At 44.2% G+C, this 72,089-nt stretch overlaps 2 protein-coding genes across 4 annotated transcripts in view; one reads left to right on the forward strand and one right to left on the reverse strand.

Moving 5' to 3' along the window:
* Positions 1-1,644: 1,644 nt before the first annotated feature.
* TMEM255A (transmembrane protein 255A) lies at positions 1,645-56,202 on the forward strand. Of its 2 annotated transcripts, XM_083159311.1 has the most exons (9): positions 1,647-1,905; positions 34,326-34,468; positions 38,196-38,258; positions 43,249-43,338; positions 45,680-45,748; positions 45,842-45,930; positions 49,373-49,532; positions 50,747-50,890; positions 55,300-56,202. In XM_083159311.1, exons 1-9 carry the CDS (start codon positions 1,851-1,853, stop codon positions 55,459-55,461), a joined length of 975 nt encoding a protein of 324 aa, XP_083015437.1. In that variant the 5' UTR covers positions 1,647-1,850; the 3' UTR covers positions 55,462-56,202. The 2 variants fall into 2 exon arrangements, with proteins under 2 accessions (XP_083015438.1, XP_083015437.1); XM_083159312.1 differs by lacking the exon at positions 49,373-49,532 and having other exon boundaries at positions 1,645-1,905.
* Positions 56,203-65,526: 9,324 nt separating this feature from the next.
* Positions 65,527-72,089, reverse strand: part of ZBTB33 (zinc finger and BTB domain containing 33) — a 16,360-nt gene continuing 9,797 nt past the window's right edge. For both annotated transcript variants that reach the window (XM_083159314.1, XM_083159313.1), the window contains exon 2: positions 65,527-71,172. In XM_083159314.1, coding sequence (XP_083015440.1) covers positions 69,098-71,170 — 2,073 coding nt within the window. In that variant the 5' untranslated portion in view covers positions 71,171-71,172 and the 3' untranslated portion in view covers positions 65,527-69,097. The remainder of the gene's footprint in view (positions 71,173-72,089) is intronic.

A 72,089-nucleotide genomic window follows, 5' to 3' on the forward strand; every position in this document is an offset into this window, starting at 1 on the left:
TGTATGCAGAATTGTGATTGGTGCAGCGCGTGGCATGCTTCTCAGAGCTTAGTCATGGGTGGGTTTGGATTGTGAAGGAGCAGTATGACTGTGAGGTGTTCTACAGAGTAAAGGGTAGAGGGCCAAAATCAGGCTTTCCATGTAGTATGTATGCATGTATGTATAGGTGTATGTCTCATATATATAGTTAGATATGTGTGTATATATATATATATATATATATATATATATATATATATATACACACACACACACCTGTCACAATGCATGTTTAAAAAGTAGCTTTGACTATGTTAAATGTATGCATGAATATCATTAGTCATTTTTTATTTTTATTTTGAATTTCCTCCACAGATGAGCCTGCCCAAGCAGAGGAGGGTCGCCGTGGGGCCCTCCTGAGACTGAGAGGCCTGATGAGCCAAATGATTGTGGAGATGGACCGCATAATTGATGGGGAATTTATAATTTTGGGTTGGGGCAAGTTACTTTTGAATAAATCGTTATTTAAAGTTCAAAGTTGTCAGTGTTTTTTTCTAACATGCTAAAGTATATATGTAACTTGTTTAAAATCTTTAAAATAAGCAAAATGTACATAGTGTATCTAGATGTATGTTAGGGTCACATGCTGTAAGGGATAATGTGTGTCATGAATGTAGTAGGAATGTGGGTCAGTATAGATGAGCATTTAATTGATTGAAATTGCTAACAATCCCTTTTTCAGGAGGTTGCCTAATAGCCTAAGTGGGTCATGTGATCGCTGTGTGTACTCAGTACAAAAGTGTTGGATTGTGCGTAAATACTCCGCATCGGGGCGTACGGACAGCTTCCCGTACGTTCTGACGCGGTAAGACCGTGCTTGTGCGGGAAGACCGTGCAAGAATCTGTACGTTTCCCCCGCACGCGCACGGTTTGTATGTCGTCCGTACACACGCCCTGTTCTTACAGAGTGAGTCCGTCCGAATGCGGAGGACACGTGGGCGTTTCTACGGACGATGCCCGCACGCCGCCGCACAGCGTGGCGTGCGGACCGCACCGTAAGAATTCAGGAATATCCGCACCGATCAGAATAAGGGCCCTGGAGAGGGTAATGTTGGAAGGTATGAGATTGGGGTGCAATGACCTGTGACCACATTGCAGTGAAAGGTGGTCGCTTGATGTTGGGTATTTGATACTATAGAAATTATATATATATATATATATATATATATATATATATATATATATAAAGAATTTATTTACCTTAAGAAACAATGTATTCATATATGAAGTATTATGGATCCTAAAAGTCACCTTGAATGTGTAGCCTGTGCTTTTAGTATGGTCTCTGAGCCGCTGGTCTGCAGTATCCTTGGAATGTACAGTATGGTAGACAGTATTCGGTGTACTCCGAATCAACAAAGCACTGTGCCCAGCAGCAGCTCTGCACACTCACAGCATGAGAACCCAGGCTGCCCTTGAACATACACCCTGGCTCTGTATAGTAAGCTAGTAAACAGCACAGTTACTATACTGTATATAGTATGAACACATATCTCCCTCATACACACAATGCAGAGTAAGCTAGTAAAAGGCACAGCTACGCTTTATAGTATTAGCAGCACACATCTCCCTGGACAATATTAGCTTTCAGGTGGCACTGCGCATGCGTCATGTGCCTTGGTAGGACACAATGTTACTGTCATAATGGCCAGCAGCGCTGGTACAGGACTATGCATGAGGCATTGAAACAGGAGTCCCCCGCAGATCCTTATGGATGCTATGAGCTCCAGGGATACATATTGCATTTTTGCATTTGTAAGAAGCTCCTTTGATCCTTTGCTGCCAAGTAGCAGGACACTGAGCCCCGCAGCATGCTGACTCAGCAGCAGTCCCAGCGCACAGAGATCCCGGCTGCAGATTCATCGGGTGAGTGCAGATTCATGTGATATACGGTGTATATATGGCGTATGTAGCGGGGGCTAGCACCATGGTAAGGTGACCCAGTGACAGGTATCATTAGCAGGGTGACGTCAGCAGCACTCGGTGACGTCAGCAGCACTCTGTGCTCGCCCTAAGCAGCATCTGTCTGCATAAGGCTGTACTGTAGTGGTTAATGGGGCTGCCATGTTTACATGTTGCCTTATAATGTGACAGGAGACTGGCCTGGCATCTCCCCTTTAGCCGTCTGTCTGCCTAACTACCACTCTACTGTCTGTGTACTGTATGAGGTTGTGTTATTTCCGTGTCTGTTTATGCAGGTTATTATGTCCAGTGCAGTGTGCATAAACTGTATGTTAGTTATTTTCTATCATACATGATAAATGAGCAATGCATATTGAATGGAGTTGAATTCATCAGTTGGTAATATGCTGGCTTTAGTGTAATTGTACATTTAGAATATATTGATAAGGGGATTGGTATGTTGATTTGAACACACTATGGGGTTGATCCTATTAATTGCAAAGTGTTTGTGCATGTTTGTACAAGGTAGCAGATTAGCTTTCGAAGCATTAGCTTCAAGCAGGCTTACTAGTTTATTCATATTAGATATAGGATTTTTAGGATATATTCTGTTAATAAATTAAACAAATTATTTATACCTGTGGTTGTAATTCCTTAGGCTTTACAGAAAAACAGGCTATAGTGACATTGACCTTATCAGCTACGCATTGTGGCCAATTCAGGTCAATTGTGGTATATCCATTTCCTATTTCATTTCAGGGGTGAACAAAATAATTCAGAATTCAGGATTCCGGCAGTGAAATCTTATGCTGGGTACACACCAGGACGACAAGGGTCCAATCCCATCAATCTAGATCAAATTCCGACCGATTGGATGTAGATTGTGTGGTAATTGGGCCCTTTTCTGTCCTGGTGTGCTCTGATACCGATCCGATGCGCAGTCCCGCAGGTCGGCCGGTCGTTATTCAGATCCTTCCTGCAGCAGGTAGGATCTGGAAACAACCATACTCCCTGGTGCGGGTCGCCATCGGATCAGACCCGCTCACGGTGCACATCGTGAGCGGGTAGTGCCCCCCGCGTCATCATGAGCGGGTCGAAAGAAACACTGACGATGTGCATCGTGAGCCTGTTGTCCTGGTGTGTACCCCGCATTAGAGCCCGTTGTATCTATTAATAATAACATGCATTGACTTCAGTAACTCCCAAAACGTAGGTAGCAGAAGTCTAAAGGTGCATACACACAGATCTGGCATTCAATTTGATTTCGATTTGATATGCTGTTCGATTCGATCTGGCATTCGATTTGATATGCCGTTCGATTTCTACTACAGCTTGAGTCGGAATTACTATTTTTCCTTTGTCAGCACAGACCTGCTTCTGTAATGCTCTTAGAGAAGTACCATTGGCCTGTTTGCGTTTCCCTGGATTGTGATGCAGTGCTGCTAGCTCTGGTGTGATTCAATGTTTTCCAGGAAGGAACAACACTCATTACACTTGCAGCATGCGTACTCTGCTTGCTTACGCCCATATATCATTGTGTAGGTGCCTTCTTCATGTCCTACATACACTTCCTAGCCTCCACAGCAATGTCAGCAATGCTTGTAAATAAAAATCTATTATATATCTTCTTCACTGTATCCCTGTATATTATTATTGTTTTATTATAACATATTTTTTTATGTAAACACATTATTAGTCTGCTAATTTATAGGTATCAGGGATTACAATGTAATTATTTGTATTCAATAGTACATTAAAATAATTACTGTATCAGATAACCTACAGTATGTAGTACAGAAAATCTCACTACAAATGATCTCTAAATTGCTTAAACTTGCTACAGTATGTTCCAGTTCTACTGTAGTTGTCATTTTACTAAAATATATGTAATAATCTGCAATGAAGCTGCATACTATACCAGATTGCCTTCCCATGTATTCATCTTGGTTGGACCTGTCACAATGTGTATTTGTTATGGTATTATTTCACTCATTCAGATGCCTCATTGTATTCTTTCTTTTTACCATACAGTAACAGCAATTGGGATCTTGCAATGAAAATGTTGAGATTCCATAACCTATGAATTGTTGCTTTAAGTCATAGTTGCCAGCCAGTTTTCATTTCTAGTGCCAGTCCAATGTTTTAAGGGTTAATTCCTAAAAATGTCCGTAATGGTTCCGATTTGTGCCATCTGCTGTATCTCAGGGCTGGAATATTTTTTTATTCTAGGGTGTGATGAGTTCATCATCATTATTATTATAAATGAGTTGAAATGATACATAGAATAAAATACATTCAGTGAATATTTTGTAGTGATAAAGGTAGAAGATTAACCGTTTGAGCGCTAAGAGATGTGCAAAATATCAGCTAAAAATGCCAGCGTCGCTCACATTTGTTATATAAATTCAAATAAAAAATGCTGTGTAAAAAAATATTATATTTCTTATATAAGGTAAACATTACAGGTCATTATGATAAATAAAAATGATTGCTTGGCAATTTTCACACCAATTCTGAATAATTTAATTGGCATTCATAAGGTTAAGCACTGAATAAAGTGTCCTTCATGTGATTTACTAAAATGCATCTACCCATCCGGAAATGATGTTACATTGTTGACAAATTGAATCTTATTTTTGGAAGCTGCTTCTGAAAGACCATTACATTTTATATTTAGCCTGCTTGATGTGAAAGGGATACTGACAGTATTCACAATGTAGTTCTACATTTCAGTAAGTGGTCAGGCCAAAATCTAGTTTGTTTTCTGTGTTTCCTGCATCTCTTCCAAAACAATACAGTCTTCCGGCCCTACCAATCATTAAAGGAGATTAATTACTCAAGTTAACGAAATAATATGCATGTACCACCCTTATGCACAGTACCAGACAGCACTGCCCATATGAAGCACACACAGAACCTACTTATGGGACCCCTCGTTAGACTCAGAGCAAGTAAATACTGTGATTTCCTGGGCTAAATACCCCTTTTACACCCAAATCCGGGATTCGACCCGGTATTTGGAACACAGATCCAAGCCAGGTCGGATCTGGGATTTGCACTGTTTACACTGGGGTGCCTACCTGCAGTGTAAATGGGGGCGGAGCTTGGAGCTGACATCATCTCTAAGCGCCGGGACCACCAATCACCCCGCAGAGATCCCCAATGGTCTCGCTGATGGCAAGCCCAGCACCAAGTTATGCTGCTGGGTTGCCCCCAGCCCTCGTGTACCTTCTCCAGACCCCATCCGCGAGGTGAATGGATGCCGCACACACACAATTATGTGTAACTTGTCACAAGTAGAATTGTTATTTCTTGCATGAGATACAGTACTATCAGAATTTAACTTTTTGTGGGATTGGTTCCAGCTGTTTTTATTAGAAGAATGGAGTTAATATTTGTCTCTTAGCAAAGCTGCAGTGGCAAGTCAAAAAACATGGAAAAGTACAGTGCATATATTATAGTTGAAAACTAATGTTGGATTTAGTTGCTAGCCCTTGAAATTAGCTGGAAGGAGACAGGCAGTTTCTAGTTAGATTTATCTGATAAACCCTTTGAATGCCAACATCTCTGTTAAGGTCCATACACACTGGGACACATTGTGTACAATAAGATTATATTTCCTGTATAAGTAAACATTATAGGTCATTATGGTGACTAAAAATGTTCGCTTGGCAATTTTCACACCAATTTTGACAAATTCACTTGGCACTCAAATAGTACTAGTAATATGTTCCTATGTTCTTAAAAGACATAAGGCCAGATGCACTGAGCTTCAAAAGTTATAAAATGGAGACTGATAAGCAACCAACCAATCAGCTCCTGCCTGACATTTTTTAAACACAGTCTGTAACATGGCAGGCAAGAGCTGATAGGATGGTTGTTTATTACCCTCCATTTTATCACTTTTGTAGCTTAGTGCATCTGGCCCTAGTCCCCTAGGTGTGGATGTCTAGCTTTTGTCATTGGTATAAAGCTGGCCATACATCAGAGCGATTTCAGGCTCAAATGCATGATTTCGATGGGTTATGTGATTCATTGCGTGTTTTTTTGGTGCACATCGTGAGGTGCTTAGGTACGATGGGTGGTCCCGCGGGTCTAGAGGTTGATCCTCAGATCATATGTGCTGCACATATGAACAGTCGTGATTGGGTGCAGATCATGAGTGGGTTTTTGCACATGCACATGATTGGTCATTTGATGATAAATACTGCTATTATGTCTCTACTTATGGGAGTGGTCTCTGGTGTATCATGCAGATCCTCTGGCTGCCCACTGCACTCTTCAGTCTCTGCCATAAGCACAAGTGAAGGCCTGACAGATTTTTTGGACTGTGAAGAGAAACTCAATGTAGTACCAGATATTTGGTTGATATATGTCGGCAGCTACATATAGCAACAGTTCTTCCAGCACCAATCAGTGGAGGCCATGACATAGTTTGGTTTGCTGAACCTGATGAGTTCCTTCAATGCTGTCATCCCCTTTTGCTTGCTGGCATAGTCCCTGGACTTAACCCTCCACAAACATTCATTATCTCTGCGTATGTCAACAAATCCTTGAGCAAATTCTCTCTCAGTATCGAGTGACATTTCTAGAATAGTAAAAAAAGATAGACAATTTTAAAATAGTTGACTATTATGGAGTACAATGAAGTACAAACCCTAATTGCACATATTCTGGAGGATATGTGGGTGAAGCAGTGTATTGATGGACAATATATATTTACGCACTTTAACAATTTGGCCACTGAATGTTGAATTAAATGTTGTTCTTTTTTTATATACGGTATGTAAATTCTAGTGGGAACAGTAGAAGTCAAGCTTAGCATGTTCGCTGACGACATGCTTCTATTTTTCTCAAACCCACACCTTTCTATCCCAGCAGCCATGTCCGTTATAGATACCTTTGGTACTTTCTCAGGATTTAACATTAACTACACTAAATCTCATCTGTTCCCCATTGCCTTACCCCCCTACCTGATAGCAATTCACCCAGCACTGCAACAATTCAGTGTCTGCGCGTCACCCCTTAAATATTTGGGAGTGTTGATTCCACTATGCATTGATGCATTGTACATAACTAATATTAAACCAGCTTTACAAACAATGTAAAAATTGATAGATGGATGTCACTTCCCCTTTCTTTATATGGCCGTGTCACGGTTGTAAAAAGCGTGCTATTCCCGAAATTGTTGTACTTATTGCAAATGCTGCCCTTTTCCCTTAACAAGAAAGACATGTCACAATACAATGCCATGGTGTCCAAATTTATCTGGGCATCTAAAAAACCCAGAATGCCATTGGCAAGGTTATTCCTCCCCAAACCTGAAGGTGGTTTCGGACTTCCTCAAGTCCAGGCGTTCTCCCAAGCAGCACTTTTTTAGATATGCTACTGACTGGTTCTTTCAAAAATCAAGCTACACAAACGAAAAATTAGAATTAGCCCTTTTCCACCCCTACTCCCCTGCTGCACTCCTACATGCACCATGAAGCAAAATCCCTGACCATATCAAAGATAATATCCTTTTCCGTGACACCTACAGAATGTGGATAATCATTAATAAGTGATTTGGCAGGAATTACACCAGCTTGCCCTTCCCCACTTTTTGGGTCAACCCATGTTTCCCCCCGGGCCTAGATAACAAAACATACATAGAATAGAGGCAGAGGGGTATCTCTGCTATATGAAATATATTTGACCCTGGAGGCACCACCATCCTACCCTTCTCAAAACTCACCATTGAACATCACATACATAACTCCCAATTCTTTATGTACCTACAAGCCTGACATTATGCCCAATCCCAACCAAAACCGTTCCCCACTGTGATCACCCCAGAACCGATCCTATCTTGACTGGCCCCACACAAGATACTGGGATATAGAATTAGAAATCTTTATCGACAACTCATAATTTTGCCACAAGAAAAACTAATGCATCACCTTGAACGCAGATGGAGGTTGGACATTCCTTCCCTTCCTACATACAAGATTCTGTTTAAGAAACTCCCATATTCTGTAAAATATCTCCAATCCGCCTCCCTTCAGGAGACTCATCTTAAATTCCTCAATAGGGCCTGTGTTTCCCTACAGCAGAGAAGCCACTTCATTCCTGATGACTTAGGCCTGTGCCCAAAGTGCAAAATGAGAGGAGCCACCTTCTTCCATAATTTCTGGGAATGTGGCTTAATAGGAATCTTCTGAAGGAGATTGTTGGATTTCCTGAGCACTCTGTTTTCCTTAAAGCTGACATATAACCCACTCCCCTTCCTATTTCTCTACTATTCCGAATGGAATCTGGGTACCAACAAGAAACGTATCATGCCACTACTTACACTGATATTAGTTTTAGCGAAAAAGCTAATCCTAGCACACTGGATTAATAAATCCCCCCCTTCCCTTACGGAACTGAAAAATTCCCTCCTCAATATTGTTTTTTTTGAGCATCAAGCTGCTCTATGTGACATTGAGAAGGGGGTGGCAAATGGGTTATCTACATTTTGACACTCGACACTTCAGTACAAACCGCCATACAGAACATGTTTGAGAACACAACCTGGTTTCTGACACATCAACTCGCCCTCCCCTCTAACCCTACCTAACCCAGCCATATCCATTGGAAGCTACAAAATAGATCACATGCTAAAACATATAAATTGCTTGATATGTTTAACAAATTATGCTAGATTTAATTTTATGGAGCTATCTCTCACTAGATTTGCCTTGTCTTCCCTTCCCTACCCCCCTCCCACCTCTTTTCTCCTCTTCTTCGTTATTTATAATGTTAAATTACATTTTTATGTTGACCTGCTTTTTCTATGTTAAGTACTGTAGTACTACCTTCCCTCATATTCTATATTGCCAATATTGTGAGGTGTTAATTATAATTCACATATCGGTACTGTGAAGTTAAACACAAAACGTACATATTTTATGCTGCAAATCTCTTATTTTTCTGTAATGTCCTTTTGTTATTCACGGCATAGTATCTTACACGCAAAAGTCTCTGTGTTGAAGCTAGGGCACAATGTTAATGACTGACAGACAATTCTGTTAATGTAGAACTTCTTTATTTGTATTGTACAACTTTTTTTTTGCAAAAATTCTTTAATAAAAAAGTCTTTAAAAAAAAGTGGCATGCCCTTGAGGAAGGTGGTAATCCGCTGAACCAGCTGTCAGGCTCGGGGTGGTATTCAGACCTGGCCGCTATTTCCACCGGCAGAAACAGCTGCTGTCGCCTATTCAATTCTGCTGTTATCAACTGCATTGAAGGCAGGTTCCGACAAAACACATCCAACATTAAAACAAGTCTGATCTGTTTTGTCAGAAACGCCCGGGGATTGTCGAATTCTCACCCGTTTTTCGCCAATCCATGGCCGTTTTCACCGATTTGCGGACTTTCCAACACTCGACAGTCAGTACATTGAATACCAACTGTTGAGTTTCTATCGGAATGAATAAAAAATGGCCCGGATTACGACTTTCGTGATGTTCAGACAGTCCGAGTCTGAATATCCCCCTATGGGTGTAAGCTGCTACCATACAGCAACCTAAAGCCCAATTTTTTTAATGTTTATTTTTAATTCTCCTGCTCCTCCTAAATCTCATGTGATGTATTTTATAAAGAAAAGTGAATGTTCAGCTATGGGTAGAATTAGTCTTCAACTCTGATTGGCTTGTACCTTTGATTATATCCTTCAGCCAGCTGGAAGAAGTGATAGCAATGATTACTTATTCATGACAACTGTTACACAAGGTGCAGATAACAAAATGACTTTATACAAAATGTATATTATGCTTCTTTAAATCAATAGAGGAAGAGTAAATAAACTTGGCCAATCGTTGCAATGCTACAGCTTATATTGGGAGTGATTCCAATATTGGGTACTTGTTTCCTAGCACGGCGTCCACGATTTTAATCTTATTACATCGTTTTGATCGCATGGATCACATCGCATGCAACCAGATTGCACGCGATACGAACGATGCGATGCGATCAATGTGATCCAAACGATGATTTAATTGTACATGCACCCTGATGGGTGATTAGTATGTTATATGCACCCCCATTGTTAACGCCACTGCCACTATTAACGCCAATTTGAAGCGTGGCGAATGCAGGGAACCCGCGAGGGGCGGCGGTGCGCATCCTCCGACCTTTTCCGAGCCACCGAGCCCGAAGCATGGTGAGAGCAACGAGCCCCGCAAGGGGCCGCGTATAACTTTACATGTATTCCGCGTACCCTCGCTGCGCTTGCCACGCTTTGGGCTCGGTGGCTCGCTGCGCTCGCCACACTATATAAAATTGACTCCACGCCGACGTGGATGGTGGAGGTATGAAACGGTCGGACGATGCGTACCGCCGCCCCTCACGGGCTCGCTGCGCTCGCCACGCTTTGGGTTGGCGTTAATAGTGGCGGTGGCGTTAACAATGGGGGTGCATATAACATACTAATCACCCATCAGGCATGCATGCAATGCGATTTTAAAATTGTACAGTGCGGCTCTTAGGACCCGAAAATGGGTCCCATCGCATACCATTGCATACCACTAATTAAGGCATGCGATGTATGCGCTGGGCACCGTGCTAGGAAACAAGTACCCAATATAAATAAACGTACTACTACTACAATATTGTAGCATAATGTGGCATCAGAATGAATGTTGTAAGATGTGGTCAGAAAATGATCACTATACTGTAGGTTTGTGTGTGGGATCATTTTCCATACTGCAGGGAAATGTTCTATTTCAGAACTGAACTACCATGTATACCTGTCACTCATTTACCTATAACTTATAGGGGTAGATGTACCAAGTCTTTGTGGAGAGAGAAAAAGGATCAGCCAATTCACTCCTAACTTCCATGTTACAGATGATTGAAAAATGGCAGTTATTACCTGAATGGTTGGTAGATGCTCTCTCCACGTTATCACTCTGTAAGGCTTAGTACATCTGCCACTCTACATGCAACATGGTAGTTATAAGCTGATTGGCTTGTACTTTATCTCTCGCCACTTTATCTCCTTGTAAAGCTTAGTACATCTTACCATTTACACACACAGGGAATGTGTGTGTGTCCGTTATCTCAGAAAATGTTCCCAATTTTCTAAATGGTGTATATTTTATTTTTAATGTTGGCACAGGGGGTTAATACTGTATATCCAAGTATTTTTTGGTATTATTTTCTGGGTGTATTATGTTTTCAGCATTTCACCAATTCTGATGGGTCCTTTTGAAAAATTTACACTTGTCACCTCATCTTATAAACCTCTTGCACTTATCTCCGCTCTGTGTCATGTAGAGGCTTTCTAAGCACCCAAGGCATCAGTGTCAGTCACATTACCACAAATCATAGTGCATGCAACAGGCATGAGATTGCAGAACGTATCATAGTCCATGCAACAGGTGTGAGATTGCAGAACGTGTCTTAGTGCATGCAACAGGCGTGAGATTGTAGAACATGTCTTAACCCCTTCCTGACACAGCCAGTTTTTGCCTTCCTGACAGAGCCCTTTTTTTCAAATCTGACATGTATCACTTAAGTGGGGATAACTTTTTTTTGCTTTTACTTATCCCAGTGATTTTGAGATTGTTTTCTCGTGACACATTGTACTTCAAATTAGTGGTAAATTTGGGTCGATACAATCTGTGTTTTTTTGTGAAAAATACCAAAATGTCGTAAAAAAATGGAAAATTTAGCAATTTGCAAAATGTTAAATTTTCTGCTTGTGAGACAAATAATCATACCACTCAAAATAGTTAATAACTAACATAGACCATATGTCTACTTTATGTTTCCATCATTATTTCAACTTCCTTTTAATTTTTTTGGACACTAGGAGGCTTACAATATGAATAGCAAATTCTCAAATTTTCAAGAAAATTTCAAACACTGATTTTTTTAGGGACCAGTTCAGTTCTGATGTGACTTTGAGGGACTTGTATGTGAGACACCCCCATAAATGATGCCATTTCAAAAACTGCACCCCTCACAGTATTCAAAACAGCATTTTGGAAGTTTGTTAACCCTTTAGGTGTTTCACAGGAATTAATACAATGTGTAGGTGAAATTTCCAAATTTCATTTTTTTTGCAGATTTGCAATTTTAATACATTTTTCTAAGGAACACAGTAGATTTTACTAGAGAAATGTGACTAAAAATTGATTCCCCCAATTCTTTTGTTTTCATAAATATCCTATATGTGGCCCTAGTGTGCACGTTGACCAAACCACAGGCTTCATAATAAAAGGAGCACCTACTTGATTTTGGAGCCTCCTTTTTATGAGATTATTTTTTAGGCACCATGTAGGTTTCTAGGCACCATAAGATGCTAAAATTTAGGAACCCCCCCACAAGTGACCCCATTTTGCAAACTGCAGGACTCAGAAGGGAAGGAGTGATTTTTGGATTTTGCAGCTCAGATTCTGGTGGAATGTTGGTGGGTGCTATGTCGCATTAGCAAGACCCCCCAAGCACCAATACAGTGGAACCCCCCCACAAGTGACCCCATTTTGCAAACTACACCCCTCAGGGAATTCATCTAGGGGTATAGTGTACATTTCAAACCCCCAGGGGTTTCACCAATTTTGATACAACTGGGCTGTGCAAATGAAAAATTACATTTTTTACACAAAAATGCAGTTCTGGCTCAAAATTTTTCATTTTCACAAGGAATGAAGGAGACAAAGCACCCCAAAATCTGTGCCCTAATTTCTCCCCAGTACGGCAATGCCTCACATGTGACCAAAAATACCATTTGGGTGCATGGCAGGACTCAGAAGGGAAGGAGTGATTTTTGGATTTTGCAGCTCAGATTCTGGTGGAATGTTGTTGGGTGCTATGTCGCATTAGCAAGACCCCCCAAGCACCAATACAGTGGAACCCCCCACAAGTGACCCCATTTTGCAAACTACACCCCTCAGGGAATTCATCTAGGGGTATAGTGTACATTTCAAACCCCCAGGGGTTTCACCAATTTTGATACAACTGGGCAGTGAAAATGAAAAATTACATTTTTTTACACAAAAATGCAGTTCTGGCTCAAAATTTTTCATTTTCAGAAGGTATAAAGGAGACAAAGCACCCCAAAATCTGTGCCCCAATTTCTCCCCAGTACGGCAATGCCTCACATGTGACCAAAAAATACCATTTGGGTGCATGGCAGGACTCAGAAGGGAAGGAGTGATTTTTGGATTTTGCAGCTCAGATTCTGGTGGAATGTTGGTGGGTGCTATGTCGCATTAGCAAGACCCCCCAAGCACCAATACAGTGGAACCCCCCACAAGTGACCCCATTTTGCAAACTACACCCCTCAGGGAATTCATCTAGGGGTATAGTGTACATTTCAAACCCCCAGGGGTTTCACCAATTTTGATACAACTGGGCAGTGAAAATGAAAAATTACATTTTTTTACACAAAAATGCAGTTCTGGCTCAAAATTTTTCATTTTCAGAAGGTATGAAGGAGAAAAAGCACCCCAAAATCTGTGCCCCAATTTCTCCCGAGTATGGCAATGCCTCATGTGTGACCAAAAAGTGGCAGGACTCAGAAGGGAAGGAGTGATATTTGGATTTTGCAGCACAAATTCTGGTGGAATGTTGGTGGGTGCTATGTCGCATTAGCAAGACCCCCAAAGCACCAATACAGTGGAACCCCCCCCACAAGTGACCCCATTTTGCAAACTACACCCCTCAGGGAATTCATCTAGGGGTATAGTGTACATTTCAAACCCCCAGGGGTTTCTCCAATTTTGATACAACTGGGCAGTGAAAATGAAAAATTAAATTTTTTTACACAAAAATGCAGTTCTGGCTCAAAATTTTTCATTTTCAGAAGGTATGAAGGAGAAAAAGCACCCCAAAATCTGTGCCCCAATTTCTCCCGAGTACGGCAATGCCTCACATGTGACCAAAAAATACCAGTTGGGTGCATGGCAGGACTCAGAAGGGAAGGAGTGATTTTTGGATTTTGCGGCTCAGATTCTGGTGGAATGAATGGTGGGTGCTATGTGGCATTAGCAAGACCCCCGAAGCACGGTGAAATTATGAACCTAATAATCCATAGATGTGTGGTATATTTTAAAACACTCCTTTATACATAGGCCGGGTTTGTCGGGGCAAGTGTCACACTGGAAAATAGTTTGCTTTCTTATTCCCTTTTTATAGCAAACTTTGCACCTTTTTTGTGTCCTGCCCTTTTTTCCAGTGGAGGGGATTTCATCAGGAAAATGCTGCCCTGGTACAATACGGGGGCCAGTACTAGAAGTACTGGGGCCCTCTGCCTGCTGGTTCCCAAATATTAGGCCCTTTATGACTTCCTCTTGAAAGTGCATAAATGTCCCCCTCTGGCCGGTAGAACGGAATAGCACGTAAGCGTTATACAGTGCCATCTGGATGATATACACGGCCAGCTTCTTGTACCAGATTTTTGTTTTCCGCAGGGCACTGTACGGCTTCAGTACCTGATCTGAAAGATCCACTCCGCCCATGTACCTATTGTAATCCAGGATACAATTAGGTTTTGAGGTGTGGGTACTGGTACCTCGTACAGGGACGGAGGTGGTACTGTCTCCGTGAATTGTTGTCAGTATAAGGACATCCCTCTTGTCCTTATATTTGACCAACAACATATTTTCGGTGCATATTCCCCTGCTTTCACCCCTTCTCATTACTTGGGCAATGTGCGTTTTTGGGAGGCCTCTTTGGTTCTTGCGCACAGTACCGCAAGCTGCTGTACCTCTTGAACCAAGGGCCTTAAACAGGGGGATGCTAGTGTAAAAGTTATCCACATAGAGGTGATAACCTTTATCCAGGAAGGGGTGCACTAAATCCCAGACAATTTTTCCACTAACACCTACGAGGGAGGGGGGGGCATTCTGGCGGTTCAATTCTTGAATCCTTCCCTTCATATACCCTAAACATGTGGGTGTACCCATAGGTGCTTTCACACAGCTTATACATTTTTATGCCATACCTTGCCCTCTTACTGGGAAGGTACTGGCGGAATTTAACCCTTCCTTTAAAATGTATAAGGGACTCGTCTATGCAAATAAATTTTTCAGGGATGTACATCTCTGCAAATTTGGCACTTAAATGATCAATGACCGGCCTGACTTTGAATAGCCGGTCAAAGGTGGGATCATCTCTGGGTGGGCACTGTGCATTATCGTTGTAATGCAAAAATTTAAGGATCATCTCAAAACGAGCCCGAGTCATGGCCATACGGTAAAATGGGGTGCTGTACAGAACATCTGTACTCCAATATTGCCTAATTTCTGGCTTTTTTACTATGCCCATATGAAACACCAGACCCCAAAACGTCATCATCTCTACTGCATCTACAGGGGTCCACCTAGCAAATGATGATGTGGGGTTTTGAGCAATAAACTGCTGGGCATATAAATTAGTTTGGTCCACCATTAAATTTATAAAATCATCAGAGAAAAATAATTTGAAAAAGTCAATTTCTCTGAGACCTGTGGAATCAAATTGGATTCCTGGCATGGCCAAAAACTCAGGAACCTGGGGCTCAAAATTGTCTGGTGGTGGGGTCCATACGAGATCAATTATTGGGGGGGGGTCTCAGCTGCTCTACGGGGGCGTCTTTGAGGGGGTCCCTCATCACTAGAGGAGGAAGAGGAGCTTAAGATGAATCCTTCAAATTCCCCGCTTGCCTCACTGGCTGTGTCAGAGTCAGAGGTAAGCATGGCATATGCCTCCTCCGCTGAATACATTCTTCTGGATGACTGGGATGACATTTGGGATGACATTTGGGATGCCATTTTTATTTTTGTGTTTCTGGTAGTGAAATGTTTCAACACGTGTATAGTGTAGGGGGGGGTACAAACTTTATTTCAACCAGGGGGGTATGTAGTGTGTAGTGTGTATGTAGTGCAGAAAAAAAAATACTTTATACAGGAATTTGATCCCAATAAAAAAAAAAAAAAAATGAAGGGGTAAAAAAAAAAAAAAAAAAGGTCCTGCGCCAAAAATTGAGCACAGATGTTGGTCAGTAACGTCCGTCACTGAACAGCGCTCAAAGGCAACAGGAATTTGATAAAAAAAAAAAAAAAATAGATCAACCCTGTGCCGAAAAAGCTGATCAGTGATGTACGTCACTGATCAGCGCACAGTGGCCACAGGACACCCACAAAATCACAGTGTGTGTAAAAAAAAAATTAAAAAAAGACCCCACAGCACCCTCAAAAAAAAAAAAAGGTGATCACTGATGCGACACTGATTACCAGTGAGGGGCAGCAGGTGCACAACCTTTGGTGCAACTGACAGTGCAACTGGCAACAACTGACAGGTATATATAAAAAAAAAAAACCTCTGCACCCCCAAAAAGTTGCTGATCACCTCAGATATAGTGATCAGCACAAAAGGCGGGGGCAGCAGACACAAAATATAGCACTCTCTATCACTCTCTGTCACTATCTCTCTCTATCTCTCTATCTCTCACTATCTATCACTCTATGACACTGCAGCAGCAGCACTGACAGTTATATATATAAAAAATAACCCCTGCACCCCCAAAAAGTTGCTGGGGGTGCACAAAAGGGGGGCAGCAGACACAAAATATAGCACTCTCTATCACTCTCTGTCACTATCTCTCTCTATCTCTCTATCTCTCACTATCTATCACTCTATGACACTGCAGAAGCAGCACTGACAGGTATATATATTAAAAAAAACCTGCGCCCCCAAAAAGTTGCTGATCAGTTAATTTATACTGATCAGCACAAAAGGGGGGGCAGCAGTCAGTTATATAAAAAATATATAGCACAATCTGTCACTATCTATCTATCTCTCTCTATCTCTCTATCTATAACTCTATCACACTGCAGCAGCACAAAATATAGCACTCTCTGTCACTATCTCTCTCTATCTCTCTCTATCTCTCTCTATCTATAACGCTATCACACTGCAGCAGCACAACACAGGAAGTCACAAGTAGTAACAGGATCCAGGAAGCATCCAGCACGCTACAAGCAGTGATCAGGTAAGTATTTGCAAGGATCAGGTCAGTATACTACGGCAGATAGGCACGGTGACCGCACTGCACGCAATTCCAGACCGGAATGGCGTCTGCAGTGCAGTCACCGTTAGTTTAAATCCCCCTCCATGGCTGTGATTGGTTCGTCGGTCCGACGAACCAATCACGGCCTTTGGGGGCGGGCGGGGTGAGGTGGGGTGACACCAGTGTCACCCTTACACCCCGTGGTGATTGGTGCTGTACTTTACAGCACCAATCACCTCCGATCCCTGTGTCACCGGCGAACGTTATTCGCCGGTGACACAGAAAACGCTGTAATTGGCTGTTCACACTGAACAGCCAATCACAGCGATCGCCGACGGGGGGGGCGGCATCGCAGCCCCCCCTGGGCATGCAGGGACATGTCTGCTGTCAGGGACAGCAGACATGTTTAAACTGTCACCGCGTCTATAGACGCGGTGACAGTTTAAAGCCATGACGTACATTTACGCCATGTGTCGGGAAGTACTTCCCGACCATGACGTAAATGTACGTCAAATGTCGGGAAGGGGTTAAACTGTGTAGACACGGAGCAATATATCGCTGAGCAATATATTGCTCGGTGTCCTATTTTCAAGCAATATTTTGCTCAGTGTCTCCTTTTCATCAGCAACCAGAGATGATCGCTGATGAGAAGGAGAAACTACCTGGGGAAAACAGCTGACTGTTGGGGAAAGCACTGGTCACAGAACCATTGCAGGGTTGGCCACGGGAGCGCGCTCCCAGCGATTTATCGCCCATAGCACATGAAATCACGGGCAATATGGTCGCTCAGCGACCATATTGCCAGCGATATGTGCTAAATATCGCCCCATGTGTACACAGCTATAGTCCATGCAACAGGCGTGAGATTGTAGAACATGTCATAGTGCATGCAACAGGTGTGAGATTGCAGAACATATCACAGTGCATGCAACAAGCGTGAGATTGTAGAACATGTCATAGTGCATGCAACAGGCGTGAGATTGCAGAACGTATCATAGTACATGCAACAGGCGTGAGATTGCAGAACATGTCATAGTGCATGCAACAGACATGAGATTGCAGAACATATAGTGCATGCAACAGGCGTGAGATTGCAGAACATATCACAGTGCATGCAACAGGCATGAGATTGCAGAACGTATCATAGTGCATGCAACAGGTATGAGATTGCAGAACGTATCATAAGGCATGCAACAGGCGTGAGATTGCAGAATATGTCATAGTGCATGCAACAGGCATGAGATTGCAGAACGTATCATAGTGCATGCAACAGGCGTGAGATTGCAGAACATATCATAGTGCATGCAACAGGCGTGAGAGTGCAGAACATATAACAGTGCATGCAACACGCGTGATATTTCAGAACGTATCATAGTGCATGCAACTGGCGTGATATTGCAGAACATATCACAGTGCATGCAACAGGCGTGAGATTGCAGAACATATCACAGTGCATGCAACAGGCGTGAGATTGCAGAATATGTCATAGTGCATGCAACAGGCATGAGATTGCAGAACGTATCATAGTGCATGCAACAGGTGTGAGATTGCAGAACATATCATAGTGCATGCAACAGGCGTGAGAGTGCAGAACATATAACAGTGCATGCAACACGCGTGATATTTCAGAATGTATCATAGTGCATGCAACTGGCGTAATATTGCAGAACATATCACAGTGCATGCAACAGGCGTGAGATTGCAGAACATATCACAGTGCATGCAACAGGCGTGAGATTGCAAAAGCAGCGACATGGGGCACTCGTGTGTATTCAATAAGATTAAGCCGATCCTTATTTCTCTGTAAATATACCAATAGTGTAAATATAAATCTGTGCTTTGACCTTTCATTAAGATAAGGGACTTTAGAGCATAACAGGTACCACAGCTCATTTATTCATTCATTTTCCATTACGGACATTTTGCTGGGAGCTGTCAAGGTGTATATGGAATCTACTGTACTTGGTTTATTTACACAGATTACAGTTTTTATAAGGTGTCAAAGACGTGGATTCTAAGCCCAATAGAGACAATTACAGTGTTATTCAGACAAATGTGTACATGATCATCAACCTTTTTGTCAATGTTGCCCTAGACCGGTGATGGCTAACCTTGACTCTCCAGCTGTTGCTGAACTACACATCCCAGCATGCTCTGCTACAGTTTGGCTATTTGGCCATGCTAAAATGATGTAGGGCATGCTGGAATGTGTAGTTCAACATCAGCTTTATATCCGTTTACAGAATGTACTTGATAAATTACATCTAGTACCTGATGATTTGCTAGGAGCAACCTCTCCACTTGGCCTCCATGGATGGTTACATACTGTACAAGAGTAACATAGGATTTCAATGTAGATTAAGAACCAATTGGCCCCTCTAGTTTTGGGGAGATTATAGTTGGTAGTAGAATTTTGCACAGCACCCCATTGCGGGGCATGTCACGCTCCACCCAAAGGGCGTGTCTAGTTCCATGTATGGAGAGATTGTGAAAAGAGATTGTGAACGTGGCACCTAGAAGCGTGGCTGTGTACTGCTACATCTGAGAGGAATCTTGTAAAATGACTTATATACAAATGTAGATGAGCCCAAAGCAGTTAGTAGGAATTAGGTAAAGTGCTGGGAAATGGTGCAGATTATTCAATGTAAATGTATCTGTCTTATATGCCTTTTCCCCAAAAAAAATGTAACCGTGTAATGTGGGCTAGGTAAAATGAGGGAGATTGATAGACTAATGGGGGAGAGAGAGAGATTGCTGTTATTTCAGGGAGCTCATGGGACTACTGTATTCAGCTGAGTAGACTAATTTGACGACTGTATGGCTACTGAATGCAGCTGAATGAGTGGTAGTGTGCTCCTGGGACTACTGTATGCAGCTGAATGGGTGGTTGTTCTCATGGGACTACTGTATGGGCTGACTGCTGTATGCAGCTGAATGGGTGGTAGTGTGCTCATGGGACTACTGTAGAGGCTGACTGCTGTAAGCAGCTGAATGGGTGGTAATGTGCTCATGGGACTACTGTATGCAGCTGAATGGGTGGTAGTGTGCTCATGGGACTACTGTATGCAGCTGAATGGGTGGTAGTGTGCTCATGGGACTACTGTAGAGGCTGACTGCTGTATGCAGCTGAATGGGTGGTAGTGTTCTCATGGGACTACTATATTACTGTATAAACGAACTACTGTATGTGACTGAATAGGAGATAGTGGACACATGTGGATTTCTGTATGAGTGTGTGCCAGATTTCCTACTTTATGCTAAATGGAGTACCCTATGTACTAATGCTTTGGATAGTGTCTGTATAAGCATATACCATTACCCCCCATTCAGTTTGCACCAGCTGCTACAACTGTCATCATTATTATTGACACTCTCAGTGGTTAGGGTAGTTACATGTGATCTATTTTGTCGGGACCATACTTGCCTTCCTTCACAGAAACTGCAGGAGGCTGACAATTTTTGGGGTAGTCCTTTGCAGCCCCGGAGGAGTAGGCGGCTTTCCCGCATCCTACCTGCTACCTAGTAAAGTGGGCAGCATTGTACAGTATGTCACATCATTCAGCTCTGACCCTCAACAGCGGCTATGTTGGGGGCAGGGCCTAATGCTCAGTCCATTCAGCACCACCTCTTGAAGTGCCCTGCGGTGCCTCGTCTCTGGTCTTCTCCCAGGGCCAAATGTACTAAGCTTGAAAAGTGATAAAATGGACAGTGATAAACCACCAGCCCATCAGCTCCCACCTGCCTTGTCACTGGCTGTGTTTGAAAAATGACAAGTAGAAGCTGATTGGCTGCTGGTTTGTCACTCTCCATTTTATAATTTTTCAAGCTTAGTACATCTCTCCCCCAGAGAGGAGACATAAAATAGGTACTATAGGTTGGTCATATGCAGAAATGTGTAAGGTTCCTCCTGCAAATGCTCTGTATGCCAAAATAATGCCATTTGTGTCCATAAGGAGAGACCTTTTACTGAGTGTCTCTGCCCAGGGACTCATATCATGTGTTCTAATCAGCTCTGCTCCATTTAGTCAGCATGAGTAATTAAACAGGGTCATGCCAGTTCTCAAAAAAGCTAGCCCAAGTGCAGATATTATAGTGTCCATCATTGTCTCTTGGAAGGCACAGCAAACAGCAATGGACAGATCTATGCTGGAGGGAGAGCTGTGATCTTATTACTGACTGAATGATTTGTGCTATACAGTATATTAATCAACCTTCTATAACTGTACCAAAATCAATGCAATTACAGTGTGTGTACCAGTGACCGTGATAGAAGTCTCATAATATAATACATTCATATTTATAAGGAGAAGTGGACAAGATCATAGGCATACATATGCGGGTTGTTTTCCTCTGTGTTATTGTAGCATGGTGGGATCTATCCCTGCGACTGAAGCATCAAACACCTGCTGCAACTTAATACGTGTTCCCGGCAGGAGCACAGAAGCCTTCAGGCAGCTGAAAATATCAAAATAACATGTTTGCGAGCTTGTTCCACGCATCACCGCTCAATGATACTCCCACCATACAAGAGGATTCTATATTTTTCTTTCCCACATCATTTTGATCACTCCAGGGCAAGACATACATTTAGTGCCCCCCCCCCCAAAAAAAAAGAAAAATTATACATATATATATATATATATATATATATATATTTTTTTTTTTGTTTGTTCAGAAGCAGGCACACATTTGGCATTTGGTTTTGCACAGAAAGAAAAACATTAATCAGAAGCCATTTATGTGCTTACAGACAGCAGAAGGGTGACATTAAACAGGGACAGTGCGCACCGAAGGCGCGCGCTAAAAATTTAGGGCATTTTTGGGGGGGGGGGGGGGGGGGGGGGGGGTGGTTACATAGTAGTATCAATTCACATTATAGAACACACCGTAGTGCCCAGTACTCATTCCAGCACACACCGTAATGCCCAGAGCACATTACACCACAAACCGTAATGCTCAGAGCACATTACACCACAAACCATAATGCCCAGTCCACATTATAGCACACACCATAATGCCCAGTACACATTATAGCACACACCGTTATGCCCAGTACACATTATAACACACTGTAATGCCGAGTACACATTATAACACACACCGCAATGCCCAGTACACATTATATCACACACCATAATGCCCAGTACACATTATAGCACACACCATAATGCCCAGTACACATTATACCAAACACTGTGATGCCAATTATACATAATGACACACACCGTAATGCTCATTACATATGCCACACACGCTAATGCCCATTACGCATAATATTACACACTGCAATGCCCATTACACATAATGCCACTGACCGTAATGCCCACTACACATAATATCACATGCTGTAATGCCCATTACAATTTATACCACACACCGTAATGCCCATTACACATTTTTATTTGGGTAAAAGGTGTCACATACACACATAAGGGGAAGAGGGGATCAGACACCAGGGAAATTTGGGCAGATAGGGTCACAGACACAAAGGAAGGGGGTAACAGGGGACAAGGTGTCACACATGGGGGAAGGGGGTACAAGGGGGTCAATCCCTGGGCACTCACCAATTTGTGGGGGGAGCTGCAGGGTGTCCAGGTAGCCAGTGGATCCAGGGACAGGGCGAAGGGGGTGCGTGCTGCAGGAGGAATCCAGACTGTGCAACCGAGAGGCTCTGGCTGAGCAGCGCACAAGAGGATGTGGAGGAAGAGGTCTGCAGTTCCTCCACGGCGCTGCTGCAGGGGGAGGGAGATGTAGTTTCCCCCATGGTGTCATTGAGGAGTCAGGCAGGGCAGGTCCAGCCCCAGCGCGTATCGCTGGGCGCACTGTGTTCATCACAGACACTAGAGGTCAAGCGCACCTCTAGTGTCTATCTTCTTCATGGCGGTGGCCATCTTTGAAGTGGCCGCGGTGCCGCAGACATAGATCTATGTCTGCGGCGGTAGCTCCCCACTGCTGCCGCTGCTCACACTAGCGCCCCCCGCCTCCAGCGCCCGGAGCCTCCCTAGCCCCCCCCCTAGTTACGGCCCTGTCTACAGCACCATTCACTGAAAAATAAATGTGAAAAATGGTAAAATACATGAAAGAGGACATTTTGAAAGTGTTTCTCATGGCTGTGTAATGTCGTCCTAGTTACAAGTCAGAGGCAAGTTTGAGTTTGGTGCTCCCCCTTCTTAAAAACAGAAGAAATATAGGGGGAAATTTACCAATATGGATTCGTAAAAAACAGGTGTATTCGTAGGCAGAAATACACCTATTTTTTACACATTTGTATTTTCGGGATTTACTATCCCGAAAATACAACAATTCGTATTCCTAAAGATGGGACATTCGTATTTGTATTTACAAATACGAATGTCTACACCATCGATAGGATACGACAAGAATCACCATTCAAAAGAATGGTGGTTCCTGATTTACTGAGCAGCCGTATTGATAATACGGCTGCGAATTGGTGTAAAACAGGCACGCAAATACGACAGGAAAATACACCTTGATTGTCCTGTCGTATTTGGCTTTAGCCTGCACGGATCAGTCAGATCTGTGCAGGCTTTAGTGTAAAAAAAAAAATAGATTAATAAATAAATAATAAAAAAAAAACAGCGTGGGGTCCCCCCCACAGCTGTAACCAGCACCAGGCTGAAAGAGCCGGGGCCGGTAATTAAAAATCAGGGAACCCGACAAATAGGGGTTCCCTGATTTTTAACAACCAGCCCCAGGCTCCAGGTCCGGGGCTGGTTCCCAAAATACGGGGGAAAAAATGACTAGGGGTCCCCCGTATTTTAAGAACCAGCCCCAGGCCAAACCAGCCAGCAGGGTAAGGTCACAGGGTAATGAAGTTATACGCTACGCTCGCCACGCTTCGGGCTCAGTGGCGCGCTGCGCTCGCCACACTTTAGATTCTTAACTCCACTCCGACGTGGATAGTAGGGGGTATGAAAAGGTTGGAGGACGCATACCGCCGCCCCTCGCGGGCTCGCTACGCTTGCCACGCTTCGGGTTGGCGTCAATCGTGGGGTGCCGTTGAGAGGGTTAAAATTGGGGTCTGGGGAGACTTTTACATTGAATCCAATGTAAAATAGGGACCATCGCGTCGGTGTGGCCGTTCTAGGAAACAAGTACCCAGAGGGCTACCTACGGGCTCAAGATAGGTAAGTATTAGTATGTGTGTAATGGATGTATTAAACTTTTATTTTCATTGTGTCAGTGTGTGTTTATTGTACTATTTTTATTACTGTGGAACTACAAGTGCCAGCGGGCCCTTTAATGCCCCGCAGGCTGGGACTTGTGGTTCTCCAAGTCCCAGCTTGCGGGGGAGGCTTGCTGGGACTCATAGTTCCACAGTTTTAAACAATAGGTTTTCATCTATTCTTTTACACAGAATCAGACCGGTGGCCACCGCACAGGGCCTCCGGGGACAGCACCAGGCTTCAGCCTGGTCAGGTAAGTCCTGGAGGGGGGGGACCCCTTTATTGGGGGGGTCCCCACTCCCCCAGGGCCCCTGGCCAGGCTGACTGGTCGGTAGGGTTAATGTTTTGGCCGCGGGACCTTATATAATAAGTGTCCCCTGGCCGTGACATTACCCTGCTGGCTGGTTTGGCCTGGGGCTGGTTCTTAAAATACGGGGGACCCCTACTCATTTTGTCCCCCGTATTTTGGGAACCAGCCCCGGACCTGGAGCCTGGGGCTGGTTTGTCGGGTTCCCTGATTTTTAATTACCGGCCCCGGCACTTTCAGCCTGGTGCTGGTTACAGCTGTGGGGGGAACCCCACGCTGTTTTTTTTAAATTATTTATTTTTCAATTTTTTTACACTAAAGCCTGCACGGATCTGACTGATCCGTGCAGGCTTCTGCCAAATACGACAGGAAAATAAAGTGTATTTTCCTGCCGTATATTCGTGGCAGTTTTACACTAATTAAAAGCCGTATTTTCAATACGGCTGCTTAGTAAATCAGGAACCATCATTCTTTTGAATGGTGATTCTTGTCGTATTCTATCGATGGTGTAGACATTCGTATTTGTAAATACAAATACGAATGTCCCATCAATATGAATACGAATATTTGTATTTTTGGCATAGTAAATGCCAAAAATACGAATACACCCAAAAAATTCGTATTTTCGTAGGAAAATATGATTTTTCTCTACTAAATCATCTTAGTAAATTTCCCCCATTGTGTTGACCTTTCGACTACTTGCACGGGTGGGATTTCCCTCAGACTGAGCAGCGGCTATTTAATCCCAGGGAGCTGCTACATCTCTCTGCAGCCATAAGGTTTAAATAACCACATAATACAAGCCTGATTTTTTTTTTTCCATCATTGCAGGGGCTGGTGGTGGATTCGCCACGCGCCAGCCCCCTGCCAGACTTCACAAGGGGACGCGCATGCATGAGACACAACTGCGTCCCCTTACAACGGAGCTCCTCCCTGCCGCCTTGCCGCTGGTCTCCACAACGTTCCCCCACCTCCCCGCTCCCCCCCTAACCCTGCCCGTCTCCCTGAAGTGGAGACTGGCAAGGTTCCTGTCCCACGCCAGTCAGATGTAGCGACCTGCTGTCAGTCCCGGCGTTTCTGCACCTCTTGTTAGAATGTCACATACAAAATGGCCGGTTCCTTAGAGCTGACCATTATTTAGGATGCAAGTGGAGGTCTCCACCTCCTCTAGCATCCTTAGGGCAGGATGTATTAAGCAGAAAATGCGGTAAAACTCCCATTTTACTGCATTTTCCTATGTACTAAAAACCGGCCACACTGATACTGCTGGGTGGCAATACCCTGTAGAAGCCTATGGGCTTCTTTTTGCCGCCCGCCGCCTTCCCGACCCCCCTCCCCCTGGCTTACCTTCCTGCAGGTCCTCCTGCCCCTAGCGAAGCAGCCGGACATCCTTCCAGCTGCAGGGGGGAGGGGGAGGAGGAGGCGCCGGGGACAGTCACGCTGAGCTGTCCCGGCGTGAGGGGAGCAGTAGGCAGCTGGGAGGTGACGGAGACCTTCCGCACACCACAGTACAGGTATTGCGGGGGGGCCTCCATCACGCACCGCGATGCCAGCCGCATATGTTAGTACATATGCGCTGACATCACGGTGAAGTGCGGCGATGTATATTAATACATCCAGCCCCTAATAACTGCTGTGAAGGGGGCGGCCATTTTACAAATTACATTCTAACAGGAGGAGCAGCAGGAGCATCGGGACTCGGCAGAGATTCGGCGGCGGTGGCCCCATTAACAATAGCTTCTGCAGACTCTGCGGCGCCTTCAAGCGACCGCAGGGTCTGCAGAGCTATTGTTATGCCACTGGCTTCTACTTCCAATCTCTCCATCTCTCCATCTACTTCCCTCTCTCCATCTACCAAGTTTGAAACAGAACAGTGTCTGCAAAAAAAAGGCTTTCACTTCACTCTGTTTTGACATCTTTTAGCACACAAAAGAGTAATTTGGTACATCGAGGGTCCTCTAGTGGCCAGTGGCAGTACTTTACCTCATAGAGGTGAGGCGTATTTAGCCTTTTATACATATAGATATCCAATAAAATTGAGGGGGCGCTTACACTACAATACCATCTCTTTTTGTATAAACAGAGAATACCTTTATTAGGAAAGTAAACCATTCTGGCATATTAAAACATAGCGCAGCGCTATGCAAAGCCATCCACAAAGCTGTTCATCTGCTGGTCATACAAGCAGATGTACGGCTTTCCCCATGATGATGCGGGAGCGCACATCACCGCGCCAAACACACTGGGCGGCTTTGAGCTAAAAGACGCTTAAAACACTAAGGGCCTTATTCTGGTTGGTGCGTACTTTCCCGTATACTTTCGGATGGCGTTTTTTAGCCGTCTGCGCATGCGTGGGGAACGCTATGCGCATGTGCCACGCATGGCCTCCGTACTCGTTCTCACTAATACCGTACAGAAATGTGCACCGCAATCACTCGGGATATATGGGCGTGTTATGGGCGTCATTCGGAATGACACAGGGGCGTACTTTCAAAGTGGGCTAAACTGGGCGGAAACATGGGCGGACACGGGGGAGTACACTTATTTTGGTGGGCGTGCATTCGGACAGCACGCCGAATGCACGCAAACAAAAAGCCTAGAAATGTGCGGTGTCCATAAGCAAGTAATGCTTTGCGGACACCACTCGGTCATGCGCTAGGCAATCGGAACGCCTAATCAGGACGGACGCACCTCAACCAATGTCAGCTGAACACAATACAATCACCTACTTTACTCATTACTTGTTAATTACACGCTTCTCACTGCTTCAATTGGACCCATTGCAGCTTAAATGGAACATTACTAAGCACACACATATATGCTGCACTTGTCACACACTTTTACACTGCAAATAATGAACCCAACTTAATATAAATAATACAAATACACATGTCACTTCTACATGTATCAATTAAACCACACATTTGGGGGAAACAAAAAAACATTTATTAAAGGAACTTATAAAATAAATTAGAAATCGCAACAAAATAAAAGGTACCATAGCAGGAAGACAATGAAATAATATATACAAAATCCATGTATTATAGACATACATAGGCACAGCAGAATCATTAGGAACACATCAGGTGGCTTCACAACAAAAGTAGAGCACCAACACTTCAAGTACAGCACACAGTAATGGTAGCCGAAACAGGGGAACCAAACATGACATTCGAAGCGAGGGCAAATGTGGGTTCCCTCGGCACGGAATTGGACACAGGAAGCTGACACACACAGCTTAATGAAAGATTTGGGAAGACATAAGGGGGGAGATTAATGTGGACACAAGTTCATTTGCGGGCACGTTTGCCCCTGGCAGGCTCCTTGCCACGTGCAGCAGCTCTTCGGCCACGGCCACGGTCAGATGGTGGCCCAGGTGGAGCACATGCTGGGGAGGGGTTGGATCTTCTTCCCCCTCTGGCAGCAGGGAGTGCTGATGTTGGTAATGCACCAGAAACGGATGCTATTAGGACCCTATTACTGGCAACTAGCTCCACCATAAGATCATTATGGCGGAGGAGGAGTTCATTTTGCCGCAGGGCTTGATCAGCCAGCACCTGCAGGCTAGCAGCAATAGATTGCTGGGTGGCACTCATAGCCTGCAGGCTCTCAGCGATACTCTGCTGGCTGCTGATCAAACCCTGCAACACCTCCTCGGTCCTACGCACACGCTCTGATGCCGACTCTCCCTGCTGCTGAATATTCCCAAGCACATGCCCCCACATGGCCAATTCAGCCGCGGGCATTGGCTGCTGCTGCTGCACGGACCTGCTACTGGGGCCAGGTGGCACAGACTCCTCAACCTCCTCAAGAGATTCTTGACCAAGCGGTGGGGATGCTGGTGAAAGAGAACATTCCAATTACCACACATTCCATGCAAAATTAGAAGCAGCTACTTATGGCATGGCAAATAATTACCTTCAAGCAAAGAAGCCATGACTTCCGCTGGGGCCTCGCTGTCCATGGTGCTCACCCCCCGGACCTCCTCCACTGCAATGCAGCACTCTGCCATCTCTTCCAGGGGGGTGAGCTGCAGCTTTGATGGCATGGGGCCAGCCCCAGAGGTGTGGCTGTGTTCCCACCGCTGGGTCAATTTCTTTTTGAGGTTAGTTTTGAAGTCGTGCCACCTGCAATCAAAGTGTACATATTAATACATGTCACTCCTCATGTTTGCTGCAGCACCCATTGCAATCTGAAACATAATACAACATGTGCCTTCTGACACCAAACTTACATTATATTAATTTTCAAAAACAACCCTTAGTAGATACACTTACACTCACCCTCCAAAAACTATCAATTAAATGACATGGCAAACATGTCTGTGCCTCCAAGCAACGTGACCGCCCATTGACCAACTCCATCTTATATCTAATGTAAACATTACTGGTCTTGTACTGCTCAAATGTAACACACATGAACTTGCCTCTTCTTAATGTGCTCCGTCTCATGAACTTGTGGAGCCACGGCATTAATCTCCGCCGTTATGTCCTCCCAAATCTTCCATCTCCTTGTGTGTGTCAACCGGTCCTGTGGACACTCGATCCAATCCCGTGCGCGGGGCACCAGGATGGCCAGCTCCTGCGCTTCGAATGCCATGTTTCTGGTGGTTGGTTCCTCTGTTGCCCTATTTCGGCCACGGCCACTGGCACCGCCACTGCCACTGGCACGGCCACTGCCACGGCCACCTGTCGCTGTACTTGAAGTGCTGGGCAGGCTACTCTGTTGGGAAGCCACCTGCTGTGTTCCCAATGATTCTGCTGAGGCTAAAGATGGGCCAGCTGCAGCTTGGCCAGATGTGGATGGCCCAGCAGGCTGCTCTTCTGCCCCTGGCTGGTCTGTGCTGAGGGGGACATAGCTGGTGCTGGACTCCATGCGGGCAAATAGTTCCTGCCACTCCTGCTCTTCCTCAGATTGAGCTGCAGACATGTGTGCAACAACATTGCATTTCTCTAACACACCTTTTTATACTATTTCTGTAATTGGTGTACATCAGCGACACCCTGCGTTCCGTACGGCCGCGTTCCGTACGGCAGCGTCAACCGTGCGGCGCATATGCCACACCCCTAGCTGCGGAAAATATTTTTCAAAAAACCAGGCAAACTTAGTAAGTCTGATTTAGTAGGTAAAGGCAGATTTCAACACCAATGCCCAAATAAAACTGAGGACAGACATGAAATGTATATGTGAATGTACATCTGTACTGAGCACTTGTTTGGTATGTAGTACAAATGACACTAACCATTCCATATGTAAATCCAGTCCACCACTTAGGCAATAGTAATCAGTGCTAGCATCCAAATCACATGTGAAAGGTCTCCAAATTCAGCCTTGATGCTAGCTACTTTTCATTCAACATCTCTAGTGTGGCCCAGTAGAAGGTAAGTGTACACATGGCAGCATGGCCTAATATTTGGAAAAGGTCTGGCACTATTTGCTATGTTTCTGCTGCACAGCTTTCACTATAAAAAAGCTGTTTAGTACCTTGTTGAGTTAGGTGTAAGTGGCAAGTGATGCTGACTATTTCACCTGTTGCTTATACCCATGTTTGGTGAATGTAATAGATTATATATAATGGGTTCCAATCTTATTTTACACTGTCTGTTTATGAGATAGTAAGTAATGGCATGGTCTGCTAAACTATGCAAAGGTACAGCAAGTGTGGGTTTGCGATGCAATGGGTTAGCCGTCTGTTCTGGCGCATACACGCTGTTAGTGTAAAAATGAACAATAAAGTTAATACCAAATAACAATCTTACCAACCAATTACAGTCCATGATTGCTTGTGGTGCCCCATTGGGAAAATGGCGACCTCCCATCGTGCAGCACCATTCTGTACTGCTGAGCTAAGGGTCCTGGTGTCTGTAATGGAGACCAGGCTAGGGCGTGCGGGGCCCTTTATTACAAATGCCCAAAAGCGCCAGGCCTATCGTACAGCCCGCAGACGGATCTTCGCACGCACACAGGTGCGGAGGTCCGTGGCACAATTGGAGCGAAGGTGGTCAGATCTGCGGCGCCGGCAACCTGAGCTACTGCAACGCCTCAGGCTACAGATCGCAAGATGTGAGTTTTAATGCAAATATTACATATTAACCAGTGAATGTTTTTAATAGATTATTTCAGTTAATGTGGGTAAATGGCTGGTAATGATTAGAAAAATCATTCACTATATATGTGTGACTTCCTGTTTGACATGCTGTAATGTAGGTATATGTATTTTTTTTAGGGAATGATGCATGTAAAAATCATGTGCCTTCATTAACACTCTTCATTTTTTGTTTTTTTACAGCACGTGAACGCGCAAGACAGGCCCGGGAGGAGGCCGAGGAGGAGCAGGGCCGGGAGGAGGTGCCAGAGGAATATATTGTGGAGGAGGAGGCTGCAGAGGTGGTTGTGGAGGAGGAGGCTGCAGAGGTGGTTGTGGAGGAGGAGGCTGCAGAGGTGGTTGTGGAGGAGGAGGCTGCAGAGGTGGTTGTAGAGGAGGAGGCTGCAGAGGTGGAGTTTGCAGAGGAGGAAGTGGGAGAGGAGGTGCTGACGGAGGAGGAGGCCTGTGAGGTGCAGGTGGCTGAAAGTGGTAGGTATACATAATGCATCACTAATAATTAGTAGACCAATTATTTTTAATGTAGCACTGCAGAATCAATAGTGTATTACTATAGTATTCAGTAAAAAAAACAAAGTGGGTAACAACATACACACTTAGGGGTTAGATAGGGTGACCAAGTCATCCATTTCATCCGGGACACATCTTAATGACACAGGTTCGGGGGATGGCTTTCAGCACCATTGAAACTGCCACAGATCCTGTGTAGTTCATCTGTATCCTGGATTAAAGGGATGAGTTGGTGACTTTAGGGTTAGAGGGCCCTGCTGCAAGCGTGCAATCTGTAGCCTCATATAGGTGATTAGAGTTTATAGTGGAATGTTATTTCTAAACAAGATTAAGTATGGCATAAATGGACAGGCGTGGCTTATAATGGAGTCACACAGGGCCGGTCTAAGGCTTCTCATCACCCTAGCCAGAAGTTCAAACTACTGCCCTTCCCCCCCCCCCCCCCCCCCCCCATAATGCCACCAATAACCATATTCCAACATCAATGCATACTTGCCTAACATACTGTAATGGCAGGGAGCCTCCCACAATTGAGTGGTCTGCCCAGCCCCTCTGGTAGTTGAGAAAGACCCCTGTTTTCTCTGGAGGCCCCCAGCACCCTCCCCTTTGCCACCCACAACAGAGTACAGGAAGAGAAGGTAGCAAAATAAGAAAGTATGCCTCAAGAGGAAGTATGGAGGTGAGGTCGTAGATGTTCCACAGCAACCTCCTGCATTAAGTACAACAAGGATCCTCACAGACATCCTTGATTTTTCCCTAGCCAGACTTGGTGGTGCACCCCTAGATGCTGGCACCTTAGGCAGCTGCCTAAAGCTGGCTAGTGGTAGAGCCGGCCCTGCAGTCACAAGTGGTCAGTGCCTCTGGGCCCTCCCCTAGATAGCCACCCCCTGTGGTTGGAATGTATTTTTGCTAACATAATTGTTGGTTGATTTTGTCTTAATAATGATTTTGTGCATGGGAGTGAGTTAGTGATGCAGCTTCACCGAACTGGCAATATGACAATGATTTATGGAGCAGACCATCAGCAGGCAAGCCATGCTTGATTGCACAAATGTACTGTGCATTCCTGAGATTATTGTATTGATGTATGACTATGTTAAATGTATGCATGATTATCATTACTAATTGTACCCTTTTTAACATGCCCACAGATGAGCCACCCCAAGCAGATGAGGGTATCCGTGGGGCCCTTATACGAGTGAGGACACACATGCAGCTGGCCCTTGCAGCTATACAGGACCTCACGGACCTGCTAACTTAAATTTTGTTTAATATTTGAATATAAAAAAAAAAATAATAATAATAAATAGTTGCCAATAGTTCGAAGTTGTCTGTGTGTTTTTTTTTACATTAAACAGTATATGTGTAAATTGTTTAGATTATTTTAAATTTGTAAAATGTACATACTGTATATAGATGTATGTTAGGTTCACATGATGTAAGGGTTACTGTGTGTAATGAATGTAGTAGGAATGTGTTTCAGTATATATTAGGATTTAATTGATTCAAATAGATAACAATCCCTTTTTAATCAGGTTGCCTAATTGCATAAGTGGATCATGTGATCGCTGTGTGTGCTCAGAGAAATAGTGTTGTATTTAGCGTAAATATTCCGCATCAGTGCGTACGGCCAGATTCCCGTCCGTTCTGACGCGGTAAGACCGTGCTTACGCTGTAAGACCGTGCAGAATCTGTACGTGTCCACCGCACACGCAAGGTTTGTATGTCGTCCGTACACACGCCCTGTTCTTAAAGAGTGAGTCCGTCCGAATGCGGAGGACACGTGGGCGTTTCTACGGACGATGCCCGCACGCCACCGCACAGCGTGGCGTGCGGCCCGCACCGTAAGAATTCGGGAAAGTACGCACCGATCAGATTAAGGGCCTAAGTTTGAGCGGCTTTCAGCTCAAAATCGCCCAGTGTGTATGGGCCTTTAATGTCAGTAGGGGCCAATGCATTCAATTAACATTTTACATTTAATTATTAGAAAAATTATCTATATTTAAATTAATGGTAAGTCTTCTAAAATAACATGAAACCAAAAAATGTATCATACTAATTTTATACTTATTATTGAATTAATCAATCTTTTATTTGTGCAAAACTTTAGGCATTAACTTTCATAGTATGGACACAGCCACTTGCATGGTTTAAATGGCCTTTTATTTGTTTACTTTGCTTATAAGATAGTTGTCTGAGCACAAATTAGGTGATGCAATCAGGGCCGGTGCAAGGTTTGGTGGCACCCTAGGCAAATCTTCAGCCTATGGCCCCCTCCCTCCTATGACATCACCCACCCGGGGTTGAGGGGCCAATGGGGATGGGTTTGCAAGCTGGGTCGCAGGTACAAATTCCAGAATGTGACATGGCTTGCAAGTTGAAAAAGCTACTCCCAAATACTGCCATCCATGGCCGGCACCCCAGGCAAATGCCTAAAGCTGCCTAGTGGTGGTCCCGGCCCTGGATGCAATACATTCGTCCTGCAAGTCTGCACAGAACAGAACAAACCTAAAGGTACGTACACACGGGGCGATGAGCGACATATCGCTCAGTGTCCCGTTTTCATCAGCGACCAGAGATGGTCGCTGATGAAAGGGAACCTCTGCCGGGGGAGCCGCAGAGGGAATCAGCTGGTCCTCCAGCGATCATAAGGGGCTAAAAATGGGAGCGCGCACCTGGCGATTTATTGCCGGTGCACACTCCAAACATTTCCACAACGATTTTTGCCAGTGTGTACACAGCTTACGTCAATAATCTAGGGCCTTATTTTGGTTCATTCTTTCTGACAAAATCCTTCTTAGATGGACAAAACCATGTGCACTGCAGGGGGGGGCAGATGTAACATGTGCAGAGAGAATTAGATTTGGGTGAGTAATTTTGTTTCTGTGCAGGGAAAATACTGACTGCTTTATTTTTACACTGCAATATAGATCTCACTTTGAAGTAAAACCCCACCCAAATCTAACTCTCTCTGCACATGTTACATCTGCCCCACCTGCAGTGCACATGGTTTTGCCCATCTAAGAAGGATTTTGTCAGAAAGAATGAACCAAAATAAGGCCCCTAGTGAGAAGAAAAAAACACCATATAAAAGTGATATTTTCATTTGAACTCTATTCCACAGCTATGATGTCTTCCTTGTTATACATTACCTTGCCATTGATCAATTTAGTTTGGATTTTTAGTAAGCATTGTGCAACAGTTTGCGTGTGTCAACTTAAACATTTATTTTGTTAAATAAAACAGCTATTTCATTTGCAGGTTCCTTTAATAGAAGAAGACGGAATTCCATATTTGTCACCGTGACCCTGCTCATTATATCAACATTAATTTTAACGGTAGGCCTGGCTGCAACCACTAGAACAGAAAATGTCACTGTGGGAGGCTACTATCCCGGTGTAATTGTAAGTTCAAATTTATGTTCATCATTATTGATACTATACCGTAGTAGGTTAGATCCAGGCATACATGATGAGACTGGACCCGAGACTCCAAACAGGGGCAGTGGAAACATGTACACGCGGATGCGGGCTATTCAGCCAATCACAAAACATTGGTGTTTATTGATACCTATATTTTTATAGACTTTTTTCCTTAAATACAAACTAGCTCTTGTTACCTATTTTAAGAGTTCTTAAATAAAAGTTAAGTTTTAAAATAAATTTCACATACATCAAATCAAGAGTGCGCCCAAAAAGCAATTTTTTGTCTTTAGTTTGCTTCTTTGCAAACAAACCCCCAGATATTCACTTGTCCAACTACAACTACTGGCTAAGCCACAGCTGTTAGAGCATACTAGCATTGGTAACAATCCCCTGAGCACAGCATGTCTGTACAGTACATAAGTTGCACTTGCATGCACCTGTTCTGCATCCCCAGACTAAATGCCCCCATCCACTAATACGAGGTATAGCATGCGGTAGCTGACATGCGATACCACCCAACTCCCCCAGCAGCAAGATCGCATTTGATACATTGTATGCGGTTCTTTTGTATACAATATATTGTATGCGATCCCACTCATGGCTGCGAGATGCGAGAAATATTCATGGCAGCCCATGAGATAAGGCCTGTTTTTTTCTATAGATTATATAAGAAAAGGACTTTATAAAGGGGGAGGTCACAAAAAGGGCCACCATTAAAGAAAACATTTCCTGATTAATGAAGAGACCACAAATAGTTTTTGAAAAAGTTTTACTTTTATTTTAGTCCCAAATATTCAATATGAAACCTTTTCAAAAGTTTCTTCACACAAGACGTGTAAAACTTTTGTGAAAACTGTTGTTTGCAGTATACCTGAGCCATTGGTGTACAGTACCTAGACATGTAAAAAATACCCCAGAAGCTCCAATCAGCTATGTTATTCAAATATACTGAGTTGGGAGCGTTTCCACTACCGCTGAAACCAGGTGCAAACCGTGTCCAACCCTGATCATTACCTGTGTTGGATTGCCAGGGAATCCAAACCAGGTTATTTGACATGGGAGCATTTCCACTAGTAAAAAACCCAGGCAGATGTGCTATTTCTGCTAGTGGAAAACGGGTATGCATGTTCCATCCAGGGCCTTAAATCTTGGATTCCAACAGTCGGAATCCTGGCCCGATTTCGCCAGGCTCGACAGGCGGAATTCAATGTTCCCCCTGTCCAGTGGCGAAAAGGGGGCATGCTGGCAAAAACAGACATGGATTGTTGAGAAATGGCTGTGAATCGACAATCCATGGCCACTTCTGACTGAACAGATACAGTTTTAAAGTCGGCTCTGTTTTGTCGAGATCCGCTTTTAATGCTGTCGGAAACTACAGCATTGAATAGGCGGCGGGTGCTATTTCCGCTAGAATACCCCCTAAAGGTTCCGGTGCTCTTGGCTAATACACATGTAGCTCCCATTCTAATTCTGCTAAACACGCGTGTATGGGCGCTCAGGGACTCACCATTCCTACTGCCTATGTACATGTAACGAAGGTTATACAACTGGCATGTATGATCTAATAGTTGTGGAGTGTGAAGGAGGCTTTGGCTTTAGGCTGCACAATGTACTTGATGAGTAATGGTTCCATCAGTAAGTTACAATAGCATAGCCAACTGGCAGTCACCATAAGAACTTTCCTCTACAGTACATCAGGACAGGTGATAGCTAACAAGCATGGAATAAATTAGACCCTCATTTTTTCCCTAAACTGTTATCTGTTAGCTGCGCTCGCCACACTATCTAAAATAAACTCCACGCCGACGTGGATAGTGCGCTCGCCACGCTTCGGGTTGGCGTTCATAGTGGGGGTCCCGTTGAAAATGGGGGGGTATTTAACATTCTGGGGGCATTTTACATTGTATGCACCCATCAGGGTGCTTGTACAATTAAAAATCGCATGAGAACGCATCGCATGCCATTTGCTGGCATGCGATGCAGTATTTAATTGTACATTTTTCCGTTTTGATGGGAAAATCGCATGGTATCGCACACCATCGCATACCTTATTTAGTGGTATGCGATGCGATGGGCGCCGTGATAATACACAAGTACCATAAATTATTAAAAAAGACATCAGAATTTATTTTCCCATAGCACACCACATTGAGGTACTGTAGATGCCTCTGTTTGCCGTATCAAAATTCGCAATTGAAAATGTAACACTATTTCACCTTGCAAAGCTGGGATGTTCCAGTGCTTTCACATTAAAGCTGGGTCACTCATTATACACAGGGCTACCCAGGTCTTATAACCTGGGTCGAATTGCCTGGTTGGTCGACTCATGTTATAAGCTGTGGTGCTTTCACACCACACCTCGACCCGGGTCCATACGTCGCCAACCCTGCAATAACCCTGGTCCAAGGTGCGATGTGAAAGGGGTATCTGTAAGCTGTACAAATCTGGTCAGTTGCAATTTGGAAAAGCCCTTCACCTATATGGGGGTCGATTATCAGTTAGACAGTGTCTAAATAGACAGTCAATAGGTCTACCCCAAAAGGTCGACCTTTTAACCTTGTTAACCTATCGCATGTCAACCTTTTGGGTTAGACCTATTGACTGTCTATCTAGACACTGTGGGGATATTCAATCCTGGGTCACGACAGCCGTGACCCTTTCCGTTCTTGGCCCACTCAACAGCATATTGGCAGACGGGATCCAATGTCCCACCTGCCGAGTACCAAAAAAGGGTGCATGGCCACGAGAAACAGCTATGGATCTCTGAGATCCGGTTGTGAGCTCGACAATCCACGGCCGTTCTTGGCAAAACAAGCCTGACTGCTTGTAAAGTCGAGCTTGTTTTCTGATGCCTGAAAAGACAGCATTGAATAGGCATCTGCCGCTATTTCCCTCATAGGAAATAGCGGCAGGGGATTGAATATCCCCCTGTAGATCTTTCAACTGGAACCCACCTTTATATTATATTTGTTCTTTAAACCTCTCTGATTCACTTAATCACCCAAAATTTTTTTTTTATTTATTTTACAATATAATCTGAACATATAAATGTTCATGTAGATAGCAAACACAGACTCATGTCATCAAAATAGAGGAATATCTTGCCCGCTGCCCCTGACACAGGCATATTATCTATATAGTATGTGCAGATGATGGCTCCACTGATTTATGAGATCTTTCAATTACCTTAAATGGTGCATTTGTACTTAAAAGCAGGGCTTTCTTAACAGCAATGTAGGCCATGGGCAAAGCAAAGCACTGGAGCCTCTGCCCACCCGTTCACAGGAACCAATTAAAAAGAAGTCATAACGTGTCCCTCCTGCACCATCTTCCCACATGCTTCTATATAAAGCAGGCATGTCCAACATTGGCCCTCCAGATGTTTTGAAACTACACATCCCATCATGCTTTGCAATAGTTTTAGCATTCTCTAATAGCAAAACTGTGGCAAAGCATGCTGGGATGTGTAGTTTCACAACATCTGGAGGGCCAACGTTGGACATGCCTGATATAAATAATGGCTTTCAGCACTCTGATTGGTGGATAGCTCCAGCCATCTAACAATCAACAAAGTGACAGCCATTCACTGGGGGGCAGGTAGAGAATGATGTTTCCCCACTCTGATTGTGGGGCCCTTGGCAGCTGCTCGGTGTGTATCTATATGTTACATTTGCCCTGTGTAACAGCATTTCTTTGTTTTCTTCAGCTCGGGTTTGGGTCCATACTTGGAATAATCGGATCCAATTTAATAGAAAACAAAAGACAGATGGTAAGTGGAATATACTCTGACAGAACAGGATTTGCAGTGTAAATATCTAACTTCAGTGCCAAAGTGAATATATTTTTAAGATTATCGCAATTGTTTTTTGTTTTTTTGGAATACATTTGGTTACCCAATATTACATGACTATATTTATAAATAAAAACCAAGAATGTGAGTTGTGAGGGCCTCATTCTATATTAGTGGGATTAGCAATGTAGATTAGGAGCTATGATCGGATTCTCCTGATAAGATGATCAGTAGCTGCTGACTTTATGATATGGAGTAGTATCTGAGGCCCTCATAAAGCCAAGGCGATCCACAGCAGTAAGGTTATCTATAATAACTACTTAGCTCCGATATACCATCCTCTGGTGTCCACTGTCCTACCAGAGTAGTGTTTTTCAACCACTAGTGTGCCTTGAGCTGTTCTCAAGTGTGCCCCCAGATCTAGAGATGCCCAAACTAGTTTACAGCCACCACCAGTTCAAATGTTATTTACTAGTCTCTTCTTTTCATGTACAGGGCCATTTTATTTTTTTTTTTACCTGGGGGACCAGTGTGATTGTTTTTTATATGGGGGCCAATAGGTTTGTTTTTTTTCCTGTGGGGGGCCAATGTGCTTTGCCCTGTGCGGATCTCATGGTGTGCCTTGGCAATTTTAAAATCTCATTTAGTGTGCCGCAAGGTAAAAAGGTTAAAAATCACTGTACTAGAGGTATGAATGCAGTGCTTTCGTAGTGTAGTGACATACAGATTGTTTGCTCCCTACAGTAAAAGCTAGTGTGACCAAAGCCGTAGGGAAGCTTTCTCTAATGAGCTGTCCCCTGCTTGCTCTGAAGAGTCAGCAATTCATCATGTCCTTCCTGTGTCAGTGGAAAGATAAGTGCATTTGGTCATCTTCATTTGGCTGGGGTTCAGAACTGAGATATTGACATGAACATTCCTGTCAGTCAGTCATCAGTCATGAACATCAGTCAGTCGCGGGCTGGCCATTTTTGGGACTCTGCAGCCGTGTGACATCACGTGTGCAGATGCTGCTGCCTCCCCTCCCCCAATTGTTTAGAGACAACTGTTTTGTCCGGACCACCCACCTGCAATGACAAGTCACCTCCCCGGCAAAAGTCAGTTGCCATCCCCAACACTCCAACACAGCCCCCCTGTCGCACCTTAGACTGCGGTTGCAATGCGCAGATCTGTGTCTTTTACTGAATTACTGACAAATGCTGATACCTATGACCCTACTCAAACCCCATGAATGAAACCCAGGTGTGCAAGCCTCCATAGAATCCAGTGCTACACAATATAGAATAGATTGACTATTACCTGGTAAAAGGATTGCTTATTTTTATATTAAAACTAACGCGTTTTGCTGTGAAGCTTTATTAAAGGTAACATGGATCGATCCATGTTACCTTTGATAAAGCTTCACAGCGAAACGCATTAGGAGGTGGACTACAATTCTCAGTGGAGGTGGACTACAAACCCCAGCGGTATAATGACCCCTCAGCAAGGAACCAGCCTGGACAGACCGGAACTTTGCCACACCCAGCAACATCAGTGGTTTACTCCACACCTATATTGGATGTATAAAAAGGACTCTGGACCATCAAAGTAAAAATCCGCATTACATCTAGGATCCATGACCCAATAATCCAACAGGTGGACAGTAACTACAGTATAACTACTCTAAAACAATATAGAGTTGGTCCATAATTTATCCAGGTGACAATAGGAATGGACATATGCTAATATGTCTTACTCAGTGGTATATTAAATTATCATATATTTTATGAATATAAAAACTATGTAAAGTCAATCCAATGCATTTGTGATTTTTAACAGCGCTGCACACCCATTTCCCCTTTTTTGGTTTTCTTGTTCCAGGCTTGACATACCTGCAGCTGCTACTGAGTTAAAGCAGCTCCTGCACATTGAGCCCCTTCGGGTACACTTTCACATACCTGGTTCAGGTAGATAGGATACCCTTTCAATTTTTCCATGTTCCCTAGGCAATGTATATTCGCTGCCTAGCTAGAATTTAAACGGCATCCGGCGAATGCGGCCCCTCCCGCCCAGCGAATCCCTGCATTTGCATGCGAGTAGATTTGTACGCTTACACATCCGCTCGCATTTGGCCGCACTGAGGAATAACCATTCGATGGTCGCTCCCCGTAATGAATAGTAAGCCAGGATTTCCTTTTATTTAAACAATGTCCTCCAAGCAGCCATTGACACACCTGCATCTGCAGGGGTATGCCCAGCAATGTTCTCCTGCTTCTGCCACCATTCCACCCACTATGAAGCAAACTCACCGGCGAGGGGCAATGGGGACGAATTCGGACCTGACCAATCCAGTATGAATCGGCCCCTAAGATATTTATTCAGTTACGTGGCAATCATCTAGGTGAGAGAAGCCAACAAAATAAGCCCCATTCACCATTTACTACACTTTGCAAAACTTAGGGACATTGCTCTTTGTGGCAGCTTTGTGCCAGTGTACATGAATAGCAGGTACTGCACCGGCCCCCACTGTGATGTCATCATCACAGAATTGTACCATTAGTACAACTGTGTGATGTGCTCAGCTTAACTAAATTCCAAATGAGCCCAAAGACTATCCTTCTAATCTTCACATTCTCTTTTCTCCTCGATTAAGATGCCGGCAACATTAGATCACACCTAACAAATATAGAAAGTGGTCTTATATTACATTAGCTCTACTTCAGTTATTGGTGTTTGCCAGTACTGTGGTATAGGTACACCTGCTTCTGGACATGCAACTAAGTACTTCTAGTCAGCGTTTGTCAAAAATAAGTTTTGTTTAGGAGACCAACACTAAGTATAGCGGGCATGGAAACTTGTTGTTAAATGTTCACGGTAAATACAGTATGCTTATAAAATACTAATACTATATGTAGTAATTGGAGACAGCTATTTTGAATGACTATGGAAAGGATGTAATAACCTTGTGCGGTACAACCCACCACTTGCATACAGTATGTACTTGCATATGGCTGTCGCCAGTTCCTGGACTTCTGGGTTATAGTCCCGTAAGTCACTATGTGATGCAGAGTGATGCAGCAACCACAGGGGATTGCTGGGAGGGATCCAATCAGATCTCTCTCACAGCACCGATGCAGAAAGATGCCTATAGGCTACAACAGGCCTTTGCTGACATTACTCTCTGCATTGAAAACCAGACGAACAGGGCTTGATACATACAGGAAATGCAATCCTAAAAACTGGGGTTTTACCACATTTTTCCTTAAATACATCCCACCCTATGGGGGTTATTTTGGTTCACTCTTTCTGACAAATTCTTTCTTATCTTCTGTGCACTGCAGGGGGGAAGATGTAAAATGTGCAGAGAGATCTCACTTTGAAGTAAAACCCCACCCAAATCTAACTCTCTCTGCACAAGTAACAGTTGTCCCACCTGCAGTGCACATGGTTTTGTCCCACCTGCAGTGCACATGGTTTTGTCCCACCTGCAGTGCACATGGTTTTGTCCCTCTAAGAAGTAATTTGTCAGAAAGAGTGAACCAAAATACCCCCCTATGAGATGTACTAAGCCTTAGAGAGTGATAAAGTGGAGACAGCTAAAGGATGGGATGAGCTAAAGGGAAAATGCAGCGAAAGGCCACATTTACCATATGTACTAAGCCCGGGACGCCGGGGCTTCAGTGCTGACTGTAATGCCAGCTTTTGTTGGCATTACCTTGTAGAAGCCTATGAGCTGCTTACCATGTCCATGCTGCAGGGGGATCTAAATCAGGGGTGGGGAACCTTTTTTGTGCCAAGGGCCGTTTGTATGGGGAAAAAATGCTTTGGGGGCCATATGTAAAAATTTCTCTTACAAATTCCCCTGCTGCAGCCGTTCCCACGCTCCGGCGGCTGCAGTTGAATGGGAATGACAGTCTCTGGCTGATTAAGAGGAATCTCGCAATAACTACCGACCTCTTGCGAGAATTCCCTGTGCTTGACTCCAGGCAAAGTCGCTGGGCGGGTGGGCGGGCCCCCAGGCCTGAGGTTCCCCACCCCTGATCTAAATAATCCTTCTCAGAACATGCACAGAGGAACACCTGGGGCTGAAAGCTGGAAGTGCAGGATTCACCCAGCCTGGAACATGGCAGTCAGGAGCTGATTGGTTGGTACTTTGTATCTCTCCAATGTATCACTCTCCAAGGCTTTGTACATCTGCCCCGTATGTTTTAAGTACTGTTTAATTTATTATATACTGTATATCTCAGTGTTCTGAATGGGAAAACTGGCAAATGCATACTGGCTTACCAAGCACTCTGGTCTACTTGTTATATAGCTATTGTCATTTAGGCCCTTATTCTGATCGGTGCGGCCGGATCCGATCATGCGGCCAGGACCGTGCGTGTGAAACCCCGCCTTCCATACGGATCGCAAACTCCGTCCGTACGCGGTAAGAAGCTGGCCGAACGGACCGCACGTGTATTTTTCACGGAATACGCCTCCTCCATCTAAGGGAACCTCCCCCATCATTCGATGGTCGCAGACCATCGAATGCAGGACCGAGTGTTCCACCAGCTCCCGCAACCTCAGACCACACGGACATTTTTCCGTGCAAAAGCAGGGATCTGGGCGGGCAGCTGACATCCGGCGATGTCATATGTCCGCCCCCTACACGTGCGTCACGGCCGCATTACCATACGTACGCCCAGCGTTTTCATGGGAACGCCCATGAAACGCGGGGCGTATGCATATGGTAATGAGCCCAAATAGCCCTTCACGCCCCTCTCCACCCCCTGTTCGGAGTGTTCACATATCATGCGGGATTTGGCCGTACGCCCCGCTCGCACATGCGCAGAGACGCCTCTGCACATGCGCAGACACAAAACATCGGCGGGCGGAACGCACGCGGATATACCGCACCGACCAGAATAAGGGCCTTAGTCTGCTGTCAATGCATAATTTTATATTCCGGTTATAATTAGAAATTAATATCTACTTTTTATTCTATTCACAGCTTGTAGCATCTATAGTTTTTATCAGCTTTGGAGTGATTGCAGCTTTTTGTTGTGCAATAGTGGATGGTGTTTTTGCTGCCAGACATCTAGTAAGTAATTCAGCAGCTTTACTCAAACATATCAGTGTGTCAAGATTGATGCTTTGGGCCTATTTAGACCCATTCGGAAGGTGACGAATTCGATCCTGTTCCGAGGTTGGGGGGTCTGCACATGCACTATTTGTGCATGTGCAGACCCCAGAAGCGAACGGCTTCGGTGAGTTTCACACTTGCCGGGCCGTTGGCTCCAAAGGGGGCAGACACTGGGCCGGAGCAGGGGAATTCCCAGTGTTTAATGGGCGTACCCATGAAAAATAATGGTGATCATTATTTCTCCTGGAATACAAAAAGGGCTCTCATCCGTACAAACAAACTACCTCCTCCTAGTCTCCTACTATAGCTGCACCACCTTAAACGGCACCTCAAACAGGACAATGAGAGGTATCCTATTTGTCTATTTGAGAGACTTTTTTTTATAATTTTTTCTACTTTAACACATTGACAGTTACTAACAATGCCTGTCTACCAATAACAAATAATTGGACAGTGATAAACGGATATAATATATTAAACCTCACTCGGGCATTTAAACCCAACAAGGCTTCTTATAATACTAACAACTAAGGGCTATATATGTTTTTTATTTATGTGTTTTTTAATTCAATTTTACTCCCCAGGGATTTATATATAATAATAAATTCATTTTATTTTATATGTGGTTCCCAGCGCAGTTTTTATATGTTTTTGTATTTTATATCGAAAGAGGTGTCCCTTGCAAAATTACAATACTCCCCTACATCAAATAGATATTATAAATATTTATACTTGCAGGACAACTGTACAAGTCCTTCAACCAACTCTTTATGTTACCCTGTATAGGCAGATGCCTACTATTAGGGGGAGATCAGTAGGGCCCCAACTTCAATAATTGACAATAACCAGCCCCTGAACTGGGTGGTAGAAGGTTGGATTCTTTCATCTAGGGAGTTAAAAGGGTAAATTACACCCATCCCAGCAGAAGAAAACCTTACCCTGAGTACTGGATAATAATCAAGAGGGATCCAAGAGACACAGGGCTGGATGCTCTAATGCTGGGTACACACCAAAACTATTTGGATTGGATGCAAATCGTATGCAAATTGGATTGTACGATTTGCATACGATCTGATCCCCTCTGTATTCAGATGAATGGATCTTTTACAGATCCTACCTGCAGCAGGTAGGATCGGATTCGGATCCAATTCAGATCCAACCAAACGATTTTGACCAAATCTGCATCCAATCTGCATCCAATCAGTCTAAATTGGATCCAGATTGATGGGATTGTGCCAAAATCGTTTTGGTGTTTACCCAGCATTAGTCAGCGGTTCTCAAGCTGTGGGTCCTGACCCCAAAGTGGGTCCTGACCACCTCAGCATGGGGTCGCAACTCTATGGTGTTGATCATCAGGCTAATGTGTCTGTGGATGGGGACAGGGTATAACTCATTAAGTAAACACCCACTGTTTCCCTCTTCCATCTCACTGACACCCTTTTCCATTCACCCCATTACCCACTGCCTCCCAGTCACAAAAGCGGTCACTTCACTTCACTGACCACACATGTGGCAGACATTCAGTAGTAACTTGGGGTCATAATGTGGGGTCATGTAATCATTTTTATTGTCTGACGGGGTCCCAGAGCAAAATAGTTTGAGCACCCCTATTCTAAGTGAAAAATGCGGTAAAAACCCCGTTATTGTTTTTTTCCCGCATTTTGACGTGCATGATAACCTGCACGCTAGGTTTTCGCTGCGGGGGGTATCACCAGCAAACGCTGGCGATACCCCATAGAAGCCTATGGGCTTCCTTTCGCAACCCCCGCCGCCCCACACCGATGCACGCTGCCCTCCCCCCTCCTGCCTGGACCAGTGAGCTCCTCCTCCCTAGCCCCTACATCCCGTTCCGGGTGCAAGGAGGAGGAGGCGGAGCCTGCAGCAGCAGCAGGATCATCAGCCGGCCGGGTAAGGGAGGGAGGGGGAGCCACTGGGGAGGTGCCGGGACCCGCTGCACATCACTGGGCCCATCAAAAAGGGCAGTTTTTTACTCAAGAACTGTCCTTTGCAATAATTATTGCATATGTTAGTGTATATGCGATAATTATCAATGCAGTAGCCGGCGAAGTGGGGCCTCAGATGTTAGTGCATCCCGCCCTCATTCATTAGTAAGTGTAATTAAAGCCAGTGGGAGATTAGTAGCCACATCGATGATGATGACGATGACCAATTGATAATGATACTTTAGCTTTTGTCCCTAGTATCACAGCTGCATATGTTTTTATCTTATCTTTATGGAATATTCTATTGAAATGACATGATGCACACACCATATAATATCATTTATTTTATTTGAAAGGATCTCAGGCCTATCTATGCAGGCAAATGTCGATACTATATCTCCGAAGACAGGGACCACACTACTGAGGTGAGATTTCATTTCATTTGCTATGTTTTTGTATGTTGACAATTAAGAGTTGTTGAATTAAAAACTTTTCCTGTTTATTTGACTCCCGTTCAGGTGACATGTCAGATTCCAACTCGGGGCTCTTGCTTTTTGAAGATTAAAAGCCACACATGTTACTGTTGCGAGCTGTATAACTGTGGGAGGTGAGAAATAGCTACAGGGCTTTTGGCGTTTTTAAATTATACACATTCCCACAGTAACAAAAAAATATCATGGACGAGATGCACTAAACAGAAAATGGGGTAAAAACCCAACTTTCGAGGTTTTTACAGCATTTACAGCTGGTGTAACCTCCCCGCTTTGCTGCGGGGAGGTTACACTAGCTCTAGATGGCGTAACCCCATAGAAGCCCATGGGCTTCCCTTCACATCCCCCACCGCCCCAGCAACCCCCGCTGATCTGTGTCAACCCCCCCCCCCCTCTCCTCTGTCTTACTTCTTCCGGGTGCAGGGAGGAGGAGCCACCAGGGAGAGCCACCGGGGACCACTCACACGTCCCCGGGCACATCTCAAAGGGCAGCTCATAATGCAAGAGCTGTCCTTTGCAATAATTATCGCATATGTTAGTGCATATATTTGCGGTACTTGGCGATGTGTGGCGTAGAGGGGCCATGGATGTTTCTGCATCCCGCCACATATCTATTATATAGAGCTGTTAGTCATGTGTCTAAGAACTGTGCAGTAGAGAGGGAGGCACAACCCTCTGCTTCCCCCACAACTCTCACTGGCAGCTGCCCGGACACCACTACCTCGTCTATATTACAACTAACAGGCATTTCCCACTTTAAAGCTGTCAATCAAGCTCCAGGCGGATTAATATATTGGCCAGGAGCAATATATTGGTTAAGGCGGATATACATTACCAAGTTGCATCAGAAAATGGTGGGAGGAGAGAGATAAGGAGAGAAAATGGTGGGAGGAGAGAGATAAGAGTAGGGTGGGAAATCCCGGGATCGGCGGGATCCCGGGATTTGGCACCAAAATCGCCGGGATTTCAATCCCGGGATTGGAGTTTCCAATCCAGGGATTTCTGGATTAGACGGCGCATGCAATGTCGAGCAGCATCTGAGCTCCTACTCAGATGTTGCCCGGCTTCTACCGGCGCGGCTCTGCATAGCGTGACACAATGTCATAGTCACGCTGCGCAGGCCAGACAGCTGCACCGCCGCTCCCGGACATTGCCTGATGGGTCCTTACAATGTTAAATGGCCCCCCATAGTCAATGCCACCCCCAGGATCAACGCCAAACCGAAGCGTGGCGAGGGGCGGCGGTACGCGTTCTCCAACCTTTTCATACCCCCACTATCCACGTCGGCATGGATTTTAGATAGTGTGGCGAGCGAAACGAGCCACCGAGCCCGAAGTGTGGCAAGCGCAGCGAGCCCCGTGAGGGGATGCGGAATACGAGCCCGAAGCGTGGCGACCCCCACGAGGGGACGCACAATACATGTAAAGTAATCCGTGTCCGCTCGCCACACTTCGGGCTCGGTGGCTCGCCACACTGTCTAAAATCAACTCTAAGCCGACGTGGATAGTGGGGGTATGAAAAGGTCGGAGGATGCGTACCGCCGCCCCTCGCCGCCCCCCTATCTAAAATCAACTCCACGCCGACGTGGATAGTGGGGGAATGAAAAGGTCGGAGGACACGCACCGCCGCCGCTCGCCCCGCTTCGGATTGCCATTGATAGTGGGGGTGGCGTTGCCAATGGGGGTGCATTTAACATTAAAAACACCCATCAGGGTGCTTGTACAATTAAATATCGGATCGCATCGCATGCATGGCATGCCGCTATATTGCATGCGATGCGATTGTATAAGATGTAATACAATCAAAATCGGGGGTGCCATGCTAGGAAACAAGTACCAAATTATATATATGTGTGGCCAAATGTAATAGCCTCCGAGTTCGGGGGCTGTGTGGGATCCCAGACGATCTCAGAGATTTTTCAAAGGGGAAATCATTTACAAGGCATGTTTTTGCCTTGTAAATGATTGCCCCTTTAAAAAACCTATGAGTTTATCTGGCCTGTTAAACAAGGGGAATGTGTGTGTGTGTGTGTGTGTGTGTGTAGCATAATAATAAGCTGTGTGCAGAGAGGAATAGAACTTGATGTGTCTAAATTAGACTTTGTTAGCCTCAGGGCAATTAACTTGTGGGGGGTCCTCTAGTTCACATTATGGTGGGGGATTTGAGAGAGAGAATGGAGTTAGGAATTAGGGAAGAGAGAGATCAGGAAGGAGGAGTAAGAAAAAGAGAGAGCGGTACACAGAGGGGGGTATTAAATCCGAAACAGTCGGAATCCCAGGCCACGTTTGTCTGATCCAGCATTAACTCGACAGTCGTAATTCAATGTTTCGAGTGTTGGGAACATTGAATTACGACTTGTTGAAAAATGGCTGCAAATTTGTTAGTCTGCGGCTGTTTCCGACAAAAAAAGGGCCGACTGCCTTCAATGCTGTCTGTAATGGCTGTGTTAAATAGGCAAGTTCTGCCCTTGTTTTGCAGAATAATCCAGGGTGCTGTCCCAACTCCATCCCCACAAAAGGTTGCAGATTGTCAATCAGCTGTGAGCAATCACTCAGGACTGTTCTGCAAATGCACAGTACCTCAAACATCAGATTTATGCCTAAACCATCAGGTTTGTGTACAGATCTGAAGCAGGCCCTCGGTACGCACTGACTGCTTACAGTAAGGAAAATGCATTCATAAGAATTTTTAGGACTTTTTGCCACTGTGAAATACAGATATGTCCTCATACATCTTTGCTGCTGTCACGCCAAACAAGCCCCTCTTGGCACACCAGGTCACGTGAGAATCCTCTAGCATTGGGGGGGATTATTTGCTAGATCTTGTCGGTGTCCCCTTCTGCTTCGTCTCGCTAATGAGGCGAAGCAGGGAGTGTTATAGTGGCGCTCTTAGCGCCGCTATAATAAATCTACCCCTAAGTTCCTGCTGAAAAATAGCACTGCTTGGGCGGGATGTATCAACATACATCGCCGCCCTTCGCACGGCAGCCGCCGCGATGCTACCGCATATGTACTAACATATGCGGCCAGCATCGGGCTGCGGTAACGGAGACCCCCGCGATACCTGTGATGTGGGCGGCGGGGGTCTCCGTCACCTCCCGGCGGCTGCCAGCGTCCCCCTGCGTCTCCTCCTCCCCCCTGAAGCCGGATGTCCTCCCGGCTGTGACACCAGGGGGAGGAGGAGGTTAAAGGAGGACAGGAGGGGGGGGCGGCACGCGGACGGCGTACGGTGAAAGAAGCCCATAGGCTTCTATAGGGTATCGCCACCCTATAGAACCGGTGATGATACATAGAAAAATGCGGTAAAACGTGGGTTTTACCGCATTTTCCCTTTAGTACATCCCGCTCCTTGTCTGTATGTCCACAATTGGTATGCTATTGATAGCCATAGATCCTTGTGGATCTGTGCTGCATGTGTTCTGTGTGTATTTCTTTTTGTGTTTATTGAGTGTTATATATGAGATGGGTTCTAAAATAATAAGGCCTTAATGCCCTGGAAGGTGAGTAGACTGGATCTGAGCCATTCTATATCCATAACCAAAATACATCATATTTGCAGGGCGGGAATTTCAGGTCTATACTATGAATACATTGATGTAAAAAGCTGCCAAGATGTTATACATCTATACCACCTGCTTTGGTCGGTAACTATCCTGAACATAGCTGGTCTTTTCTTGGGTATTATAACAGCCGCAATACTCGGAGGATTCAAAGATATGGTGAGAAGAAACCTTTATATTTGTTTTTATGCAATTTATTACAATAATGCATGCAAATAGCTACTGCTGATCACCGCACTTTGGGGATTATTCTAGTTCACTCTTTCTGACAAAATCCTTCTTAGATGGACAAAACCATGTGCACTGCAGGTGGGGCAGATGTTACTTGTGCAGAGAGAATTAGATTTGGGTGGGGTTTTACTTCAAAGTGAGATCTATATTGCAGTGTAAAAATAAAGCAGCCAGTATTGACCCTGCACAGAAACAAAATAACTCACCCAAATCTAATTCTCTCTGCACATTTTACAACTGCCCCACCTGCAGTGCACATGGTTTTGTCCATCTAAGAAGGATTTTGGCCTTTATTCAGATCTGATTGCAGTACAAATTTGTTCTCAAAATGGGCAAAACCATGTGCACTGCAGGTGGGGCAGATGTTACATGTGCAGAGAGAGTTACATTTGGGTGGGGTGTTTTGAAACTGAAATCTAAATTGCAGTGTAAAATTAATGCAGCCAGTATTTACCCTGCACAGAAACAAAGTAACTCACACAAATCTAACTCTCTCTGCACATGTTACATCTGTCTCACCTGCAGTGCACATGGTTTTGCCCATTTTGAGAACAAATTTGTACTGCAATTAGATCTGAATAAGGGCCTTTGTCAGAAAGAATGAACTAGAATAAGGCCCTTTGTGCTACATATATCAAGCTTCAAAAAGTGGTAAAGTGGAGAGTGATAAACAACCAGCCAATCAGCTCCTACCTGTCATTTTTCAAACTCGGCCTGTAATGTGACAGGAAGGAGCTGATTGGCTGGCTGTTTATCGCTCTTCATTTTATCACTTTTCGCAGCTTGATACATCTGGCACTCTATTTGAAAAGTTATTTTGCTGATATTGATATTTTCATATGCGTCTTCTCCAGAGAAGAGATGAGTTATTTTCATATGGATCTTTGAAAGAAATCCATACAGACCATTACTCCTCTATAAATGGGAATGCAGTGAGCTATGGTATTACATGAATATTAGAAATGTTATTAATAACTTGGATAGTTGTCTGCACTTAGTTTTCAGATGCAATATGTGACTTGGTGAGGGAAGCCTGACACAGCCATTTTGTTTGACCTTCAGAAATTCAGACAACTTAGATGAGACACCAGTTTTTATGTTTTCTTGATGTGTATAAAGTTATTATATGCATATATTTGCAGAATCCCACCGTTCCTGCCATTAGTTGTATTGTGGAGACCCCGCGCCCCAGAGTACAGTACAACACAAGACCACCAGTGCCGTCTTACAATACCTACTACCACAGCACCCCACATTTGCCACCTTACACTGCCTATGACTTACAGGTATGTGACAATGTAGATCTGATATAAAAATAGTATATTGTGACTCTACACTACAGCCAGCACAGGAACATTCCAATGTTGAAGCTGTTAAATCATACTTGGCAACAGGCAGGGAACAGTTCACTTATACACACTTGTGGATTCTAAGGTGGGCATTTACTATTCTGACAGTATCTTTATATTCCTATAAAGGGACTGATTCTGAGGTGCACACAATGCGATATTTGCACAAATGGTCAATGTTTTTCAACTGCACATGCACAGAAGTTCCACTTTGTGAAGAACTATTTTTACACCATGCAACAACAGGAACATGACACAAGGAAATCACTATGCCACTACTTGATAAGGGGGCTAATATCAAGCAATGCAGATATTTACACAGTTGAACAATTATTGTCTGACATCACACGTCTGAGTCCCACTGCGTACATGCTGCAGGGCTCGCAGAGTGGGTTTATTCCCAATTGACAATTGGGTTACTCAGAGCTTTAATCACTGAATGGGGAGCCGGCATTGGCCAATGTATGCACACTTATCAATGCCAGCAATGATTAGATTGGGGGCAGGTGGCCCTTGCTTTGGCAATTTCCTCAGTTGTTCTGCATGTACAGATGACAGAGGATGTTGCTAACAATACGTGGGAGCGAATTGGAGCATACACATTACACGATATGAAGAGTTTGATGTTCTGACATGTCGTTATCACAATCAAAATCATTCAAAATATCATCTAGTGTGGACCCAGATTTAGAGCCCTAAACTGCAGATTGGATGCAAATACCATCTAAAAAACAGCTGATCGGATCTGAGGAGGCGTAATAGGCAGAGATGGTGCATATGTAAAAGCACATAGAACTGGATGTGGATTATTAGATAGACAGGGGTAAACTTACTAAAATGGGAGTTCTATTGAAGTTGGTATGTTGCCCATAGCAACCAATCAGATTCTACTTCTTATCTATTTGGCAACTTCTAGAAGAGATATAGGCCCTCATTCAGATCTGATCGCAGTACAAATTTGTTCTCAAAATGGGCAAAACCATGTGCACTGCAGGTGGGGCAGATGTGAATAAGGGCCATAATCTGATTGGTTGCTATGGGCAAAATCCCATCTTCAATAGAACTCCCATTTTAGTATATTTACCTCACAGTGTCTAGATCAGTGAGGGCTAACTTGACACTCCAGCTGTTGTTGAACTACACACATTCCAGCATACCCTGCATCAGTTTTAGCATGGCCAAATAGTAAAACTGTAGCAGGGCATTCTGGGATTTGTAGTTCAACAATAGCTGGAGTGTTAAGGTTAGCCATCACTGGTCTAGATAGACAGTCAATAGGTCGACACCAAAGGTCAATATGCAATGGGCCGACATGATCAAGCACTCAACATGAAAAAAGAAGACATGAGTTTTTAAGATGGATGCCCAATTAGTGTAAAGAGTACCCTAGCATGGGGAGCCATGCTTCTGGCCTGGTGCCTCACTTCAGTCGACACACTTCAGCATTCTCAATTGTAGTATGAAAGAGTCCAAAAAAGCTTTAAAAAATTGCGAAAACTCATTCCAACCTTTTTATAGGTCTACCTTTTTCATATTAACCTTTCCAATATGTCAACCTTTTGCATGTCGACCTTTTTGTGTTGACCTATTGACAATCTATCTAGACACTGTAGATCTATCAACTGGAACCAGAACTTTACTACCCTTGATTGTGAAGCTAAAGGCCCCCATACATATGAAAGACATTGCACCCAATCACACAATCTCAATGGATTGCAAAATGGATTGTATGCAGATTGTGTCCACATCATTTGCACACAATCATACAATGCCGGCCCTGGAGGATTGGTCAGTTGGGATTGGGAGCAGATTGCATGTGTTTTAAGCACATGCAATCTGTCATTAGATGGCTCATACAACCGGGGTCATTTGCCACTCCCTCCCTGACTAGCAGAGAAGAGAGGGGCAGCTTCCGGGCGACCAGCGGCAGTGAAGACGCTGGGAGCCTCAGAAGTTTCAAGTGGCAGATAGGCGAGAGGCTGCAGAGAGAGGTGGACGTCCTTTTGCACAATTCTGTCACTAGTCTGAAAACAGTTTTCAGAGGATTGCTGCATTAGGGCTATTTAATAATGGAGAATGCTGCTTATGTTATCTTTTCTTGAAAAGTAAAATTTTTCCGAATTCTAAGAATTGTATTACGTGGCTCATACATGAGCAGTATGGGGGCAAACGCACATCACACATTTATATATTGGTACTTCATATACTGTATGAGAGATGAATACAGAACTACAGGACAAGTAAATCTACGTGAAAGGCTAACATGACAAAACATCATCCTTAACAGGTTGTGCCCAAGTTTACTGTCTTGTACTTCTACCCTTGTGCTATACACAAAAAAGATATGTAATTACCAGTACATTTATGGGGCCTACACTCAGGGAGATTTTGCTGAGCGATGCTAGATCTCTCAGCAAGATCACTCAGCGCTGCTCATTGATGTGTCGAGTGATCTGTCAGTGCCAGTGTTCTCTTTTGGGAACACTGGCCCTGACCGGTTATTTAACTAGATATTTCCAGTTTTTTTTTCCTGTGCGATGAGGTGCTGCGCACCCGCGGCACCTCATCGCACAGTACAAATAGTATGTGCTGCACATACTTTTTGTACTTGCTTTTCATCACATCGCATCGCATGCACAAGGCATGCGATGTGATGGATGCTATTTTAGCCCAGAACGCACGCCGGGATCGGAGCGTGTATGGGCACCTTACGACCAGGGGTAGCCAACTCCAGTCCTCAAGAGCTACCAACAGGTCACATTTTCCAGAGCACCTAGCTTGTACAAAGGTGCACTCAGTACTCACCGACACATTTTAAAAGATCCACAGGTGGAGCTAATTACTTAATTTGTGATTCTATGAGGAAACCTGGAGAACATGCACTGTTGGTAGCTCTCGAGGACTGGAGTTGGCTACCCATGACTTAGACCTTGGGTAGCCAACCCTAGTCCTCTAGAGCTACCAACAGTGCATGTTTTGCATGTCTCCTCACAGAATCACAGGTGAGCTAATTAGCTCCACCTGTGTATCTTTTAAAATGTTTCAGTGATTAATGAGTGCAGCTGTGCAGCAGCTAGGTTGTCTGGAAAATGTGCACTGTTGGTAGCTCTCGAGGGCTAGGGTTGGCTGCCACTGACTTAGACAATGCCCTGAAAGTAGGCCCCATAAGGGGAAAATTAATCGAGTTTATCTGTGACTAATTGCTTTTCCTTGAACAATTCAATGAGAAGTTACATCTCCATACTTAGGGTCAGATGTACTAAACTTCAAAAGTGATAAAAAGGAGAGTAATAAACAGCCAGCCAATCAGAAAAAAATAAATTGGTACTTGTGAGTTATCTGGGCGCCCGATTTCTAAATCGGGTCGGATCGGGCACATCGCATCGCATCGCATGCGACCATCGGATGCGATGCGATGCGATGACCCGATTTTTCCATAGGAATCAATGTTAAAATTGACTGAGTCCATTTTAACATGGAATTCAATGGGAAAAAGGGGTCCTTTTCATACCCCTACTATCCAAGTGGGCATGGAGTTGGATATAAACCTGTGGCGAGCGTAGCGAGCCACCGAGCCCGAAGCGTGGCGAGCGTAGCGAGCCCCGCGAGGGGCCACAGAATACCGTCCCCTCGCGGGGCTCGCTTCGCTCGCCACGCTTCGGGCTCGGTGGCTCGCTACGCTCGCCACAGGTTTATATCCAACTCCATGCCCACTTGGATAGTAGGGGTATGAAAAGGACCCCTTTTTCCCATTGAATTCCATGTTAAAATGGACTCAGTCAATTTTAACATTGATTCCCATGGAAAAATCGGGTCATCGCATCCGATGGTCGCATGCGATGCGATGCGATGCGATATCGCATCGCATCTGATTGTATGCCTTAACTTAAGGCATACAATCAAAAAATCGGGCGCCCAGATAACTCACAAGTACCAATAAATTAGTTCCATCTGTTAAACCCAGAACTTGACTCACTATAAACTCAGTTGAATCTACCCCTATGTGACTATAGTGTTATGCAGAATGCCCTTATGAATGCAGTTCCTAGAGGAAGAGCTGGTAGGTGACAGTGATGCACCCTATTCTATTTACTGTACGCAGTGCCCTTTATGAGAACTCTGCTGTTTGTTCATTTTACATCTGATTTTAAATGATCCTTTAGTAGCACAGCAAATCTCACAAACCTAAATCCTGCAGCAAGACTTATGGGTTGAAACCCATCATAAATATAAGCTTTGACTATGTATAAAATGTGTTAATAAATAAGTTGTAAATGCATGTATTGATAGAAGTAGAACATGGTAATGCAGCAACCCACTGATATATGTGTCTGCTTGTTCTGCAGCATTCCAATATCTTTCCAGCTTCTACTCCTTCTGGCTTGTCAGACGATCCTAATTCATCATCACAGTCCGGCCCTAGTTTCATGTGGCCATCCAATGCTCCCCCTCGTTATTCTCCACCGTATTTCCCACCAGACGAAAAGCCGCCACCTTACACGCCATGACCTTCACGGGCACAAGACCTCGTCTCCTCCGAAAGTTAGGACACATACCTGCCAAAAAAAACGATTAACTTTTATGTCAGTACGCATTTAGGTTACTGCACCTATGTGGGCTGAATGACTGCTATTGCATACTATACATGTGTATACAGTATATGTGTGTGTGAAACACCTGGGATGCAACCCTGACTTTTTAAATTCTGCCAAAACTGTAAATGTACACGTTCAGCTTTACATGGAAGTGACAGAAAGGTTCATTCAATGGTGCACTCATCTCAATGTCTCACTAGCATGTGTGCTTCATTTGTCGTTCAGTTGTAGTTTATTTCTCTATGTGTAGTGACTCACAACTTTCTTTTCATGGATACCGTGTGGAAACCACCTATCTGGCACACCCCACCAGCTCCAGCTGTCTTTGTTCCACGCTTTTCCCAATTAAATAAAAGCACCAGCAAAGCGAATGACACCGCAGAGTTTCGGGATAAGTATCCAAGCTTTGGTTTCAGTGCATTTGAGTTGTGTGGATGGGAAGGTCTCGAAAGTTTTTTTTTTAATTAAAATAATGTAAACTTACATGGAGGAAATGTTTACATGAAAATCCAGGGATTCTATCACTGTAATATAAACTGAGCAATGACTGGGGAAGTCTCATTGTATCATGCAACATCGGTGCCTCTTAATTGTACTATAAGATTGTGAAGATATCGCTATGTATCATAAAATAAAGTCTGATGTGCAACAACACTGTGACCACCAAACACGTTCACTTTTTATTAAAGAAATGTTTAGCCCAACACATAAAGGAGTACACTGCTAAGTCACTATGGACCATAGTCATAATATAAATGCTGAAATTCACTAATCTTCAAAAACAAACCCAAGAAACAGACCAAAAACTAAAAGATTAGACAGAAACTATCCCTTATTAATTACTTGAGGTACAGATGAGTCCTTTTACAATGTTGCTGCAAGAGGTAGATCGCAGGTCCTGGAATCCTCAAGCATCACATTGGCCCTTATTCTGCTTGGTGCGGCCGGAGCCGCATATGCGGCTCCGACCGTGCAGGCGAATCCCCGCCTTCCATACGGATCGCCAAGGCCGTCCGTACGCGGACATGTGGCGGTCCGCATGAAAATGGCGGGGGATACGCCTCCACCATCTTGGAGCAGCCCCCTGCATTCGATGGTCGCCGACCATCGAAGGCAGGGCCGCACGCTCCACCAGCTCCCGCACCCATAGACCTCACGGACACTTGTCCGTGTGAAAGCATGTATGGGGGCGGGCAGCTGACATCCGGCGATGTCAGATGCCCGCCCCCAACACATGCGTCACAGCCTCATTACCATGCGTACGCCCCGCGTTTGCATGGGAACGCCCATGAAACGCGGGGCGTATGCATAGGGAAATGAGGCTAAGTAGCCCCTCATGCCCCTATCCACCCCCTTTGCGGCGGTAAAAAAAAATGTGCGGCGATTTCGCCTGCACATGCGCAGAGTGCCCTCTGCACATGCGCAGAGCGAAAACATCGGCGGAACGGCCGCAAGCGTCCGTTACCGCTTAGATCAGAATAAGGGTCTGCTCCCCACTACGTACGTTAATGCACCTCAGCTGGCTCCCCTGTATTGTTATGCATCGCAGGAACATTACTCCCCCACTGCCTCTGTCTGTTCCACCATACTGTCCTGTATGGGTAGTGGGAGTGTGCATATGCACTCTACCACTACCATAGAATGGGACAAATTCAGGACGAGTTGTAATTTTGCAGGGGGCAAGAACGCACCACACGCCGGCTACCTCCCCGCGATGCACCCGCAAATTTTGCGATTCACTATGTGGTTAAGTGTTTGCACATCGCCAGCTGCCTCCTGGCTGCGAAACCAGATGCAGACCGGCCATTTTTAGGAGGCAGTGGCTGCATGTGATGTCACTCAACAGACTGTGGACGCATTTTTCGCAATGCGATCGCAGTTCATGGCCTCATGCACTGGTATGTGCACACAGATTCCTGAATAAGGCCCAAATAAATAGCGGGCAAAGCTGTAAATGGTCACATCTGTATAAGGGGGTCTGCAGTTATGGCCAGACCAAAGGAACAAAAGAGCGCACTACATAGCAGGGGCGGATTTACATGGAAAACCAGCCTGAAAATTCTGTGGAAGCAGCCCTACTGCCCTCAAGGCGGCTGTGTTTGCCAGATCCTATATACAGTAACAGGAGAATTGCTGCCTGGTTATGTAGGCACTGTACAGTATATGGCCAATGTCATTATCATATAACAAAGGATCAACACATTAAAATATAGTAAGTTTCGTTTTGGTGAAAGGCAAAACGTGAACCTCATTGATCTAACAGTTTTATATTACTAAAATTAATTTGCTAATTTGATAAAACATTTGTATCTGTAATATGGTTTCTATAGAATTGATGAGAATTGGGGGGCAATAATGGTAAGCAGTTTTGACAAGGCACTCTATATTCATTTTATCTCATATACTTGATCATTATATCCTATTGTATTCCACTACTTTTGTATTCTCCTTGACAATTAGAGCGATCATCCAGTAGTCCTGTACAGAAGAACTTTCCAAACTTTTGCAGGGGTGAGACTTTGGGACTCTGTAGAAAGAGTCAAATCCTCTGTTGTAAAGAGTGACACTTGTCCGCTGGGAGTGACAGTCTCAGAGTCTGCGTGTCTAGAAGGGCTCCCAAGTGTAGCATCTGCTGCTATGGAGTGAGGACGATTTCTCCCAATTTAGGAGCCAAACAAGCTGCTGGAGGACATTGATCATTATTTGCAAATTAGCAGTACCTCCTGTGATTTGGCTACCAGGAGTAGATCGTCCAGCTATGGGAATCCCCTGGTGACGCAGGTGTTCTGCCATGACTTTGATGAAAACTCGAGGAGCAGTGGCTAGGCTGAATGGAATGGACTCGAACTGAAAATGGCAGGCTTGTATAGCAAACCTGAGAAATGGTGTGTTGGAAGGAACGGGACATGCAGATAAGCGTCCCGTATGTCCAGGGAGACCATGTAGTTCCCTGGTTCCAAAGCCAGAATTATTGTCCACAGTCTCCATGCGGAACTTTGGGACCTTTACAACTTTGTTGAGTGCCTTTAAATTTAAAATGGCCCTGTATATCCCGTTTGGTTTTGTGACTACGAACAGGGTAGAGTAAAATCTGAGCCCCCGCTGGTGTTGACGAACTGGGATAATGACCTGGAATTGTAAAAGTGAGGTCAGAATCTTCAGCAATTGTTCCGCTTTTTGTGGGGGGTTCTTTTGAAGGAAATGGGGTATCCTTTTTACATGACTTCTCTCACCCAGGCATCCGCGGATGTGGTGAGCCACTTCTGTGCAAAGTGTAGAAGCCTGCCTCCCACTTGAGGGTCCCCCCTGTGGAAGGCCCACCCCATCATGCCACAAGTTTATCTGTATTGACCGGAGGTTGTCTAGTGGCTCAGGGCTGTTTGGGCTTAGTCTTAGTTGCCTTGACAATGAAAGTAGCCCAGGGAAAGGATTGACCTCTGATATTACCTTGGAGACGAAAGGACCGAAAGGCGGTAGCTTTTGGCCTCTGTGGCAAAGCTGTAGGGAGGCATGCACTCTTCACCGCTTCTAGGGAAGCAACAATCTTATTAAACTCTTCCCCTAACAAATTGTCTCCCTTAAAGGGCAATAGCTCAAGCATTTTCTTGGATTCAAGGTCAGCTTTCCAGGGCCGTAACAAAATGATCTGTACAGAGTTAGCAGACGCCTTAGCAGCTAACATTCCTGCCTCTGACATGGCTTCCATAATATATGTAGCGGCTTGTCTAATGTGAGAGACACATAAACTGGTATCCTCAGATGCATCAGGGGGGGAGCTCTTCCTCCTGGACCTGTAGCCAAGGTAGAATGGCCTTTGCAGCCCAGGTTGCCGCTATAGTGAATACTATTAATATCAGAAAGTATACATTTATTTAAAATACACAACACAAAATTTACAGTTTACAATGCCACTGGCCGGTAGGACAATTAAAGGTGTACACACTTGATTTTTTACCATAAAAATGTTAAAAACTAAATCCCTGAACTGCAGCATGCATGACTAGAGTCCGATGGCTGTTTGGCCTATTGTTGTAGGTACCCAGTTGGGCCAATATATCATAGACCCGAGGCTTGGTAGGTATTATTCACTTTTAGGTAATATACTTAGTGGTAGTTACTCCCAAAGTCTCACCATAGGCACATAGATGTTAGTTTAGATGGCAAGCATGTTAGTCAGTCACATAGAAAGCTAAAATTGTATTTTAAATAAATTTATACTTTCTGATACTAATAGTATTGTCTATTAGCGCCGTTTACCTTTGTGTATACGGTTTTTGTCAGTCTGAGGGCCGAGTATCCCTCAGAAACGGCAGCTGTGATCAATACTAGTGCCCTGCGCTTGGTTATATTCTACTAGCTTCTTGCCGCTATAGTGGACAGACCCAGCGAATGTAAAGATGACCTTGAGAGAAAGCGTCTATCAGTTGGATCCTTTAGTGAAGAGTAGGGAGTACAGACGGCTTAACTAGCCTGGTAACATGGGAATCTACCGGGGGAGGGATTTCCCATGATTTACAGTCCTCTGGAGGAAGAGGATATTTGGATAAAAGCGTTTTGGAAATAGTGGGCTTTTTCCCTAAGGCTTCCCACTGATCAGTGCAGATCTTTAAAAACAGATTTAAATGAGGGAATTTAGCTTTAATCACCTTTTGTTTTTTAAAACATCCCTAGTCTTTGCCACTGGTTCTGGCTCTTTAGAGTCAGACAATAACACGAAGCTGATTTTCTCAATAAGAGAAGGTATATCCGCCGATTTAGACTAATACTGGGGTCCTAGTGTCTGGGAAAACGGAATCATCATCTTTGTTGCAATTATCATCCTCCTCATCTCCCATTGTATCATCCTGTACTAATGGGAGTGAAGGAACAGACAGGGGCCTAGCAGGCTCCAGTCTATTAGGCATCAGATTTTGCATGGTTAAGGCCCCCGACTTCCCCGGCAGCTCCCCGGGGGAGCTTGATAAGATTGGCACTTGATGTGCCATTTTTTACATGTGATAAATTGTCTCAATTTATCACATGTAAACCCTGGGAGCAGGGGGGGGGGCTGCAGATCAGGGCTGCTGGTGGGGGGCGCTGCTAAGGCAGCGTGCAGGGGACAGTGACAGAGCCGGGCAGGGGGAGGCGGGAGCTGTCAGTGCTGGAAAAAAAGCCCATACAATGAATGGGCAGCCTGTGATTGGCTGAGCGCTCTCTCAGCCAATTGCTGACTGGCTGAGAGAGCGCTCAGCCAATCACAGGCTGCCCATTCATTGTATGGGCTTTTTTTTCCAGCTTTTCCTGCCCGGCTGTTACTGCCAACTCTGTGTCCCCCGCAGCGCCCCCTGTCTTATTAGCAGCGCCCCCCCCCCCCACATTGACGGCTCCCTGCGGAGGTAGTGCAGGCGGGGACTGCAGGTGTCGCAGAGCAGATAAAGAAATCGGTACTTATGTATTATCTGGACTCCCATGTTAAATGCACCCCATTTTTTCATACCCCTACTATCCAACTACGCATGGAGTTGATTTTATATAGTGTGGTGAGCGCAGCGAGCCACCGTGCCCGAAGCGTGGCGAGCGCAGTGAGCCCCGCGAGGGGACACGGTCTCATAAGAAAACCGGGAGCCCAGATATTACATAAGTACCAAGAAATCTTATTCAAAAGACTAGGCGGCCGCTGATTGGCTGAAAGCTCAGCCATTCAGCGTCCGCTCGGTCTTTTGAATAGGATTTCTTCCTATTCTCCCGCCGCGCCGACGTTCTCTGCTCTGCAACGCCTGCGGTGCCCGCCTGCACTACCTCCGCCGGGAGCCGTCAATGCGGGGGTGGGGGGGTGCTGCTAGTAAGACAGGGGGGCTGTATATAAAGATATATCGGATCTGAACATCGTGGGTGCTAAAAAGCATGATGGCTCAGATTCCGATATATCTTATGTTCTACAGGTCCAACGCCGTGATCCGATCCGATGCGCGCGGGACCGCGCATCAGATCAGATGTCAAACACATGCGTTTTGGGCCGATTTCACCCGATTTATCGGCCCAAAGGGCCGAAATCGGATGAAATTGGCCGAAAATCGCATAGTGTATGGGGGCCTTTACCTTGGTCTGTGCCAGGATCTGAACAGTGGTCGATAAGGTATAGTGCAGCTATAAGAGGCGGAAGGTGATCCATTAGGATGCCCAGCAGCTGTTGAAAGGCTGCCCAGGGAGGCTCTTGAGCAGCCACCTTGGCAGAGGACTGGAGGAATATAACAATTGACACACAGCCCCTCCTGGATGACATCCCGCTCAGACAGGCCTGCAGAAGAAGCCTTGCATGACAATGGGGGGGAATATACAAATAGGTATAGCCCTGAGGGGAAAACTTAGAGTGATACACAGACATATGTGACCTGAGAGAATAAACCTCTAAATCTTCCTCAGAAGATATAAGAAAAATCATGGACAGCAATAAGTAACTGACAAAAAAAAATACAGGCTAGCACTAAGTTACAGGGGAGACTGTACCTGCACTCCATGAGACTTTGGCCACAATGCAGAAGATGACTGCTGGTCTCTGAGGTAGCAAGAAAAGAGAGAACAGCTTCCTGGATGGCAGATCTGCGGAAGATTGGCGCCCAAAGCAGGGGGAGGTTCTGCAGGCTGGCCCCCCCCCCCCGTGCTGGCCTTCAACCACCGGCACGTAGTGAGCCCTGTAAATACATAAAATATATCCAGCCTGCACTCTGGCCCCGGTGGTCTAGTGGAGTCCCTGCCACAAGCAGCAGTGTCCACCCAAAGGGTTGTAGGTGAGAAGAGCCATGAATCCTGGGAAACTTTGAAAGCTTTGCTGATTGGTGTCATGGTCCTCTGGATCCGCCTACAACCATGCCACCCTGTGGAACCATGGAATCTGGTTTTCCATGTCGACCTATGGACTGTCCACCTAGACACTGTTGACCTAATGGCTGCCTACCGGAAATGGAAAGTCATCCAGAAATGGCAATTGCTCTTTTAAATTCCACAAGTAGAAAAGGTTCCAGAATACCACAAAACAAATTTCCTTTGTCCATTTGAATTTGGCTTCACCTAAACCCTTAGACAGTAATCTAAGAAGTTTATGGCAGAGTGGTCAAGCTGTCTCGTGCATTATTTCTTAAGCTGTGTACACACGCTTAGATTTTTCCCCGTTTTCGATTCGATTTTGCTTATAGAAGCAAAATCCAATCCAAATCGAATGGTTTTTAGGACACTTTCGATCTGCATTCGATGCGCGCTCCCGTTTTCTCAAAATCGAATAGGATATCTCGAATTCGATCCAGTAAATCAAATGAGTACATTGTGCCTACATTGTGAAATCGTATCGAATGCAAAAGTACAGATCTAATGCCAAATCGAATGGGATGATCTAATACCAGATCTAATAGAAAATCGAATCTAACATCAAATCTAAGGGGGGTATTCAATGTGTCGCCGCTATTTCCGACGGGGGAAATAGCGGCGGCTCCCTATTCAATGCTGTCTTTAGCGACAGCATTAAAGCGGGATCACGGCAGAACGGGCCCGACTTTAGACGTCAGGCCCGTTCTGCCGATAACGGCCGTGGATTGTTGCGATCCCGGCCGCAGATCGACAATCCAGTCGTTTTCGCGGCCACGCCCCCTTTGCGCCGATCGGCAGGCGGGACATTGAATCCCACCTGTCGTTCAGCTGTCGGGCTGACCGCAAACGGGGCAGGATCATGGCTGTCGGCAGTTGATCCTCAGTGTGTGTACAGGGCTTTAGAGTGTGAAGGAACTGTGCCAGGGATCGACACTATGGGGTTAATGTAAATGGGTCACAGTTTAGTGAAGCAGTGCAATAGTGGCATTCTCAGCTGCTGGTTTAACTACTTGTTTGGCAACACCAGGCAGTGCTTTATCCCATCTGGTTGCAAATTATGCCACCAGTCAAATACACAGGGGTTTATTTACCAAGATGGGATGTTGCTATTTCACAACCAGATTCTATTATCTTCTAGAAAGTGATCAATAGATTCTGGATCAATTAATTCTGTTTGATTGCCCATAGCAACATCCTATCTTAAATAGAACTCACATCTTAAGGTCCCCATACACGTGCAATGCAGATTCCTTCCACCCAGGAAGCTGTTCTCCCTCTCCCTGCCCCCTCAGAGACTGGCAGCCATCTTCTACATCGTGGCCAGTCTCCTGGAATGCGGGTACAGTCTCCCCAGTAAAACTAACCACATTCTGTAACGCTTGGTACAGTTGTTGATCGGGGTGCGGTGGCATTAATTTACACCAGCTAGCTACTTCTGTAGTGTAGGGGATTGCATTGCATCGCACCTCCCGCATAATCAAATGTGATTTTATTGGGTGCGATACCATGCCATTAGCTATACACTTGTATGACATACAATGAGGTTTCACTGACCCCCCCCCCCCCCCACTATCCACGCCACCCCGAAGTGTGGCAAATGCTTTTCGTACCCCCACTATCCACATCAGCGTGGAGTTGATTTTATATAGTGTGGCGAGCGCGAGCCTGAAGCGTGGCGAGCCCCGCGGATTACTTTACATTTTGTGTCCGCTCGCCAAACTATATAAAATCAACTCCACGCCGATGTGGATAGAAGAGGTATGAAAAGGTCGGAAGGATGCGTTCCGCCGTCGCTTGCCACGTTTCAGGGTGGCGTGGATAGTGGCTGGGTCAGTAAAATCTTATTGTAGGTCATACAAGTGTATAGCATCGCACCCTATAAAATCGCATGTGATTTTGCAGGAGGTGCGATGCAATGCAATCCCCTAGGGCCAGCAGAGCAGTGAATAAATTACATTAAAAAATTGCATTGCATGGCACTATAATGGCCCATGAGATGAGATGCAATGCATGCGATTTTGCTACGGTAGCATACGTAAGTAAGAAAACTAGGCGCCCTGCTAGGAAACAAGTACCCTTTATTACAAGCAGAGCCCATACATACTGATATTTTCCTCCCTTGATATGAAGAATCAGGTCCCCTTCTCCAGGAGAATCCAAGTTTGGTGCACCTGTTGAATAAATGTACCCCATACACACAAGCTGAGCTTGTGTTTACATCCATAGCTCCTCCCACAGACTGGGGTGTTAAGCCCACCCACCAACCAATCATGAGTGGCCAATTCTACTGGAGAATGGAACTCTATTCGTAGTGTCAAGGAAGTTAAATATCAGTATGGATGGGGGGGGGGGGGGTCAGTTGGTAGGCACCACCAGCCTGAAATGAATAGATGCTGACATATTCTGTGACACAGAGGGCGAAAAACAGGGTCGTGGCCCAATGACTGCTAATTTGCCCTGACCGTGTGGAGGGCGGGCGGTGAACAGCCTGTGTAGGATGCTCTGATATGTCACATTGTGCAAAGCCGCACAGCTGTGGACGGCAGATACCGGGCAGTGTCTGAGCAGGTGCTCAAACACTACCCGGCATTAGGCTGTGCATGCGCAGTCTAATCCCGAAATCCTGGCAATTTTGGGGTTAAATCTCAGGAACCCGCAATTGGCCACCATACTGGTATCGTATTCCCATAACATACCATAGTCACTTACATCTATTGCTGTATGTGCGTGACATATACAACTATACAGCATGGGGTGGTAAATCACACAGACAATGTCTAGGTCTACAGTCAATATGTTGACAACAAAGGTTGACATACACTGGGTTCACATTGACAAGAGATTGATGCAAGAAAAAGGGCAACATGTGTACTTCATGTTTGTTTGGTGCCAATGTCAACACCGGAGCATGTGCAACCATAGTCCATGCGGATTTGCAAAAGCAAGTCATATCACCCCCCCCCACCCCCCCAAAAAAAAAAAAAAAAAAAACTTGTGACAAACTCCACCACTGCCATGTTGGCCTTTTGGTGTTTACCTAGACATGGTCTGTGATACCTCATCAGGATCCTGTTTAGCATATATCCAGAGAATACAAACTCCTCCTCTACGGCATACTGTAGAAATAATGTTACACAATCAAGATTGAAAAATGTTTATTGGTTTGCCATAGAAAGCTCTAAAGTCTAAAGGCTCAAGTATTAGTGGAAAGTAGCACACGACTTAAAAAAAAAAAAAAAAAAAGTTAAGGAAAAGCTGTACAAGTATAATATATACACACAACATTATTGGTACAAATGAACCATTTTAGAATGCGATCATTAGAGAATAAAAGATATACAACCCAACTTTTCAATGACATACATACGGCGGTTATTAGCATTCCATGACAGGTAATAACACTAATGAGCAACCAGGCATGTTGACACCATTTTATTTCTTTACACATAATTCAGATTGGAATGCGATGCTGAAAAGCCTTATTGCAGGGGCTGAGAAAGGACACGTCTGCGCTCTCTCTTGAAACAGAACTTTAGTTTGAATGCGTTAGCAAGTAAGAAAAATAAAAGAAAATGTGTTGCATTGGTTAATGGACTTGCAGTTGCATTTATTTACTCACAATTTAGCATTAATATATTTAGGTTTTAAATATTAACATTTATTAAAAAGTACAACGGGCCAAATAAATAATGCATGAAAGGGTTGCATAACTGAATACCATGCTGTTAGGCACCTCCAACAGTCTATCAGATAGGACTATCTAATGGTAATCTTGCCACCACTTCCAGTCCACTTGCCTTGAGGAGACAAAGATTTGTTGCACAAGCCACATAGACTTCAATCTCCTACCTAGTATTTAATACCCAATGCTCGCCTGGCCCAATAATAAGGATTTGCGTTTTGTCTACCAGTTTCAAAAGGGAAGACTTCTTACCAGTTTTCTCATCTCCAGGAAATGTTTGACAGCGTTACACATTGTAACATTGTAAGCCAGGAAACCATCTTATACTGAAAAGTCCACTTAGGGCAACATAGTATACCTCTGAGGTTATACTTGGCTTAGCAACAAATAAGCGTAGTCTTAGCAGTACAAAAGGACAGCCATGTGCTTCTATCCCCAGCTAGTGAGCAGCCCCTTCTGTAGAATATGTCACTTTAAAACAAAAACTTAATAATGAAGACGTTTCAAAGATAAAGACTTGCTGATTTTTCATACAAAGACACAGTCAGCATTCCTCCAATAACTACACACTAACAGCTACGTCTACAGTGTCATACAAGGTTCGCTCACATATGACTACAGTGTAATAGGAGGAAGAAAATTCCATGGTCTAGGATCTCCCAGTACGCTTTTATTAATCCTGGGAATAAGAACTACATTTCTTCATTGTATTTCCTTCTCTGCTACAGTGCTATAAACCAATCTCTGTATTTTGTTTTAGATTTCCCTTACCTCATCACCTCCCCAACACATTGTTTAGGGGAGTCCTCTATTCCACTAATTAAAGGCAGTTATCCTTTATTGTAGCTTATAATTATGTGTCCAGATACTTCTGCCTAATCTTTGTACATCGGCAAGTATCCATAATGGCATTACCACACATAGAAAAAAACAAGTATAGTCTTATAACAATCTTACTATTTTTATCAAGACTTTTTTTTTAACAAAAAGGAAATCTCATCCTACTGTTCTATGCTAGCTACAACAATCCCAGTATTCTATGAACATTATTTTTAGCTTTCAGATCATTTACATCAAGCATGTAATAGGAATGCTGGACTACTTAAACATTCTGCAAGATTGGGAAACCCAACTTCTAACAGTGACCTGTTGGGTAAAGGTAAATTATATTTATATCTAGGACTAGTGTTAGAAGGGAACTAGGTGTAAAAATACTGGAATCCACAAGCCTACATATAAATGGGGAGAAATGGAAAAAAAAACCAAATGTCATAGTGGAAACATTTAATTACACAATAAGAACTATGAAATGGGTGTTAAACCAATATGGGAAGGCATCTTGCAACAATGAAAAATATATATGTAAAGGTTCTAATAAAATGCATTTGAGCTGGTTAACGTAATTAGATATCCATACTGAGAGTATGTAGGTTTATACATCACAATCATGGTACATGTACAAAAAAATGCTCCAACGCACTTGAAAATTTGTTTCCTAACGTTTTCATTGAACTTTTGCATATATATTTGGGAGTGTTCTTAGTATTTCTTTAATATATGGTATTTTAGTTATAGAATTCTTTTTATCCTTTCTGTGTATCCATAGCACCAGCTAAAAGCATTCTATTAGCACTCTAGATGAATGCAATAAAAGGATCAAAATACATATATAAATGTGAAAGAGGTCAGACTATGTTAAAAGGAGAACATAAAGCAGCAATCTCACACAAGGATTATTTTTTCTTTCAATACTAACTTAAGCACCTTTTGAGAATGTAATATTTATAGCTGCGCTTCTAGAAATAGTTTTTGAAAATCTCTTTGGAGGGACATCCAATATGGATGCCAGTCACACACAGGCTCACTGTTAGCGTGCCGAGGGAAGGCAGAGTCAGGAGGATAATACACACTGATATCAGAATTGTTCCACAGCCTATATGCTCAACACATGTGCCACAGTAGTACATGACACTACAATATCATAATCATTACTAAGTTGTCTGAAGAAACAAAATCAAGGAAAATGGTAAAAAAAAAACATTAGTCGTATATCCTGCCACAGCGATTTGTGTTATTATAGTGAAAAACAAAAACACCAGTTTTTTGTCATGAATTCTGGTTCTAAAATAACGTACAAAATTAAAACTTCTTGTTGACGGTTTAATTTAATTGGAAAAACTAATAGATGTTACTGTTCGGTTGTCCCTTTCCAGCCATCAATAAGGAGCATTTAGTCACAGACTAAACACATTAATAAAAAAAACAACAACACAGAAACAGTGGCATGAGCAGTCTATAGAAAGGTCATCATATAAAAGAGCAAACAAGACTAATAAAAAAATGTTCTATTAGATTTAAATCTTGCACAATGAGGTTTCTCCTTTTTGTATGCTGAGAAAAAAAAAAAAAACCTGACCAAACTATATATATTTAAAGAGTCAGTTATTTTAATGTAACGAGAATAACAATGCACTTTAAAGAACGATGGGAAACAAAGCATACATATTTCATACAGCTACCTTGCTTCAGATCTGCCTCGTGAAAAGTAAGAGCATAGATTATGGACCTTTTGCTTTCAGTAGACTCCGGTTTTTGCAAATCAGACAACCGAATAAACTTACCTGTCTACACCATTACCAAAATAATGCCAAATTGAAGACTGGATTTTAAAGTGCAAACATACAGTATTGGTAAGTGTCCCTAATCGGTGCATACTTACAATCTCACTGGCACATTACAAATGCGTTCATTATTAAACTAGCCGGGTTTGGGACTAATTTTCTAGCACAATATCATTATCACCAAAACTAACAATTTGAAGGCTCTTTGCAAATAAATCCTGTTCCGTCAGATGTTCAAGTAAATGCTGAGTAGATGCCCTCACATACTGGTTTGTAAGTTAAGACAATGCCCGTCCATAGGCTAGCCTAACTGTATACAAAACAAAACCAAAAAAAAAAAAAGGACAGATCCTGAAAGTCATGTACAGTATGTTCCTATGTTATTGTGTTTTCATTTGCCAGTGATTTAATAGGATTCTGGTATAACAAATTCAAACTCCGTACTGCCTTCAGATGTAGTAGGTTTAAACATGGTCTGGCTGGACTGCTGAAGGAAGATATCGTCCCAGTTTACAGGCTTTGGCCCATCGTTAGAGTTGTTGTTTTCAGCAGATGCTGGCTCCGATTTATCTGGGTCAATGTCATAGACAATTCCACCATCGTTGATAACAGGAACATTGTTGGTATTATCAGATGGTATGTATGCATACTGCCTAATCTGTAATGTCTTACATGGATTCAGACGGTAAAGCTTTGAATCTCCAGCGGGGTCCATGCTATGAACTGATCTAATGTGTGAAGCCATGACCTGGTAGTTAATAAAAGAACCACCACAAGTCAAGCACTGGTATCTTCTTTCGCCCGTGTGATGTATTTCATGCTTCGTGCGGTATTCTGCAAGGGGGAAAACTCGCTCACAGTAACGACAGGGGTATTTTTTTTCCCAGGAGTGAACATTAAAATGTCTTCGTAAACTGGTTAGACAAACATATGATCGTTTGCATACAATGCAAATATAATAGACTCTTCCGTCCACGATAAGCTCATAGTGATCGTCATGTTTCAATTTCATTCGTTTCCGGTTAGGGAAACCATCTTCATCCAGTTTTACTAACCCTTCTTCTTCTTCCTCTTCCTTAATAGGGATGACAATGTCATATGTATCCTCCCCAATATTTGCATACACCTTGCACCCGGTTGATAATCCTTCTATTTCGGATGCTGTGTCTAACGTAATGATTTTTTTACCATCCATTATGCGCCGAGAATCTGAAGACAAATGGGAATCCTTGCTACTTCCTGAATTAACATCTGCAATTTTAATCTTGAATTCGCCAGGCTTGGAAGAAGATCCATGGCTAAAAGTAACCACTTGTTTTTTTTGCACTCCATCAAATGAAACATTTTTGTGTGTGATCGTATTCTGTCCCAAAGATATTACCGAAGAAACAGGCGCAGACATGCAGTTCCCATCTAGTATCAGTTCGGTTTTGGGCTGAATAATACCGATCGGTTGTAGTTTTGGTAAATTTTTCTCAATGGTGGGGTGAACATTCTTTTGAACTTGTACGGTTGCTGCAGAAGAGGAGGCATTTTGGGAATGCTGGACAGGAGCAATGGCAGTGACTGAGGCTTGAGGAGCAGAAGGGGCAGAAGAGCCATTTTCAGGTGGATTAGGAGTTGGCAGATTTGAATTTGTAATAACGGGAGCAACAGGTGCTGTGACTTTTGGAGCAGGAGCAATGTTTTTCAAAGGCGATTGGCTCTGAGGCTTAGTGTTTTGGATCAATTGCTGTGGCTGACTAGATGGTGTAGCTTTCTTTGCATCAGGTACCTGGTCATTGGCAGAGACGGCTGGGGGCTGGGCTGGTTCTTTCTTTTCTGTCGTCACTGGTTTGGCCTGCACAATCTCTGAACAAAAGATCACATCGTCATCGGACTCATCGTCAGCCATTGAATCTTCAGTTTCAGTCTTGGATTCTTTACACTCTGTATTGGATGATAAGGAAAAGGCTTCTGAAATAACTGGCATTGCATTCTCCCCAGCAGCTTTAGGCACTGCTGAGCTTGATGATGGAGCCGTTGTATTTTTAGATGGCTCTCGTGCTTTCTGATCAGCGTTAGGCTGGCCATCAGGACCGTTGTCTTTAACTCCCCCAGAAATGCTTTTCACTTGCGACAACGGTATCCCAAGCTCTGCTATGAAAGGGACCCCTAGCAATTTCCCAGACTTTATCAGCTCTTCCAGCATGTCACATTTTACACGGACAATTTTGGCGCTGTAAATATAGTTAAGGATTTCTGCAAAGATTTCGGCTCTGATAAAATTCAGTTCCACTACTGGTCCAGCAACACTGAACAGTTGGTGGAAATAAGTGCTGCAGGCAGAAAGAATATTTTTGTGAGCTCTGAACTTGCGGTCTTCAATTATGACGGTGACATCACAGTACAACCCCTGAAGCCGCTGGTCATTCAAAGCCTGCAGTAAGCTGCCAGAGTATTGGGTATCTGTTGCAGTTATCAATTTTTTTGCCTCCATGTCTGCAATAAATAGAAAAAAACAATCAGTGAACAATATCAAATTAGTACTGCTACACTTACAGTAAAAAAACATAGAGAGAAATAAGCTTGTACTTCATTATTAGATTATACAATAGATGAAAAGGTCACTTGGGGGGGGGGGGGGGGGTATAGCCAGATCTGGGAAATCCACGGTTGTTTCTCAAGGCCACGCCCCCTTTTTGGCATGCAGCAGATGGGACATAAAATCCCACCTGCCGCTTATCAGTCGAGCGGACCAAGAACGGGACAGGGTCACAGCTGTCGGGACTTCCCGACAGTTGTGACCTGGGAATGAATATCCCCTTAAACCTTAATCAAGAGAAATATAGAAGCAGTTTGAAATCTATGGTTTGTTCATTTTATAGTTATGCAATAAAGACAGCCATACCGTCCTGATGACCTGTCACAAGTAACTAGTGCTTAGCATGTACGGATCATTAGCCAACATGTATCAGAAAACCATTAACTCCTTTAAAATCTACTTCAGTCAACAGAAAGCATCTTCGGTGCTTAGATTAAAGTTACACAGAAAGCGCATCATATATGTCAAAGTGCAAATCGCTTAAAGCTTAATCTCTTTGGTAAGGTATATTAACTGTAATAAAATAATAAAACAGAACAGTAAGTTTGTGGCTTCATACGAGCAAAGTATTGGAAGTATTTAAAAGTAGAAAAAAAGCCAGCAAATTAAAGTATTTCCAGTGTTTTTGTGTACTGAAAAAGGTCAGCAAAGTGATTTTTTAGATTTTTAGAATGATGGGTAAAAAAACAAAAAACAAACAAACAAAAAAAACAGCTCCATCTACAAGGTCAAAATGCACATTTCTATTATTACAACTTATATCTCCCATATATTTTACCCAATTTATGAGCTTACTATAGAAAACTTACAAGAC

Source organism: Crinia signifera, chromosome 9 (genome assembly GCF_055691185.1).
Source record: "Crinia signifera chromosome 9, ASM5569118v1, whole genome shotgun sequence".
NCBI classification, from domain to species: domain Eukaryota; kingdom Metazoa; phylum Chordata; class Amphibia; order Anura; family Myobatrachidae; genus Crinia; species Crinia signifera.

What these genes read in the sequence shown, in the direction of transcription:
- TMEM255A (XM_083159311.1), top strand. Translation starts at nt 1,851, where the DNA reads ATGCTGACTCAGCAGCAGTCCCAGCGCACAGAGATCCCGGCTGCAGAT. An exon ending in CCCGGCTGCAGATTCATCGG is followed by an intron (nt 1,906 to 34,325) that starts GTGAGTGCAGAT and finishes TTTCATTTGCAG; the next exon opens with GTTCCTTTAATAGAAGAAGA. An exon ending in TTTTTGCTGCCAGACATCTA is followed by an intron (nt 43,339 to 45,679) that starts GTAAGTAATTCA and finishes TTTATTTGAAAG; the next exon opens with GATCTCAGGCCTATCTATGC.